The sequence below is a fragment of the Pleurodeles waltl genome, chromosome 1_2 (assembly GCF_031143425.1).
Source record: "Pleurodeles waltl isolate 20211129_DDA chromosome 1_2, aPleWal1.hap1.20221129, whole genome shotgun sequence".
Classification (NCBI taxonomy): domain Eukaryota; kingdom Metazoa; phylum Chordata; class Amphibia; order Caudata; family Salamandridae; genus Pleurodeles; species Pleurodeles waltl.
This window is the reverse complement of record NC_090437.1, coordinates 473,373,698-473,445,786: the sequence shown is the minus strand read 5'-3', so window position 1 is coordinate 473,445,786 and position 72,089 is coordinate 473,373,698. Positions and strand designations below refer to the sequence as shown.

General features: G+C 44.3%; 1 protein-coding gene across 1 annotated transcript; it reads right to left on the bottom strand.

The window, feature by feature from the left end:
• Positions 1-12,668: 12,668 nt before the first annotated feature.
• On the bottom strand, positions 12,669-50,663 carry MGST2 (microsomal glutathione S-transferase 2). The gene is made up of 5 exons (XM_069240984.1): positions 50,514-50,663; positions 26,677-26,776; positions 23,083-23,153; positions 17,663-17,744; positions 12,669-13,091 (listed from the first exon to the last, which is right to left on the bottom strand). The coding sequence occupies exons 1-5, from the start codon at positions 50,569-50,571 to the stop codon at positions 12,959-12,961; spliced, it is 444 nt and encodes a 147-aa protein (XP_069097085.1). The 5' UTR covers positions 50,572-50,663; the 3' UTR covers positions 12,669-12,958.
• Positions 50,664-72,089: the final 21,426 nt, after the last annotated feature.

The window sequence follows — 72,089 nt, the reverse complement described above, 5'->3', positions numbered from 1 at the left end:
CATTGTGGTTGAGGTTGTTTGGGGTCCATCTTGCTATGGCTCTGCAAACTGGGCCAAGTAACCCTTTCTGCACTTTTCTGTCAGAGTTGTGAGGGCAAGTAGTCAAAGACTCATCAGGGAGTCAGTGTAGTGGTGCCTCTTCATCTGCAGCAGTGGTCACACTTCTCACACTCACACCAGAACACTTCAGGCACCGCCTGGTGAAGTCGGACCTTTGAAAATGCAGCCTCCTGGCCAGGCGTCCTTGGCAGGTCTGTTGTCTGTGCTGGGGCAGACTTCCCTCTTCGCTGTGACTGGTACCTCTTGGGTGTGCCACATGCTGTCTGTGGAATCCCCAGTCCTCTCTGTAGAAGCGCCAGTTTGTAGGGGAGTTACATTTCTTCATGCAGTTTACCTCTAGAATTGCGTAGAATCTTTTGTTAACTGACATTTTACACAAGTACATATTGTCAGGTTTCTTTTGGCATTTACAGCTATTATTAATGTTCATATAATATGTAGAGTAGCAGAGATTCCAGCAAGAGCTCATCCTATAATCTTGTTGGCTACCTTTGCTATATCATGCTGGGTAGACTTGTTTGAAATGTCACAGCCTCTATTCATAGTATTAAGATATTAGGGAGCCCAGGAAAGGAAGCAGTTAGATGGGAAACCCTGAAGTAGCACTTTATCATCATGTGATGCCTGTATCACTGGAGGCAGTGCTTAATTTGAGACCATAGTTTAAGGTGCTTGTCACAGCACTTAATGGTCAGCACAGCACATATAACAGTCTGTCACTATCATCTGGAATATAGTTTATATGAATTAAAGGGTGCCTCAGCTAGGAAGAAAGGCTTCAAAATTTGGACACCTCTGGTCTCATGGCTCCAGGGCCCCGAGAGCGGACCGGTTAAAAAATGACTTTGCGTCTATCCTGTATATGACAGTGATGGTAATATCTGATTGTTGAGATTCTTGTATGAATTACGACGCCCTTTCTATGATGTAAAATATTTTTGTACTGCTGTGTGTCTGTAAAATAAAAAATGAATAAAAAAAAAAGTTTGTGGCCGAAATGCAGCACCAATGTCTCCAATAAGTTTTTAGATTTTTGAAAAAAGAAAAAAAAAAAAAAAAAAAAAAAAAAAATAACAGTCTGCCACATGGTGGTGCTATCTAATTTAGAATTGAGAACAACAATCGTCATTTATTAATTCATTATACATTACAAGGGACTAACACATGCTGCCCACACCATTCTTATAGTATCGGGCCCCTGTAATAGTCTGAATTGTTACTTTAGGAGTGTGATAGTTAGTGGTTGTGTTGGTGCTGTCATTGGCAGTGCTGAAAGGGGCAATGGGTGGTGCAAGCAGCAGTGGCCTCCCGATGAGGGCCCTGGCACTTTTCTTCTTCCACATCATGCACTGACTGGAGGTATTTCTGGTTTGAATTTGATCCGCAACTTAGTTGTGGCTACTACTTTGCATACCTGAACTGTTAGGTTTTGTTGGTTGGTCAGCAGCTGAATTACCTCACAAGTGGATTCCCTCATTGTAGTGTGTTAGCATGTGCTGGGCATCTAACAAAGGAAACTGATGTTTGAAGGTCCTCACTCAGAGCTGCTTGGCCTTTTTTGTTGTCTCTCAGAATGTGTAGTCATTGGACTCACAATGTTTTCATTCTATGTTGCAACGTTTAATGCACAATAATGAGTCAAAGACTTTCAGTGTGGGAACTGCAGGTCCTACTTTCTGTGAGGCAAGTCATAGTGCATTTATGTCTGCTATTAATGCAGTGGTATCACATTAAGGTTTCACACGTGCAGGAGCGCGCCTGGAAGTGGAAGGTTATCTTCATCCAGCGGACCCTGTAGCCTACTGGGAGGCAAGGGAGTTAACAACAGATCTACAATTTAAAAATTCATGAAGCCCATTTGGCCACTCGATGAGGACCAAGTATCACTATGGAAAGTTTAGTAGGTTTATTCCAAATTAGTAATCAATTCAATACAGGCATATAGCAGAATCAAATTAGAAAAGTACACAATCAGAACCGACAAGCTGAAATGCCAGAATAAATTCAGCCTCAACAGAATGAGGCATTCAAAGATCACATTCACAGCAATACAGAAACTAAGAAACAAGAATTGATGTTCCTTAAAAAAAACTCAGATTGCTCCTCCTAAACATGAACAAAGCTAGAGGCATCTAATTCCGGTTTCAAGCTAAATTGAGAAAGCACAGTATAAAGTCTCAAAGTGTTTTAGAATGAAGCAAGGAAGGTGTCAGCATCATAAAGACTCCAGTAGAAGTCTTCTAAAAAGAGAAACCACTGTCAGCATAAAGCTATGCACTTAAAGGGCAAGGGAAAGTGGAGAGGTCTGTGCATCTCAAAGTCTAAAAGAATCTGCTGTACTTCTAGCAGTGTGAATACTAACTTAAAGTGGCAACTTCCAGGAACATTCATATCTTTAAACATGTCATCCAACAACAACAATTATTTCTCCTTCTCACCAGGCGCATCTGTAAAATGTGTTGATTTTCCCCTCCCACAAAGCTTGAACGAACAACCTTGAGCACATTTGCACCAAATATGCGATGAATAGGAACCTTCTGCTCATTAAATTGTTCTGTTCTTGCCAAGACTTCTCTTCTCAGGACTCTCTATCTCTAATACATAGTACTCCTTTCTCTATCTAAGAAATCACAAATGCGCACCTGAAAAAGAAAAAACATGCAGAGCACTGAAAAATGCATTTCATGTTAAAACAAAGGTCTAGTTGAGCTAACTTTAATAAACCATTGCCACTGTGCACCCCAAATACACAATTATAGATGCACACATAATTTAAGAATAAATGCTAAAACGTGAATAAAATTCATGATTACATATGTAATGTGTTTCTCAATAAATTAAATATATCGGAATATAAGTGTAAATGTGACTAAAAACTACAAATCATGTTAAAGGTACATATTAGACTATACGCATATATGAAACTCTACAGTGAATACCCCTTCAGTAATACGTTCTGGTACTTCACCTTACATTAATAATGTTAAGGCAGACAGAGTATATGTCAGTTACACATTTATATTGTTTCTGTGATGTGCGGGGGTGAAGCCAGAATTATGCTTCTCCACATGAATGTTTTTAATGTTGAGCTCTTAATCCTCAAACGCTTCCTCAGTCACGGCACAAGCAGCTGCGTAGCACTGGTTTGCACCCACTGCTGGGTGTGAAGTGCTGTTCTTCCGGAATAATGAATGATATTCATGTGGAGGTTTGATATGCAGCACTTGTGGGGTTGTCTGTTGACACTGAACACATTCTGGAGTTCTCAGTGCTGGTTCATATATAATTTGAAGATCAGAGCTTCCCTGCTTCGTGTCCCATTGCACCCATAAAACGTCAGCGTTTCAGAATCTTATAACTGTATATGTTGGCTTTTGTGCCTGCTTCCGGTGTTTGTTTGGTGTACTCTGTAATGACCTTGGTAGTGGATCTCTCTTTGATTACAACCATTTGTACTGCTGTGAGAGTTTTGTCAGCCAGAGAAAATCGTTCTGCTGCTGTGTACCAGTGTGTTTTATGTACAATAGGGTGATTTGATATCCATTCTACGCTATGTATATGAAGCCTCATTCCTTTGGAACCACCCTCATCACTAATTTATATTTGTTGTCTCACGATTACAAGTAAATAGAGGCCAACATGCCCCTTTGCAGTTCTATTAGAGTACGAGTTTACAATCCTGTCCTGTTTTTCCTTGTAAATTGGGGAATGATCAATGAGTACAGAGGTTTAAGCATTTCAGCATATCGTTGATACATTATGTATGGTCTACATTCCTAAAAAAATACTGCTTGTAATTTTTTTTTAACTGTCAGGGGCCTTTAGTTTAGAATACTTTTCTAGTGACTCTGGAGGTACTCCTTTCCACTTACTAGACATCTGAAAAAACAATAGTGTATGTTAAAAAATACATAAGGTAGTGCGATTATACTGCCTACACGTTGTACATGCTTTTTATATGATAATCAGTGATGTATATGTCAGCCACATATGGCACTAGATGTCCTGCTGCAACTCAATCATGCTGAAGAGATCCCAGGACTATTCGTATACATCTATGCTAGGAATATGTGTATACATAGTGTCCCTCCAAATGTGAATACTGTCAAATATTGTGACTCAGTTGCTATGCGTTTTGTGAGATCTTTAGCCTCATTAATTGTTATTTTATATTTTTGCACATAAACTGTGAACTAAATCTGTACTATAAGTGTTTTCATCCAAATATATCGTACAGTGTTGGTTCAGACTATGATAGTTCAAGCTAATATCTAGGGTCTATTGAGTTATAAAACTGAAAAAACATGGATGGTTATGTGGATAGTCTCCTCGTTGGAACTAAATAGTGATTAAAAAAAAAAATCCTTAAGGTACTGTCATTGGATATATGGCTCATCCGTTAAAGAATGACACGTGAAACTGCCTCCCTATCCCATTTTTATAAATCTCAAGCACCAAATGTAATGCCCATTTCTATTATGTTTATGTGGCTGGGGCGCTGAAGAGCAGAAGGCTCCCATTGTAACCCATACCCCTCAAGCGTATCAGTTATAACCTATAGGAGGCAGTCTCTCTTTGCTAATATATGCAAACCATAGGTTAAATTAATGTAAAATATCACTGAGATTGCTCACCTGATATCCCCTTGAATCTAGGCTCGAGTTCGGTACATTAAAACCTGTTCACTTAAATGCCCATCTCGGGCTTCAAGTTGAATTTAGTTTTTAGACTACTCTGTTTTAAAGAGGGGCTTGAGATTCAAGTGGGCTATTTTGATTTCCACTACACTGTTTATGATAGACACTGTCTGCTATTAGGAGAAACCTCTTTTTATGAGCCATCCTGTCTCTTTGTAGGTGCCACTTTCTTCCTTTGAAAGTACTGTTTCTGTCCTAATCCTTTTCCACCCCCTTTCCCTTTCTTTTATACGTGTCTAATTTCAGGTTCATGGGATGATTGGGCACTATTGTGTGGATCAGTTCTCCTATCGCCACAATCCCGCAGAGAATGACAGAGAATTGGGTTTTTGTGGTTTTATTTCCAGAGATTTTCTATCCATTGAAACCTAAATCTGAGCCAAGAAATAATGTTTGGTAACTCCGCTATTTACTGATCCTGCTTATTAGTGTGATATCAATTGTGCATGGTCAAAGATGCCACGCCACTCTTAATAAATTACCAAGAATAGTACCAATAGTCAATAGTATCAATAGTACCAATCAGTTCCATTCTGCATGCAATACCAGTATTGAAGTGATACTATGAGTTGTATTTAGGGGTTGCAAATATACTACTCCAGTTGTCATTTTTGAGGATTCTGTACCGTCTCCCTTGGGAGACACATGATCATTATTCTGCGTTTCTCTGGAGGTTTATAATGAGAGTACACTGCCTTGAGTTGTCATGTCTTCCTAGTCTCATTCTACTTTTCTGGGCAACACTTCATTATCACATAATTACTAAGAGGATTAGTGGCTTGTACCTGAGCATGCGCAGATGCCTGAGCTGTGTCTTTCTCCTATGTATGCCACTGCTCTAGCACATTGTCTGAATTGCTGATAAATACCAATCACTTCCTTTAATATTTCTGTCACCACAAATGTTACCTCTGATGGTTCTCCTTGAACACCCTTGATCTTGCGATAAGAACCCTGTCATCCTCAACATCCGGCCAATATTAGTTTAGCAAAGTAATAAAATAAGTAACTGGGCCACCCAATCACTGAGTCATAGATAAGGGAATAGTTAAAAGGTTTTATTACAAAATCTCAATAATCAAGTGGTACACAGTAAAGGTTAAATGCCATTAAGACAACAATGCAGTGTACATAGTTAGAAATCAGAATTCAGAATTATTCTAAGCCTAAATAAAAACAGCAAAATCAATAGAGAAATGAACAAAGTCTCTAGATACAAGGCGCTGAGGAAAAAAACAACAAGGTTTTCTGGAAGAATAAAGAAAGTAATCTGCCTCATTCCCTCATTAGAAAAGACTACAAATTCACAGTGGCATGACTGGAGAACATATTTTCGGCAAGTCAAAATGTAAAGTGTCACAAATAAACATGCAGAACTAGCCCACTTTTAAGGAAAACTCCGGTAGCTTCTGCACTCTGGGTGTCTAGAGATGCACCACTCATTATGACACATTTAACACATTTGTTTAAACAATGACCCATACACCAACGTTTCTTGCCGGGGCACATCGGAATTACAGTGGAAAACAGATACAACTAGCACACAAAAAAACCCATTCACAATACATGCATTTTAAGTAAAATAACCAATATACCAGTGTTTCTTGCTCTGTGAAGACTGTGGGGAGAGAAAACACAGAGGGGGCGTTGATTGGGAAGGGGAGTGAACAGGAGTTAGTTAGACAGAACATCAGAACAGCTTCCATATTGACTAAAATGGGTCTTCAGTAAAATGTGGCACAACTAAATCACATTAATGACCACACTTCTAAATGTCAAATTAAAATTAAGTGCAATGTTTTTATTGCTGCATTTACGACTAGATTCTATCATAAAATCATTACTAACCAAAATAATCTGTCGCCCATAATTGTGCATTATAAAAACACTTCCACAGTATTAGCTTGAAAATATCTATTCTGCTTAAGTTAATCAACCAAATATGTGTTAAACTCAAATGAAGGCCATATACACTGCAAGGTTCCATGGAGGCAACTTCCTGCACAACCTCATGGACAAACTCCACATTGCACAGCAGAGCAGGATGTTCCACAGAAAGTCGCTACGCAATACAACACTTCAACTTTAAAGGAAATAAAATACGAGCACCACTTCACAAAATGCTATGCTGAAGATTCAAATATGCACGTACAATTGAAGGCCAGTGCTAAAGAAATAAGAACTGGGTAAATGACCAGAGAGGAGTTGCCATAAAAAGTTCTTCAGGACAATTATAAGCAAAGAGTAGTTTCAAAGCATCGCCAAAAATAATCATCCATAAATAAACGTGAACATTTTCACTGTTAGGGGTTTTCCCATTGGTGCAATGTAATGTTTTCATTTTCAGGACTGTTTACATTTTTATGGCAACATGCACTTTTTTGTATGCAATTTTGAGTATCCCACTCCAGTCCCCATAAAATGGTGACTGTAAAATAATTTATTCTCCCATGGTCTTGCACTTTTCTATTTGGTGATCAATATTTTCTTATTTTTCAGATTTCTACCTCTGTGCAGTTTTTGGGACATTTGCGGGCTTGCAAAACACCTACCTGGTTGAATCCAGAAGCTAAATATGAAGTTTTACATTTATGAAAAATAGTAAATGTAAATCGGAAATATTAAGACTTAGCAACTATGTTTTCATCTGTAACTTTTTGTCATCGAAGCCATTCTACTAATAAGCTGTACCTTTACATATTCAAGACTGTTCGAATGCAAAGGTATTTACTGTTTGTATTTTTTTCTCAAAACGTACAGTACTAAAAGTAATACACTGAACCACGACTTCCAATGATCTTTCTCTGTCTACCAAACATGTATGACATGATGAAGAAAAATCAAATGAAGAGAAATTGATTAGGGGGGACAGGTATGAATTCTGAGACCTAAGTCAGTCATCAGAAATGTCCTACCATCCTGTGCTCTTGATAAAAAGTCTAGCTTGCATGAGTAGGTAGGTATATCGCCTTCTAGGAATGCCACCAGGGCGTCAAGGTTGTATTGCAAAAAAAGTTCATTTTGGTGATGTGGATAGTGGCTGTGTTTGAGCCTGATGTTCGTCAGCTCACAGGGACACCTACCAACCCAATATATTTCCAAAAAGTAGAGACCAGGAGGAGTCCAGTACGGTGGGCTTGAAATATGCCAATGCCTTTTGTTAAACAGAGACTTTTCCAAATGTAACACTTGGGTTAAAAACTGAATGTCACATTTCAATCATGGACATTTCTAGAATGTGTGAATTAAGGAAAAAGTCTAGCAGCAGTGCTACGCTTCTCACTCTACAAATTGTACTCCAGCCTTGTGTGGTGTACTTATCTCTTAGGAAAGGAAAGGCCCAAAATGCTAATAGGTAAAAGGTGTCAAATTTGATTGAAAAGTGTTGGTTTTTGTGAAGTGGAAAGTTGTACGTAGACTTAGGGTCAGTCAGTACCCAGATATAGCTACCATTCTGCACTCAGGGAAACTTACCGAGCCCCAGACTAGACACCTGGGCCCAGATTTACCAGATTTTCACACCGTGCAGCAGCCAAAAATCTGAGCTGTGTGAAAACGAGGGAGCAGGAGGGCGTTATATTTAATTAAATATGGGTCTCTACTCCCCTCATCTTAGCTCCGGTGCTGATTTTAGTTGCTGAGTGCAACGCACACACTTTAGCATCATGCGTGAGTCTAGCATGGATTTTGTACTGGAAGGGCGTCCTTCCAGTACAAAAAACTACTGTGTGTAGACACACTTTACAACTTTCTTACGTTGTATGTGTGCTGCACAGTGCAGCACACATGCAAAGTCGGAAGGAAAGGAGAAATGAAAACATTTCTCCTTTTAATGCTGATTTTCAGTGGCGTTAATCTTTGGCACTAAACCTTGTCTACTGATCTTTTTAGATAGGGTTTATCACCAAAAAGCATGGGTGGATGCATGGGAACACCCGCGTAACACCCCCTTGGAGCTAAGCAACGCGAAGCAGTGCTTTGCGTGACTTTTAGGATACTTTCCAGCGCAAAACAAGTTTTGCAGTGGAAAGTAAATCGGTAAAAAAAGATTGCGTGCGATTTGTGTCACTTTTGTGACGCAAACACAACGTAAAATCTTAGTAAATATACCCCCCGGTGTCATGGTGGTGAGGTTTGCATGGGGTCCACCCCATTTTCCTACCCAGAGTACCCTGCACAATGTAAGATAAAGCAATAATTTACTGACATTTATGTGATAGAAAGCTCCATAAATTGAGGGATTGGTGAAAGTAATGCCACTCAGCATTACAATGCTTCTCTCAATAAAAACAGAACCCCATGTGTGTGGGTATATCGCCTTGGGAAGGTACGTGACGTGCATGAATCTCATCATGTTCTTACCAAAATGCATTATATATAGAGCGAGGAACGGCAAAAACTATTTTCTGTTATTTCTGTAGCAGAAAATTGCAAAACAGGTGGCCAAAAAATGTTGTTGGCTACCAGGCTATGTTTCGATACACCCTCCAATAAAAATCGTACCGGACGTGTGGGTGGGCTCACTGCATGGGATAGGAAAGGTAGTGTGACCATGTAAATGAAATGGTCATTATTCCTAGAAAAAGTATATATCCAGTTCGAGGGGTAGTGCAGGCGCAATTCCATTTCCTGATTGGATGTGGGCATAAGGGGGAATGCCGTCCAGTGCATGCACTCAGGGGTTTCCTGCATCAGTAGGTAGTTGCCACCTCATTTCCATAGCGCCCGATAAGTAGCATTATAGACGTGGAGGTCACATCCATAGCATTTGAGCAGTTAATTCAAACCATGCAGGCAAGATGTCTTGCTGCACTGCACTATGCCAATGTGAAAGGGCAGGAATGTACCATATATATGAAATACAGTGCATTCTTGTCCTTTCCCCCTGCACTGGCACACAATTTGCTGCCTAGCACCAATGCAGGCACCCTTGCGTCATGGTGCAAGGGTGTCTGTGTTGCATGCAGTATTGTTTTTATGCAGGAAGGGGCACTTTCAGGCACAAACCAATCCAGAGAGGCATCTTTCTCTTTCTGTGTGTGCTGCAAAGAAAAAAAGAAGGAGAAATGAAGATATTTCTCCTTGTTATGCCTGCTTTTGGGAGGCGTAAGGTTTTGGGACTGCCTCAGGTTTACGTGATTTAAGTAAATCTGGGGCAACGTCAAAATCCATGGGTGTTGTGTGGGAAAACCCAGTGCATTGCCTATGGCATGCTTCCTTGGAGAAGAGTAAGGCAACGCAGCGACTTGCACTGCTTTGTCTTACTCCATATCTACGAGGCCATTCAATGCCACACAAAATGGCTTTGAGTGGCCTCATAGGTAAGGCTGAGAGGCATGCGCCGCTGGAGCAACAAAAAAAGCAATGCTCTGTGGCGCAAGCTTCTCGTAGATATTCCCTGCAATGTTTGCCATGTTCATAGCACCAAAAGCCCATTCCAGGGTCTATTTCCAGTCAACACATAGGAAAGTAAAGTAAGCAAAGAGCAATACATAGGGAAGAGGCAGGGTCACATCAAACCTGCTATGAAATTGCTCCCCTGGCACCCAGTAGATGCCAGGATTAAAGTTAAGGTCTGGTGCTCCCTCTACAATGTGTAATAGGAGAAATGTCCTATTTACATGAAGAAGCAAAAACTTCACTACATCTCTGTCAACCTATTGGATCAAACTTCCATCCTTTATACGCGTGAAACACTGGGGCAGATCTGCACATGTACAAGGATTCTGGAATGACCTTGCCCCAAACCCATAATCAGAACCAAACCACATGAAGTTCAGCAATTTCCTGCAAATTGAGGGGCTTATTTACAGTATTTTGGTGCAGGGCAGTGCTGCAAGGCTCATTTCTGCGCCTCCCTGCATCAAAAGAAAAGGACAGGAATGTGCTGTATCTATGAGATATAACGCATTCCTGTCCTCTCCCAATGCGCTGGTGAACAATTGGCTGCCATTGCACTGTATGAGTTATTTTTTGTGCAGGAAGGGACACCTTCCTGCACAAAAACAATAGCAGTGTTTTCCTCCTTCTATGTGTGCTGCAGAATGCAGCACACAGAGAAAGAGGAAAAAACAAGGAAAAATAAAGTTATTTTTTACTCATTACGCCTCCCCTGGGAAAGTGTGGCTTTTGACACATTCCCAGGTTTAAAAATCCTTGTAAATCTGGGAATGCGTCAAAATCCATGGGTGTTGCATGAAAGAACCCACCGCAGCACCCATGGAATACCTCTTGGATACTGAGTAAGGCAATGCAGCGACTTACACTGCTTTGCCTTACTCCATATATACAAAGCCATGAAAAGCCACACAAAGTGGATTTGCGTGGCCTTGCAGATATGGGCCTGCAGCCTGTGCCGTTGGTGTGTCAAAAAAAGTGATGCACCGGCCGTGCAAGCCTCTTGTAAATATGCCCCTCAATTTTACAGGCTCATCTTCAACAGAGATTGACTAGGAAAAAGGGTCTTGCTGAAGGCTTGGTTACCGACACCACTTGATTAGATACTAAATTTCCCTTCCAATAATCAAGCTGGACCCAGTACCTGCAAGTGCTCAGAAGTTACCAAAAGGCGACAGAAAGTGCTATTTAAATTTTCACTGTTAATAAATAAATATATAAATGAAGCACCAGCAGCATGAAGAATCGAGAAGCAGAGTTGAATGGGGGCAGGTTTTATAATGAGCCGGACTGGCTTCTTGTCATACTCATCACTTGGTTTTGGGTGACTGGGAGTTGTGGTTCATTAAAGCTAGTGCAGGGGTGCTTATGAAGGAGAATGACTAGTGCGAATCTCTCCTGCTGCCAGATACCCCCACAATGAGCAAAATGTGACAGAGACTCATGGTAAAAGCAGTGCTTAATTTGTGTTCAACATCAGCACTTATTTCTAAACACTTGCACTTATTTATGACATTCTATCACACAGAGGTGCAGTCTGTATATTTTTGAGCAGAGACCATGAACAACTAATCCAATATACTTATAAAATGCAATGGGTCCAAATCATATTCACACTGTTAGGTGACCGGCAGTAGTCAAATTGTCACACTTGTACTGTGTATTGGTTAGTATTCGGGACAGTGGGTAGTGTCAATCCTGGAGGCCATCTGAGAAATACCCAGGGCAGCGACACATTTTTACAAATTAAGCACTAGTAACAGTTGTGTGAGACTCATGCCTGCAGGATCAGAGCCTCACCCTTGTTTGAGGGAACCTGAGCGTGTATATCAGATGGAATGGTTCTTGAAGTAACTGAATCCTGTTTGGAATCCTGTTTCCACATAGGCTCAGAACATTTGTACTGCCTTGCATCCATGATCGGAATATCTAAAATTTGACAAAGCTTTATAATGTGACCTGCTGCTGAGTCTTCTTTCATAACTAAACCGTGCGGTGTATGCTACACAGCCTGAAACACAAGCCAAGCCGGCTTATCCTGGTCCTCTGGTTAAAGTAAAACTGATGACCCCTCCTTTTAATTTCAGCCCAAAGATATGTAATGGAGTCTCCACTCCTACAAGTTGAATCTTCTACTCAGGAGGAGCTGACCGAAGACAAGAAACTGGACACAAGATGGAGCAACAACCCAACAAGAATAGATCTTACAACAATCTGACCATTGAGCACACCGGGGTCCTCAGCTTCTAAATAAATTCGGTAATGCAAGAGGTAGAGGCACACTCTTGCCAGTTGTCCCATTACCTCCCACCTATAAAGCAAGTTCTTAATCTTGTAATGATTTTTCTTCAGGCTACATTACAATTTAAGACTATAAGTTGTTTTCCCTCCAACTAGATCGTTTTCTGTTTCACGTGATTGAATTGGTACATTTTGTACCCGTTTTTTTAATGTGTGTGACATCTTTATTTTTCATATAATTAAATAAAAGACCAAAAGTAAAACACTGGCAGGTGTTGTAAAAACGTTTATTTATTTTTTCCCATGAGCTTTGCAGCAACGACGCTTGTAAAACAGTCAACAAAACAACACCTCAAATGTTGGGGAGGGGACCCATGGAAGTTCATTGAAGATTCTTATGAAATACTTTTTCTACCAAAATATGCATATTTCTTTAAAAAATATAATGTTACCTTTGCATAGCGATTGAAAAGTAAACAATATCATGTTATACAGTTTTCATTCTTGTGCGAGGTCCCTTTTTCCAGAACGTGTTCCGGTTTTTAAAATCTGCACAGCAGACTTTAAAACATCCGACGTATTTTCTTCAGCATGTTGATGTCAAGGTATTTGTCAAGAACGCCATTGGTAATCCCAGCTATGGCCATGACCAGCAGACAGAACAACGCTATCAAACTCATATAGAAGCCAGGAATCCTACAAAAGCAAACGAAAGAACTGTATCAGCGGCATCTGTAATAACACATACAACAGAAACTTCACAACAACTGGCCATTGTGGCATGCTCTCCTTCTGCATTGTTACCTCAGTATCCCTCTGTCAACCATAAATCACACCTCCACTTGCATCTTACATACTTAAATGCAAAATAATGTTGAAAATCTATGGACACGGGAGCTACTCACAGCTTCTCTTCACAGCATTAACTACGCTAGATCTAGGTGAATCCTAATTTTTTAGGATTCGATCCATCCTTGCCAGCTCTCAGGACTCAGCAATGAGTTGTCTTAAAATGTGGCCCTTTCCTGATTTTATTTGAAATAACCAAATTACGGATGTGCATGCCATATAGTCTGAAATGGCAAGCCTCTCCAAAATTGCTTCATCCCAGACAAGGGCTTATTTCCTTGTTATCTAATAAGATGGAAATCATACGCATATTCCTTGCATTCCACTTCATGGTTCCTCCTCCTAAAACTTGATCATCCCTCCCCTTCTATAACCCAGAATGAGTCTATCTGCCATACCATCAACATCCTCATACCATCAATGATTGGCAGGCAATAACAACAATCCAAGACATACAACCTTGGCTTAAAGGGAACTTTTTTTAACTTAAAAGACAAATAAGTTGATTCACAAATACTTGTACATCTACACCCACATACAAATGCTTATGCACTTGTAGTTTTACAATTTTGGGGACTTCACATAATTTCCCGCTAATATGCCTGCAAAACTGCGTCAGTCACAGGTTTTCAGGCCAACTACTGGTAATGCCATGGGAAACTTTCTTTAGATTTTATTTCCCCAATGCAGAGTGATATGCACAGTAGATACTCATTTTCGCAAAAAGTAGCCCGCTGTGCAAATGCACTTTTTTTTGCTGGACAATATACTTAAACTATCCTTGGGTGGTGGCTCTGTGTGTTTCTATCTAAACACTAAAATCGAATTATGTTGTATGCAGAATTTAAATACAGCTACATTCTCCCGAGCAGGCTGCAATGCACTCCGATTTGCATTCCCAATGTATCACAAAATTGATTGGTCGTAATAAGGGAATACAGTCGGCTTAAGAAGTGCATTTTTCATAAACAAATAATTTAAATGTTGTTTTGCAACCATTAAGTGTGGAAAAGTCTATGGCTCCAATTAAAAAAAATAATTATTATATATTGAAGTTAGTGTTGTTACTGTATAACTCTCGCCTTATATGTTGAACTCTGCCTGCTTTGGTGATGGCATCCACGCCCTTATAGATGTCCTCGGTACATATGATTTGTCTATTGCACTGTATTGCGACTATATACCATGGGCACGTGCCCAGGTATCAAACGTTATTACACCACTGTGAAATCTCAACCATCTTAACCATGTATATATCTCATGCTAATGGTATATTTTAAGTCAGACACAGCACACAACACTGCATCCGCCTTGACAATGGTTAACAACATAGCTCAAGTCTGCATGTTTCAACAAACTTACATTTGCATTCAGGCGGAGTAATTTTCTCTACTATGAACTACTTTTTGAAAAAAAAAACAGCGCTCCTAAAGTGTTATTAGTACCCAATAACCAGCTTCGGGTGCTGGAATTCTAACTTGGGACCGATGCACGTGTAATGGTTGTGAGTTGAACTCACTGAACTAGTCTGTCCCCTTTATCAACAGAGCTAGATTGCCATCAATCTCATGTCAACCCATAAACATTCTGAGCACTGATATTTTTTATTGTATTGGTTCCCAAAACACATAGTCGTCGTTTTCTCATCATACCAGGAATACATTTTTGCCTCTCAGGGGCTCGTGACAGCTTACAACACCCACCATTGGTGCTCTGGCGAGGAGTCTATTGCCAATTGGAAACACTATGGTATTTCATAGTTGATGTCTATATGTATTCTTGTTCTTTAAGCTAGGTTACTGACCAAAAACCTCAATCTTGAAAGATGGATGGAAGATTACACTCGTAGACCTGACACTCAAATGTATGTACATTTCCAAATATCACAGAATTCACAAAAGATTCCAGGACACATCCCAGGAGTTTGCCACGGTTTTAAATTATTCGCAGTAGTTATAGAATTCCTTTATAAATTCCTTCTTATGGACAGGCTATTATGTACTTATGTGACATTTACACAGTGTTCATTCATACAGGCAGAATGTAATGTCAAATGGCATCTGCAATTTTTTACTTATTTTTCGATTACGAAAATATTTTTTTCTGGGAACATCCCCTTCCTCTACTCCCCTCCCTTTCTCTTCTTTCTTCTCACATTTATGCATTTGCTCTTGTCTCTGACATGAATACATTTAAGAGCTTGTTTGTAGTATGGAATTGCTGTGTGTTGCATGCCAACACATTTGTGGGTGTCCAGCTACAGAACTTTGGAACATGTCATCAGAAACATCTAATACTTCGCTTTTGTCAAAAGATTTCCTCACGTCTACTATTAGACTATACGAGTTTAATATTACCTGTGGGTAAGTCCCTTTACAAGTTTAAATGGTATGTTGTGAATACCGGAACATGACTTACCCTCATAAATCAAGTCAATTAAGTGCCTACGCTGAACCTAGGTGCGTAAATGGCTTTGTAACTTGGGGTGCATACTGTAATTTACACTGATAAAATGTAAATAAAAATAATGCTGGAGTAGAGTGCGAACCAGTCACATTATGGTTGCTGTAACTTCTCTTAAGCTGGAGCAGGTACGGGGACAGGCCCATAGAATATGCGTCCAAGGACACATGCAGTCGTGCCTGAAAACACTGTGCCCAGATTTACTAAAGGTTTGCGATTGCAAGACACAAATCATCATCAAACGGCGCAAAAAGCAGAGATGGATCAATCTTTACATGCAAAAGCTATTTTGTACTGAAAGTTGACCCTAGTGCTGCACCTAAATCCCTTTGGGCCGTCTCCCTGTTAATGTATGCCGCAGAATGCATGTCTGGGGCAGACTTGTGCAAAAACATTGAAGCTTGTCACAGAGCCAAGTCTACAAAACTGGTGTGATCTGGCTTTGCCCAAAATCCTAACGCAGAGTAAAAATTGTCACAAGTAAGGAGTCAAGCAGCATAGCGCTTGGAATTTGTCCTGGAAGATATACCGACCAAAGAAATCCTAGTCAAGACACTGTTGTCCTTAGTGCATCTTGGCGCAACAGCGAGAGGCTTAGCGCCACGAGGAGCAGCTAGACTTAGCATTAACTGCTGCTAACAATGTCATTGGCAGGAAACTCTTACTAAATCTGGTAGTACACTCTTTCCTAACCTTAACATAGTTCAGTGCTGCAATTTTTCAAGCAGCTCTGCGTTGCGCCTTACGTGAAAGAAAGTAAATCTGTGCTTCAGAAAATGCAGACCGGTTCAAAACCTGCAATTGAGGGGAAGAAGGAAAGCTATTTTCCACTGACAGCACCTACCGCCTAATGGGTCACTTAACTGACAATCAGTATGCCTTCCTGTGAGAGTTGGGAACTCGTTGGGAGCTCAGCTGGACGGTGGACACTCAAACTGCCCACCTGGGAGCAAAATAGGATATAACTCAAAGTCAGAAACCTGGAGAGTGATTTACCTCCTCAAGCTCTGTCTGTGTGTAATGTGTGTACGTCTGTGCCTCATATTACACTAGCAATGACCACCTAAAAACACACAGCAGCATTATTTTGGGAATTCCATAAGTGTTTACTTCTTTCTAAATTAATTGTATTCGTATTACCAACATTATAAGAAGGAAACATTGAATTTATTATCCAGGAATTCGACTTTCTGTCTTGCATATGCAATGCAGATGTTTACTACAGTTGGAACTTGTGACCTGCATTGTACACAAGGATCTATGGAACACACTTTAATTGACTGAGCCATTCTTCACAGTGCAAACCTGTAATCTACCATACATTCCACAGCAGGAACATTCATCCTCTAAACTAGTCTGTAGTCATTCCCACCTGTGATCAGAAATTACACATCATTCCATGTACCAAAGGCCTCCACCACCTAAGCTATCTTAATAGTATTATACTCTGAGGCTTGCAGAATACAGACAGACGTCTACAGCAGGTGTCTTACCTCCCTTTGCTAGCCTAATGATTGTTTTTGATAGCAAAGCGAACCAGAGGAGCATAACTATCTCAGGGTGCCAAGCAATCTTTAGAAAAAATAATGCTTAGCTACTCGCAATGTGCTAGCGGATTATAGAATAAGTGTCATTGACTCTGCTGCTTTTGACTCCAACCTACATACCTCTGCCCTTTTTGGCCCCACCCACTCATCTGTGGGTTCCCAAAGTAACTATTTGCCATTTCTAACACTGAATAAAAATAAATTAAATCAATACCATATGTGCAGGTCTTAATGGCCAGTCAATGCTGGTAAAAAAAAAAAAATCACCTTTTTTTCGGATACTGAATGGCCTCCAGTGACGTTGCTTCCCCGATCATACAGCTCTTTTTCTGTTTGACATTATATGACATATTTCTGACACAAGCCAATGGATTTCATAATGAAGATTTTTTTGTAAACTGAGCTTACCTGCCCTTTGCAGACTCTGCATATCCAAAGAAGTATCTGTGACGGGCGAAGATGTAGAAGAAGCCAAGAAGAGAAGCCAGCTCTGAAACACACAAACAGTATTATCTAGGGTAAATGTGTCTATAATATGTGTGAGTGAGTGAGCACACTGCACTTAAAAGATCACGTACTGCAAACATTTGCCTGGCACAATTTCACATCTTTGGTGGCAAGTTAAGGCAGTGGTTGACAGGGACGGCTCCTCCGCAGTAGCCTCAGCGTGTACAGGGAGGGGGGGGGCTGGGCCATGGGAGGAGGGAAGAGTGCACTAAGTGTTCCTGTGTGTTTGGCCATCTGTCTGAGGCCGGCCAAACCCACATGCGCACTTGGGTTTCTCCAACCCAGACCCCAGGCTTGTGTCTGAGCGGCAGTCACTGCCGCTCAGACCAATCCTGATGCTGCTTTCATGTTATGTTTAGCATGAAAGCAGAGCCAGGATTGCTGGGGAGCCTGTGCTGGTGTCCCAGTGAATTCTGGGACACCAGACGAAGAGGAGATACGAGCGAGGCAGCATGATGCAGCGGGAGGCAGGAATGAAATTGAGAACCAGTGTTTTTTTCCTGTTTCCCCCATCCCCATCCTTGCCCCAGCTCCATCCCCTTGACATATGCGACGGCCGCCACTGGTGGTTGCTCCAAACACCGTTTACCACCATATTATATATGCAGGTTTGTGGACCTGATAATGTGCGACAAGAGTGGTAATGCACGTTTGCTGTGTGGCCTTTGTTATGGTGGTGATGGGTTGTGGGTTTCTTTTTTCTACTACTGCTTTTATGTGCTGCTTTATTGCATTGTGATGGTGTTGTGTTGTGCTGTGGTTGAATTGTGTCTTCAGTTTGACTTTTCTGTGTTGCATCCTAAAAGGTTTTGCGTTATGCTGCTTTGTGTGTGTATTTTTTTATGTTCTGTTGTTAACTTTAAATAGCTCAAAGAATGCTGCTACATTTCAAGCCAAGCACAATGCTTTCCTTTAAAGTTCCTGTGACAAGCAACCTTTCATCTCTAAGGTGGTAAAATAGTGCTTCCCCAGCAGTTCAACTAATAAAGACACCAGTCATCCCAAAACTGTAGAAGAGGCTATGGCTTTACTTGGCACTTGCAGTGCTAGCTTTATGTGATAAGGCCCCAGATCTTGGCATCGTTCATGAGCGTGTAGCAGATTCTAACAGCGTCTTAAGCCGTTTTCGAAACATACTGTTATGGATGGACTTTTTCTAAGGTAAGGAGGAAGCTAATGTGGGATTGGAGCAACCTAGTCTCGTGTCTTTTACCCATAAAGGACAGTCTAAAGAGCAAAATAACAAAATCCCATTGTTTTCCTCACCTCAGAAATCTGATATTTTGTCTTACAAGTGGGCATGCATGGACTGATAGCATTACTAATATCTGATCTACTCTAGGCTAAAACCTGTTCAGGTGTTCATGGGAAAGGCTCACAAGGCCCGTTTTGCCTCGGAAACAGCATCATCTGACGTTTGACCTGTCTGATGGGTGAATGCTAGGCCACATGAACAGTTGAGAGGGATATGGGAATTTCTCACATACATAGTAACACTAGAATTTTGGAGGTCAGTCACCACAGGCCACCATTTTCCTGCGATACGTGGTGGAATAAGTTCTCCTCTTCACACACAAAGGTCCATGAACATATCAGAGTCGGTTAGCACCCATAGGGTTTTTAACTTTATGAATGTGGCAGGAATAGTACGGTTTTCCGTGAAGAATGAGTGAAGTATGCAGAGTGTGCTAGCAGCATGAGCAATGGTTTTGCAGGTCTTGGGAAACGACTGTTCGTGAGCCCAGAAGAAAGCACAATGTATTTCCTGGGAATAAAGAAGAAAAAGTGAGGTAATAGGGTGTGCGTAGGCCTAGTCTGGAGTGAAAGGTTGTTCCTGCACCAGACTATCTGGTGTGCTCCTAGAGGGGGCGTTTTGCCACAGGAGGTCAGAATGTTTTGGAATGTTCTATAAGTTCATTGGGAGTTGACCCTCTATCTGAGGCAGACCTAGGGGCTTGCAGGTGAGCTTCCCAAATGGTGGTCCTGCGGCCCTCTGAGCTGCCTTCGTGGCTTGGGAAGTGGAGGAGAATGACGATTTCACTTTGGAATGACCCTGACAAACACGGTTACCTGCAATTCAAGCTTCGCTTGCACACAGATAAAGTACAGGTACTTACGTGGAAAGTAGCAATAGAATTCTCTCTCTTCTCTCACACACACTAGAGATATAACATTGAGAAGTACAATGCACGTTTTTCACACACGAAAAAATTACAGGGTAGGCAGCAAAAAGCGCAAGATGCATACACACCGAACGGGCAGAGCACTCCAAAGACCAATCAAAATTTTCTTTGGATAGAAAAGGCATCTTGTGAAGGCTGGAGCTGTAAAACTTCCCTCATTAGCACACATACGAGGCAGAGTACCTAGAGCATCAGTGCAGGCTTCCCTTACACATACTAGGATGCATCCCAGGCCGCAGCACTGCATGCTTCTTTCACAAACGCACATACAACAATGCAAGCTGTTTGCTGTTCTCACAGCTCCTTCCCATACTACGCTGGGACATCAGCAGCTTGTACCCAACTTTGCCATCTCTGTTGTTGCCTCAATCAGATTAATCCATACATTCACTTTCAGACTAAAACTGAACCTGTTAATTTAGGAAGTTTTCCCCATACCAATTGTTTTAGGAAAGAGGAACCCTCTGGAACATTAAAAAACAATGTACTTCCGACCTTCATTTTGAAGAAGCATGCAAGGTAGGCTGGCACACTGCTGATCTCGAAAGCTAGATTAAAAAGCTTAAAGATATGCCATGCAGCTGCTTATAAGATGCTAACATTCAGAATTCGAGTGTAATGCTCTCTTGGGCTTGACCAGGTTGATGCCAATCCTTAGACTAATATGTTTGACATAATTGCATCTATGTACATCCACAGGTGGTTACGACCAGCTCTTGATTGGGCATGCAGCTTGCATCACTGATTGATTTGTAAGAAAGAAGTATAATGCAAGGGCCCAATGTTTTCTTACTATCCCGCCAATAGTGCTGCTGAATGCCATGGTTGCAAAACACCAAGCCTGCCTAATATTGATTCCACCACACGCCTTTTTTTTCCACCTGTGCAACATGTCTAAAAATACATTGACAAAACCATTAGATTTATCGGAGGCTTGGTTTTGTCTGGTAGGCACGGGGACATTAAGTGATTTGCACAGAATCACAGAATGTTGAGCTGAAGCCAAGACTTAAATCTGGATCCTCAGTTCCAAAATCAGCAAGCTCTGGCCTTTACGCCACATTGTCTCCCCAATGTAATTCAATACTGCAGGAGTGCCATCTCCAATATAGATTATGTTTGGGTGATTTTTTTCCAATCATATTACGCCGTGTCTTGCAGGTTAAATGCTTTATTGCGAAGGGTAAACTAAACAAATGTATTTCCCATTTCCCCATATGAGATACTAGCCAATAGGTTTGCAGGCACAGAAAAGCAGCACCATGGACAGCGATGGGAGAAGTTGAGCATCAACTGGGGTGGGGTATGAGAGGGGCAGAACGAACCAAGCAAAATATATGGGGGACGAGGTTGGGCCAAGGGGAGGCACAAGCAAGGACTTGGAGCATGAGAGACATACTGTGAACAAATGCACTCTTATGGAGTGTGACAAATAAGATAAAAAAAAAAAAAAAAGTACCCCAGAAAGTGCTGCGCCCAGTGGAAGACAGGAGCGTAAGCAGTATTGCTCCATGCTCCATGGATCGGCCTAAAAACAAGAAGACAGTGGGAACCTGTGCCACTGCCCAATAGAAAGCAAGGCAATCAGAGTGAATCGGAAGCCAACCAATTGTAAGTGATGGGTGGGATCTAAGCCCTTTTTACGTTTTTTGTTTACAAGAGATTTCACATGCAGAGTGCAAGTGCTGTGCAGGCGAAACCTATATATTAGTTTGTGCGAAACCTTTCTCAGGCCAAGAGGTCAGCCAATTCCTCTCAACTTCCACCGATCCCTATCACTGTTCAAATATATATTGACATGATTGCACATTTTTATTTACATTTGATTGACTTGCAAAAAAATATTCTCTCACTAGCTGTGTCTTTCTGTAGAGTACTATCCGGGCATGCAGTCTTATTTATATAGAAAGAGCACCCTCTTCACGGTCACCCACATTTTCAGTGAACGTCTTGTTATTGATTTGAGTGTGTGAAAGGAAGCGTCACGAGCTTTGGACTGCCTAACCCAAAGATAAAGTTAAAGTGATGCTGCCATTTGCACTGTGTCACTAACATGATCGATGGTGTTTTTACGATCTGGCACTACTTTTATCAAAAGGAGTCCCCTTTGCTTCCTCACTGTAATAATAGCGTGCTCATATAGCTGCGTTCTCTTAAAGTTGACCTTAAAAAGAGCTGTAGGCAGAAGTCAAATTTGGCGGGGAATACCGAGGTCAGCGCTGCCATGCTTTTTTTCTTTAATGTGAATCTGTTCCTAAACTTTGCAAAAAAAGAAAGATGGTCCCAAAAGGCAGCAGAGTCCTGCATATGAAGCATGTGAGCTTGATGCAAAGCTAGTTCACAGCTGGGAAATGGGGCCCCAGCACAGTTCATAAAGCATTTTCAGAGACGTTTGGGCTTTCACTGTAGACATTGTTAAAGCAAGGATGGGGCGGGTGGGAGTTCTTCTCCTGGGGCCGAAGCCCAGGGGGGCTCTCATTGTGCTGAGCAATACTGCTTGTTTGCAAACCCCTTCGTTCCAGGTGATTGTAAAAGTTTGACTTTTAGTATTTCTTCAGTGCTTTCGATGGAAATATAGAAGTGCAGGTACTCACTCTTCCTTGTTCGCCCCTAAGAAATGTCAGCACTCTCCCATTAAATGTACGGGTGCGGTGTTGAGAAGTGCAGGCCCTCCCCCTTTCACATTAAAAGTGCAGGTAGGGGGAAATCGACAATACTTGGCCATTTAAAGCACTGGTAGCTTTTCATGTGTACAGATGCACTTCACACGCCATCTCCCCCACTGCTCTGAATCACCTCATATTCCTTCAAGAATGGGGTCTCACCTTTTTTAAAAATGTGCCTTCTTCACATGCAAAATTAACTTAAACTGCCAGGAGGACACATCTTTGGTGTGACTCTTCAACCCTGGTATGGTTTGGTATGGGTGTTTTGCTAGAAGCATTTTGCATTCTAGATATTATCGTTCTTGTTTCGTACATTATAACAATCTTTAGGCAAATACCTGTGCTCAAGGCTCACATTACCCGCCTTAACACTCCAAAGCTTTGCGTCAACATCAATATTCACATGTTGTTTGCACTCACACCACAGGTTTTAAGAACTTTTATTAGTTGTTCAGAATGAAACGTTCTTTACCTTGACTTAAGAACAATCCAGCAGTCCAAAGAGCAACAAGGAACACTGGGTAAAATTCAACACAGTTTTGTCTGTGGATAAGCACAGTTGGTAATTTAAAATTTAAAGCAGTTCACATATTATACAGATATCCATACAACAGGTCGAATATAATTAATTAAAATACAAAACCCATTTCCACCAATTCATTTTCAAACTTTAAAAGAGATTAAATAAAAAAGGGCAACTGTAATAATACTTTTTGCAGAAAGCAGCACAGATCTGATTGACTTGCATCACTGGAGTAGCAGGAGGTACATCATATGACCTTTGGCAAGGATGATATCATAGAAGTTGACATCTTATAATCGTTGATCACTACTACAATTTATGAAGGAAATACAACCCATGATCCCAACTTTATTCTGGACTGGAGTGCTGTTTTACTGTTCTGGCGGTAAAGTTGGACACTACGTGCAGCTCATGAGGCTGGAACAGGCATTGGTATTGATAGACAAGAAGACCATGCGGTCCCAATCTATCATTACTTTGCATCTAACAACATGTAACTACAGTAAATCATAATAATCTCCAAGCAAAGGCAGAACTGGAGAGAGTTTTGGAACATGGTGTTACAGCATGTAGGGTAAACTCAGGCGTGTTGACCTGGTGTCCCCTATCTGCTATTAGTATGTACTTAGATGTATATGGATATACTGAATCATAAATTAGAAGCCAACTCAAATCTGGAGGTTATATGAGCTCCAGCAAGCAGGGAAATGGGCTGACTCCATTGGCCTGTTGTGCTGGTATACAACTGTTGAGGTTGCAAATTTCACTCTACATACGGGGAATATTTTAGCACATTCCTTTAACACTCAGAAGCAAAATTATCCGCAAGTGTCCTGTAACAGAGGTGGCATAAAGTTCCTTAAAGGCAAACAGCAGATATGGGACACCGGTAAGATACTGGAGTTACTCTCAACGACATGAGGATTGGCAAAGGGCAGAGGGATGTCAAGAGTCCCCCAGCCAATATTCTAAACCAAGAGTCTCAAACCTTTCTTCTACTGAAATCTACTTGTGATCAATGTAAACCATCCTGAACTAATGCTGACGATGTACATACACTGCAAAGGGTATATTCAGGTCAAATAATGCACACACCACCCTAGAGTACCCTTGTACTGCTGAAATGAGCAAGCAGCATTATGGGCACCGGAGGTATGGCGGGAAGGTTTACCTGTGGGGTCCCAAAGGCCAGTTTTGTCCCTTTGTTCTTGTTTATGAACCACATTGAGAGGCGAGTGTTTCAGCGGGGCTTGCGTTCTCTATGTCATGCAATACAAGGGATGACTGCTTTCATTCTTAGAGCTAGAACCAGAAAGACTTCAACTATCTAGCTAATTGCCCTGGTTGATGTCCACAAAGAAGCTAACCATCAAGGTATTTATTTAACAAATGCAATGCCCTCTTGGCTGGGTCTATTAGCAGTAAAACATTTTGCAACATACAAGCAGGTGTCATAGGTCTCTGTTTATCTCAGCAGCCATCCCCATGTCCAAGGGTATACTGCTGGGCAATCATAAAACACAAATTAGTGCAATAAGAGATTGCTTTAGGAAGCTAGGCACTCATAAATGAAAAAAAAAAAGGAAAGAGAAAGAATGAAGCAAAAATATAATCGGAGGGGGGAGAAAAGGTAGAGAAAGAAAAGAGGCGATAAGAGTAAGAGAATGGGATGAATTGAGAAAAAGGGAGAATGAGAAGGAGTGAAAGAAAGGAGAGAATAGAGAAGGAATCAAAAAAGGCAGAAGGGAAAGGAGGCAAATGATGAAAAGGGAGAGGAGAAAAAGAGAAGGAAAGGAAAAAATGGTTGAAAGGAAAGAATTAAAGGTGACAAAGGAGAGGAGAGAATGAAAGAAGAAAAGGGACAGAAATAAATAGAGACAGAATTTAGAGGAACAGAAAAGAGGAAATGAGAAAAGGATGAAAGGGGAACAAGAAGGAGAGAAGAAAAATAGAGATGGAAAGGAGAAAGGGGATGGAGTAAAGGGAGACAAAACGTATAGCAGAGTAAGAGACTAAGAGGGAAAATACAAGAACATTTATTGAAGGAATGAGAAAAGAGAGACAAGTGGTGCCGTACAAGAAAAATGTGGGACGGAGAGAAGAGGAAACAAGGAAATTAGAGAAAGAAAAGATGAGAAGGAAATAAGGAAAGGAAAAAATAGAAAGAGAAAAAAGAAAAAGGGATAGGAGCAGAGAGAATAAAAATGGAGATAAGGGAAAGAGGACGAAAGGAGAAAATAAAATGTGAAAGAGTAGGAAAGGAGAAAATGTGAGAAGTAAAGTAAAAAGAAGGTAAAAAGGAAAGAAGGGTGAAAATAAGTTAAGAGAGGGAAATTAACATAAGGAGAGGCAAGGATAAAAGTAGAAACATGAACAGGAGAAAAGGAAAAGAAAAAAAGCAATGGAAAGGAGACAAATAAGAGGAGAAGAGAATGAAAAAAAAGAAAAACAAGAGAAGGGTAAGGAAAGAAGTAAAGGAAGAAAAGCGGAGAGGCCAAAAAAAGCAGAAAATGAGGAGAGATTTAAAAGAGAAAATGATGAAAAGGAAAGGAGAGAAGATGACAACAAAAGTACAAAAATGAGAAGCAACCGTTTGAAGGTATGAGAAAAAGGAGGGAATGAGAGAAAGAAATGAAAAGAAAGGAGAGAATGGCCAGAGCCAACGGAGAAGAAGAGCATGAGAGAAGTAAAGCAGAAAAAGACGCACACGTCCCCAAAGCTGCTATCAATGCTACTACGGGACCGCAGCAGCTTGGAGGGAGTGAAGAAGCTCATTTATATTTATCCAACAGACTTGTGCCTTGAAAGCCAGTAGGCACTTCCCTAGGTGTGCAGATGAAAAGGAATACACCTCCAAGTATAAATCATTACTGCAAGCAAGGGGCAATCTTCCCAAAGCCTGGTGAGGAGGCTGTATCCTTCTCACGTCTGGGTTATGATTACACAGCGTGGGTGAACCTTAACTAAAAGTCTCATAACCTGTTGAGAAGTAACATGCACAAAGATGGCTGGACAGTAGTCTCCAGAATATAAGAAAATTGTGAAACACCTCAGTTTGGCTCAGAAGCATTCAAAAGGAGGCAGGATGCCACTGTTGACTATATTGTGTGCACACACTCATCCTTACAGCAGACAAATGATGACCTCTCTGTGCCTAACCTCTGCCTTTTCTGCACATTTTTTTTTTATAATTTCACACCTCTTCTGATTCATGTACTTTATGAAGGAGATTAGAACCTTCCATCCATTGAGGGTAGAATGTTCTAAATTAAAAAGAAAGAGAAATACATAGATGGGAATGTTGAAGCACAAGGCTTGCACAAGTCATTACTGGACATGAGCCACTGCACTGTCTTCAAAAGAGCTCCCAACATTCCAATGTTCTAATGAAAAGAAATCTTTGGTGTGCTGCGGTATTGTTTTTGGCTTGTACCTGCTGATGCATTTTGAGCTATACCTTTCAGAGTACACAGAACAAATGCAACACTTCTTAAATAATTATGGAAATAGACAAAGGCTTCTCGTCCAACCATAAAAACTTACTGTGCGCGGAACGTTCGCTCAAATTCGGGTGGCCCATTGACTGCGGGTGGCATTATCTTATGCTTCATTCTGGAGCTACCCACCATCTTGGCAAAGAACCCTGCAATGTGAAGAAGATGCATGCACTCATTAAGTTAGCTTTCTCATCTTGATGCTTGTAATGTAGCATTAAAGCCCGAAGCTCGGTGTTATATCGGTTGTTAAAGGTCCTGAACCCGAGTTATAGGTCCTAGCGGCAGATGAGAGGAGTACCTCATACTAACTTTCTCGTGTATTATGCTCCAAAGACACTGACGTCAGCAGTTAGAGCTAGAGCCTGCAGTCTCACGCCAATGTAGAAGGAAAGTCATTGTGCATCGGTGTTGTCATGCAACCACTACAAAAAATTACTTTGATGACCCCCTGCTAGTGTTACTGCTACCAGTACTTATGGTACGTTTAGTATATTATTACTATACAGAAGCAGGAGTGGTAGAATGTTTGCTAAGTAGGGCATAGAAGCCCTACTAGTATTACTTGTAGCAGTACTTGTAGTAACAAGCAAATGTTAGAAGAATTACTAAGAATTGTCACACTGTCCTATTACCAGCCAATGTTATAGGAGTATCACCATTAACAGTTGGTGCCCTAACACCCGTGGGATTAACATCACCAGTACTAAAAAATAGCAGTTCTAGTATAGTAGTACAAATATTACTAGCAATAAAACAAGTACTGATAAAATTAGCATTAGTAGCGCTAGAGTGTTTTGTACCATTTTGTTTCTAGTAGTACTGTCAATGGTAGTAGTACTTGTGTGAGTATTTGGGAGAGTAGGCTTCAGTCACGCACTTAGCTGGGAGCGAGTGCCCCGCTCAGTCAGCACTGACTGACAGCCCTTACCTTCTTGTCAGCTTCCCTCACATCAGCGGGGGAAAGGCACGGGCAGACGGAAACCACACATCATAAAACTTGCACTGTGTTTGGCTTTCTGATACCAGAGTCGAAAGTTTAAGAATACGTCCCTGCTGATATTTATGAAAGGGAAACATCTATTGCAGTGTCAGAATAGAAGGGGCTCTTGGGTGAAAATGGTGCACTGGCTTATAGCATGCCGGGAGCCTGGCGAAAATTATAGGCAATTTCCATGTTTGCAGCAATACTCTGCCTAAGGTAGTCAAACATCCTTACTGTGTTTTCAGCGCATCTGCCTGATTTGCTGTAGACATCTTGGGGAGTTTCATAAAGTTGAGCTAGGAATGCATTTTGCTGGTTAATTACTATTGGCTTCGCGTTTTGTAACCCCCACTTTCTGGCTTTCCGCTTGCTGGCGTTATTTGCTTTATGCTTTTGCATAAAACGTGTTGTCTGTATCCTTCCACAACCTCACTTTCTGTTAGCAGGCCTGTAAATCTTGTTCTTATCTCATCACATTCGCTGTGGCCAATGCACTCTACATCAGTTGACTCTACTCTATGCCACTTCAGTGTATGATACTCTACACGACTCCACACTATGCCACTACCATACACAACAATCTGCCACTCCACTGTACAACATGCCACTCCACAACACTCCATTCCACTCTACAACACTCCATGCCACTCTCCTCTATGCCACTAACTTTTAGCCATGCGGAACAGCAATACCGCTGGTGAACAACATGGCTAAAACACAATGGCAAATCCAATAGCTCTTGCATAGGCAAGACCTACTGGCTTTGCCAATGCTTGTTTACTATGCATATAACACGTGCAACAAACTCAGTCGTCCAATAGCGCCAACCTTAGGAGCTTTAGTTCCAAAACTAATGCTACTCTTTATATTGTTCTTTGAAGAAGGCTGGGCTAAATTTGAGTCAAAACTCCCTGTATTGGACCTCCTGGTCACAAACAGTTAATGGAGACATGTTTCACAAAAGTGTTGGTGGGCCCCTAAATTTGAATGGAAATGTGAACGTTTCTGGTGGTACTGGACTACGAAGGGCATAGCTACTTGTGATGATATGCAATTGGATGCATTGTAAGATTGGGCAATGCGGTATATTTAACTCTAAAATGACGTTACATATTTCAATTAACGCTCACGCATGGCCCCATCTGCACATCCATAGCTTTGTGCTCCTGTCTCCTATGCCTGCACACTGCCTGGACTTCTACCTGACCCCTGTACTCACTCACTGCTCTCTCTGCTCCTGGCGCTTGTCCTAATACACGACTCCCTCTGCACCAAGCTGTCTCCCCTCAAACACTGCCTTCTTTGATCCCTGCTTCTGTCAGTACAATACTCTCTCTGCTCCCTGCCCCCTGCCCCTGTGCAGGGGTGCAACTAGACCATAACTTCAGAGGGACTAACACTTCCAGCAATGGGAAAGGATAAACATTTCCAGATGCGGGGTCGGAATACTCTGTATAGCCAATAAGAGAAATTGAAGCCACATACTGTGCAGTTTAAACTTATTGGACAAACTTGATGTTATAGCTAACATGTATTTGTAGATTTGACTGTTCACTGATTCCTTCTGTGGCAGGACAATTAGCTTGTGAAATATTTATCATTACAAGCTCAGAAAAAGCCTCCTGTCCCATTAATGACTGCAGGCACCATTTAGTTTACCCAGTTGGATGTTGCAAAATATTCAAGGACAGCATCGCCCATATGTACAGATCTAAAAATATTAGGCGTAGTGGCAGTGCCTATTTGAGCCAGTGGTTGCAGGTGGAGCCCACTTGTACTCCTTTTTGGGACTCCACACTTATTTTTCCTCATCAGACTTAGGGCCTGATTTTGATCTCTACAGAGGGTCACTATCGCAATGGTGACAGATATCCTGTCTGCTGAAACCTAAACACTATTCTTTTCTATGGTATTTAGATTTTGGAAAAGAGGATATCTGTCACCATTGTGACAAAGCAACCCCTCCATCTGGATCTAAATCAGGCCCTTTGTTCTACAAGAAGAGAGAGAATGACACAATAGGGGGGAAGGAGGAAGCAAAAGATGGAAATTTTATGACAAAGGAAGAAAGCAACAATGAAACAGAACCTGCAAGAGTGAGATGAACGGGCAGAGAGTGCCTGGTGGTGGATGAAAGTGGCACACAGTAGAATGATGTCTAGGCAGTCTTGGTATTTGGCACACCTGACACTTAAACAATGCTAGGTATAGGCTCCTGAGCAAAACCTGAGGACCCCAGCATTAGTTCTTTTACAAATTAAGGACTGCTTAGGGCAGCGGCTCCCAAACATTTTAGACCAGCGGCTACCTTGACCTATTGGCCATGGCTCCCCATTATGTTACCTCTTTTGGCAGGTGGGGAATGTAAACATGAGCCAGGCACACATCAAGGGCCTTTTAAGCCTTTAACTGTGCTGCCAAGGCATCTGGATTTCCTAAGTGTAAGACATGGCATCCTTGGCATGGTCTCCCCTAACTTTTTGCCTCTGCTTCCCAGGTTGTTGATGTGTGCTGGACTCAATTTGTGCTGTTTTTGATACTGTAGGCACTTTACCACTGCCTACCAGTGCTTAAGTGCAAGTGCTCCTATGTAAAATGTATGTGTAATTGGCTTATCCATGTGTGACCGTATGGTAGTGGATGAAACACTCTGACAGAGTTCTAGTTGTGACAACAAGGAAGTTTTATTTGGAGTAATTTATGTGGAAATGAGCAGGTACGTAAACATTAGTCTTCGGATGCTGGGTATAGGGTGGTGGGGTGTTCTTTGTGGTTTGTTCTTCACTCTTCTCTTCTGTTCCCTTCTTTCGTAGGGTGCTCCCTGGGAGGCACATGTGGAGAGAAGAGAAGAATATCGGTAAGTGGACCAGGAAATCGTAACTATTTGTTCATTACCTTAAGTCTTTCTTATGTTTCTTTCCTGTCTCACTGTTCTTCTCAGTACGGTTCTCAGTCTGGTTCTTGTCTTGATCTAATTTATGTGCTTTCTATCTTGTTATTCCTCTTCAGTGCTCATTATCCTGTGCGCAGTGCCTTAGGTGGTCTATTCTGGATATTGTGCTCTACAGTGGTCAGTGGTAAGTTCTATGTCTTTCCCGGTTCGTTTTCTCCCCCCCCCCCTTATTATGCACATGCCACTTTTAATTTGTCTTCCCTTTTTTTACCCTTTTCTGTCACTATCTCTCTCACCCCACCCCCACTCAATCTCTCACTCTGGTTCATGGACGTGGTCCCACGCACCTGAACTGCCATGCTTCTCCAGAAGCATGGCGGGATGCAGCGGCTCGTCCTCCCAGTTGCTGGGTATAGGGGCTTCCGTCAAGCGTCTCCACCCGTCTCCTCCAGTGTACGAATGTTCCCGCTGTCTCCGGCTCCTACTTGGGCTCCGCTCTCCGTTTTCGTCTTCCGCCTCTCGTCCTCCGGACTCCTCCTTCGAGGGATGGTTCACTGCTGCTCTCTCGCCTCCAACTCCTTCCTCACAACCTCCGAACACCGTATGTTCGGACAGCGGCGGTTTTGACCTCCTGACATCCCGCCACTCCCGATCTCCCAGCCAATCACAGGATGGGAAGCCAGGCTGCCTGTGGCCACCAGTGGCAGCGTCAGCTCAAGCGAGGTCCGGGTGCGGGCGAACTGGTTCCAGCCCGTCACACCATGATTGGCATATTTGATTAACTAGTAAGTCCCTAGTAAAGTGCACTAGAGGTGCCCAGGGCCTGTAATTCAAATGCTATTAGTGGCCCTGGAGCACTGGTTGTGCCACCCACATGAGTAGCCCTGTAAACATGGCTCAGACTTGCCACTGTAGTGTCTGTGTGTGCAGGCTTAAACTGCCAATTCGACTTGGTAAGTGTACCCACTTGCCAGGCCTAAACCTTCCCCCTTTTCATACATGTAAGGCATCCCTAAGGTAGGCTCTAGGTAGCCCCATGGGCAGAGTGCAGTGTATGTTAAAGGTGGGAAATGTACTGATGTGTGTTACATGTCCTAACAGTGAAAAACTGCTAAATTCAGTTTTTGCTGTTGCAAGGCCTATCTCTCTCATAGGTTAACATGGGGGCTGCCTTTAAATAACTTTAAAGTGCAGATTCCCTTTGAGAGCAGATAGAAATATGGAGTTTGGGGTCTCTGAACTCACAATTTAAAAATACATATTTTAGTGAAGCTGGTTTTTAGATTGTTAGTTTGAAAATCTCACTTTTAGAAAGTAGGCATTTTCTTGCTTAAACCATTCTGTGACTCTGCCTCTTTGTGCATTCCCTGTCTGGGTCAGTTTGACAGTTGGGGTGTTTGTGAATCCCCTCTAGGCAGTGAGACAAAGGGAGCTGGGGTGTAGCCTGCATAGCCTGATGAGCCATCTGTGCTAGAGTGGAAGGAGGAGTGGTCACTTACACCTGAATGGGCTGTGCCTGCCCTCTCACAATGCAGTCTCCAACCCCCTGTTGTGTGTCTGGGTCCTGGCCTGGGCAAGGCAGGATCTTGTGAACAACAGAGACTTTTCTTTGAAGTATGCCTACTTCAAAAGGCAGAAAGGGGTATAAGTATTGGACCCAAAACCCCTGAAAATTAGATCACTTCTGGAACCAAGAGGAACCTCTGCCAAGGAAGAGGAGTGCTGCCCCTGTCTGTGACTGTGCTTTGTTGGGCTATCCTGCAGTTGCTGCTTCTGCCTGTGAAAGGGGAAAAAGACTGGACTTTGTGGTATATTCTTGCTTGTGAAGAATCTCCAAGGGCTTGAACTGAGCTTGCCTCCTGTTTTGAAGTCTCAGGGCCATCAAAGACTTCCTCTGCTAACATCTGGACTCTCTGCTGAGACTCCTGCCCTGCTAAGTGGTGCCCTACCCAGTCCCTGGGACCTTGAAAGGTGAAGTTGGCAGACAAGAGCTGAAAATCCACACACAGAACGCAGTGAGGGGAAATTTTTGACATACCTCTACAATGCGGCTGATAAACGACGTGCAACACCCGCTTGCGGCTGCTGATAACTACGCAAACCACATGCAGCACGGTTTTCTAACACAGTGCGACCGGATTTTCCATGCATTGTCCCTGGACGTCAAAGTCAACCCGACTCTGCGCGGATCCAAGGTGCCCTGTCTGAAAATCGACACATCGCTTTCTTGCGAGGGAGAAAAACGACGCATCACCAACTGGAGAAGAAACGATGCACGGCCTCCCTTGTGAGGAAGGAATTAACGCATCGCTGCCTTTTCTGACGCCCGTGCAGCTTTATTTTGTTGACGCTAACCAGGTACTTTGTGCAAAATCAACTTTTCCATTGTTTTCTATGGAGTAAGACCCTTAGGCCCTCATTACAACCCTGGCGGTCGGTGATAAAGCTGCAGTAATACCGCTAACAGGCCGGCGGTAAAAAAGATGGGATTATGACCACTGCGGAAACTGCCAACACAGACAGCCACTTTAACACTCCGACCGCCACGGCGGTAGCAATAAACACTGCGGCAGTAACCGCCAACAGCCAGGTGAAAGACAATGTGCCGCCCACAACATTACAACAGGCCTATCCACCAGCTTTTCCGGGGCGGTACCAATGCCATCAAAAGCATGGCGGAAACAGTACTCTGAAGGGAAACAACTCATCTCTTGACACTCAAGGAAGAACCACAACGCCATGGAGCCCGAGCAGCACATTTTCCAATGCTGGTGTACCTCCTCATACACCAGGAACGCCAGCGAAGATGACCACAGTGAGTACTGCACCTAGCACACAAGGGAGGGGGGAGGAAAAAGAGAGTGACAAACACACGCAACACCCACACCCCCACCCCCACCCTCACCCCCAACACCATACACACAAACACATGCAACAACTTTACATATACACCCCGTAACCCTCAGGAATAACGCAGGGACAAAAGGAATTGATTGAAATGAGTGTAATAGTACAATTTTAGATAAATACATACTTAAATCAATAAACAGTATGTACAATATATACAAAAGGAGGGACAATGCCCACTCCAAAATGTCCGTGGCCCACGGGGCCACAACACATAGGCCAAGGCCACACTTGACTCCTGCCTCAATACGGAGAAAACACTGCAGGGGCATCAGGTCGAAAAAACACAGGCACCTCAGGGGGACAGGGAATGGGGGGTTACCTCAGCCGGAAGATGGTACAACGCCACTGGCCTGGAGGGGGCTCCATGCCAACTGCTTGGTCCTGGGGAGTGCAAGGCCACAGTCTCTCAAGTGGGTGGTTTGCACACTGCTTGGTCCTGGGGAGTGCAAAGCCACAGTCTCTCAAGTGGGTGGTTTTACCACTCCTTGGTCCTGGGGAGTGCAAAGCCATAGTCTCTCTAGTGGGTGGTTTGCCCACTGCTTGGTCCTGGGGAGTGCAAAGCCACAGTCTCTCTAGTGGATGGCTTCTCTACTAGCTCTGGAGGGGGCCTTGTGGCCAGTGTACTTCATCCTGCCAAGGAGGGGTTGAGTGGATGCCTTCTTCCACTGGTTCTGGAGGGGGCTTTGTGCCCAGTGTGCGTCATCCTGCCAAGGAGGGGGTGAGTGGATGCCTTCTTCCACTGGTTCTGGAGGGGGTTTTGTGCCCAGTGTGCTTCATCCTGAATGGTGCAAGGTCACGGTCTCTCACCTGGGTGTCACACCTACAGGTGTTGCAGGGACCAGGACGCACTGCAGCCCATGTAGTCACGACTACACACAGCAGCCTCGGACAGCTGCCCACTGGGGCTGCTGCTGCTGGCAGTGGTGCTGCTGGCGGCGGGGCAGATGGTGGTGCTAGCCACGGTGCCGGTGGCGGTGTTGGCAGTGGTGGGGGGATGCTCCAGCCCTTCCCCTGCAGCCTCAGACGGCTGCCCACTGGGGCTGCTGCTGCTGGCAGTGGTGCTGCTGGCGGCGGGGCAGGTGGCGGGGCAGGTGGTGGTGCTGGCAGTGGTCGGGGGAGGCTCCAGCCCTTCCCCTGCAGCCTCAGACAGCTGCCCACTGGGGCTGCTGGCAGTGGTACTGCTGGCTGTGGGGCAGGTGGCGGTGCTGGCGGCGGGGCAGGTAGCAGCACTGGCAGCGGGGCAGGTGGCGGTGCTGCCCGCGGTGCAGGTGGCGGTGCTGGCAGTGGTGGGGGGAGGCTCTAGCCCTTCCCATGCCACCTCTGACGGCTGCCCACTGGGGCTGCTGCTGCTGGCAGTTGTGCTGCTGGCGGCGGGGCAGGTGGCGGTGCTGGCTGCGGTGCAGATGTCAGTGCTGGCAGCGGTGGGGGGAGGCTCCAGCCCCTCCCATGCAGCCTTGGACGGCTGCCCACTGGGGCTGCTGCTGCTGGCAGTGGTGCTGCTGGCGGCGGGGCAGGTGGTGGTGCTGGCAGTGGTCGGGGGAGGCTCCAGCCCTTCCCCTGCAGCCTCGGACGGCTGCCCACTGGGGCTGCTGGCAGTGGTGCTGCTGGCTGCGGGGCAGGTGGCAGTGCTGGCGGCGGGGCAGGTAGCAGCACTGGCATCAGGGCAGGTGGCGGTGCAGGTGGCGGTGCTGGCAGTGGTGGGGGGAGGCTCCAGCCCTTCCCCTGCAGCCTTGGACGGCTGCCCACTGGGGCGGCTGCTGCTGCTGGCAGTGGTGCTGCTGGTGGCGGGGCAGGTGGCGGTGCTGGCCGTGGTGCAGATGGCGGTGCTGGCAGCGGTGTGGGGAGGCTCCAGCCCCTCCCATGCAGCCTTGGACGGCTGCTGTGCCATGGCTGGTGTTGTGTGCCCCTTCCTGCCCTTGGCAGATGGTGGTGCCTCCTTGCTTCTGCCAGCTGGTGTTCCTTTCCTGCCCTTGCTGGCTGGTGCTGCCTCCTTCCCCTTTGCTGGCTGGTGGTGCCTCCTTCCCCTTGCTGGCTGGTGTCCCCTTTTTGCCCTTGCTAGGTGGCGGCCCCTTCTTGACCTTGGCAGGTAGTGCTGGCACATTGGCTGTTCTGACGGGTGCCTCCTTGGAGCCTCTCACACCTGCAGTAGCTGCAGAAACCACAGTGGCCGTGGACTTGGTGGCTGAGGTGCTGGTCTGGGTTCTGGACACACTGGCCCAAAGTGAAGGATGGGGGGCAGGGGTAGGGATTAGGTCAATGGTGGTGAGGAAAAGCTTCTTAGGGACACTGGGGCGGGAAGAGGGTGAAGTTTTGGGAGTGGAGGAAGAGGGAGTAGTTGTAGGAGGTGTATGTCTGCTGTGTTTGGGTGCAGGTGCATGGGCTGGATGCTGTTGTGAGGTGGATGGCTGTTGGGTGTCTGAGTGCTTGCGTTTGTGTACTTTGGGAGGAGGGGGCACAGACACAGTGGGAGAGGACAATGGGGATGTGTGCATGGATGTGGGGTGGTGGCTGTCAGTGAAGGGTGTGTAGTGATAGGCGTGATGGTGATGGAGGTAGTGGATGAGGATGTAGTGCATGCAGGTGTGAGTGGGGACGCAGATGGAAGGGAAGTGAACGACGAGGTGGAGGGTGACACAGTGGAGGCAGTGGATGTTGATGTGACTGCATCTGGATGGTGCTTGTGTGAGTGCCTGTGGGATGAAGTGTGGTGCTTGTGTTTGCCTGAACCACTTCTGTGTGTTGATTTGGGTGCATGCAGGTCTGAAGGTGTGCTTGGGATAGGCTGGGGTTGAGGGGATTGGGAATGGGTAGAGGAAGTTGGAGGGGGGAGGCTGGAGACAGGGACAATGGCTGCCTTCAGTGAGTTGGCCAGAGCCTGGAATGCTCTCTGTTGGGCCGCCACGCCAGAGTGAATGCCCTCCAGGTATGCATTTGTTTGTTGCAAATGCCCTGCTAGACCCTGGATGGCATTCAGTATGGTTGACTGCCCAACAGAGATGGATCTCAGGAGGTCAATAGCCTCCTCACTGAGGGCAGCAGGGCTAACTGGGGCCGGGCCTGAGGTGCCTGGGGCGAAGGAGATGCCCACCCTCCTGGGTGAGCGGGCACGGGAAACACGCGAAGGGGCTGCTAGGAGGGCAGTGCTGGTTCGGGGGTGGCGGCTGTACCTGTAGTTGGGGTAGGCACAGAGGTGTCCACCACCGCCAGGGAGCTTCCATCGGAGGAGGATTTGCGGTATTGTCCCCTCCTGTTTCCATCATGGTGCTCCCCTCCGTCTCACTGGTGCCCTCACCGTCGGTGCATTCGGCCTCCAGGCCCATGTGGGATGCAGCTCCCTCCGTCGCAGGTGCCTCTGCTCCTCCGCCAGATGATGCTGATGCACACAAGGACAGGGTGACAAAACAAAAAGGGGGGGAGACAGAGGATACATTTGGTCAATGCCAGCCACAACACTACTGTTGGCGTACACAACTCACAGGAAACAGCCCTATGCACTAGGCCATGCACTACCAGTTACAATACTAGACACAGGGCCATGGGGTACAATGCCTAACGCCATTAGCTGCACACCATAAAACCCACAGGACCCTGTCCAGTAGTAGATGCCCACTAACATAATTGGGGTAGGAGTGCATCTAAGCTTGCCCATCATGGAACATACCCTGCCATGTTCGCCCTGGCCTAGGGGCACCCAGAGCCCACATCCCCCACCCAGGTAATACCTTAACACGTGCAAAGTCATGATTCTGAATCTGTACTCACCCCCTTGTGGCTGCTGAGATACCTTCAAGCGCCCATCCAACTCTGGATAGGCCACCGCCAGGATGCGGAACATCAGGGGGGTCAGGGTACGACAGACACCCCTTCCTCATTGGGAGGCCAGCCCCAGCTGAGCCTCCACCGTCTTCCATGCCCAGCGGCGCAGGTCCTCCCACAGTTTGCGGCAGTGGATGCTCCGCCTGTCAAAGACCCCCAGGGTCTGCACCTCCCTGGCGATGGCACGCCAAATACTCTTTTTCTGATGGGCGCTGACCTGCAGAAAAAGATACATAACAAAAGGTATTAGTTATACCATCCGAACTGTTACACTCATGGCCCACCATATCCCTCCCATCCCCTTACGCACATACATTGACCACCATACATGCAGCACTCTGCCCAGGACCCCTCAGACCCCCCCTACACGAGGCTTACACACACACACAGCACTCCATACATTCATGCCCCATGCTTCATGCTCACAGTGTACTCAGCTGTTGGTCTGGAGGACCATAAAGTAAAGGGTACTGGGGTAGGAACCCATCCACCAGTCTCTCCAACTCCTCCGAAGTGAAGGCAGTGGCCCTTTCCCCAGACACTTGAGCCTTGGTCGCTTCCAGACACAGGTCAGAGCACCACTTGTAGTGTAGGTCCTCTCCTGTTGACGGTCAGCAAGTGAGTGAACAGATAGAAAATGGCAGTCACGTCCGTGGCGGTGCGTACCGTCACCGCTGGCGTACATCGCAATTGGCTCCTGGAACCCATAGGCCCCAATGATAACCAATGCGGTGTTGCAAAGTGGTCATCGAGCACTGACCGCAACGGCGCACAGCACCAGCGGAATTACCTCATTTCCACTGGTCCCTCCTCACAGGTCAGGTAGCCGCCGTTTCAGGGGGCACAGGCCATGGCACCTAACTGCATCACAGCAGACACAGGCACATCAACTGACTTAAAAAGTTCACATACTGTTTCTGTAAAGCAAAAATTGCATATTAATCTGAGAATATGTTTGAATATGACGTTCTGCTCACCGTTTTTAACCCTAGAGTTCAACCACTGAGGATGAATAGGAGATGGAGACATCCCCCGTGTACAGACCCCTGGTGGACCTGGCGACAATGGAGGACAGGCACATTATCCTAACCTACATATTTGATAGGGCCACAATCCAAGAACTGTGTGCCCAATTTAGCCAGACCTGATTTCAGCTATCTGCCACCCCACAGGTATCCCCCCCTCTAGTGCAGGCCCTGTCAGTGCTCCATTTCCTGGCAAGTGGTTCCTTCCAAGCGACAGTGGGCATGGCATCAGGGGTGTCACAGCCTATGTTCTCAAATATCCTGACCAGAGTGTTGTCTGCCCTGATGAAACACATGCACAGCTACATCATTTTCTCCCAGGTGGTGGATTTGGCCACAGTGAAGGCTGACTTCTATGCACTGGGACATATCCCCAACATCATTGATGCCATTGATGGTAAACATATTGCCTTTGTTACCCCCCCCCCGGAGAAATGAACAGTTGTTCAGAAATTGAAAAAGCTTTCACTCTCTGAATGTGCAGATGGTGTGTTTGGCAGACCAGTACATCTCCCATGTCAATGCAAAGTATCCTAGCTCTGTGCATGATGCCTTTATCTTGAGGAATAGCAGCATCCCATATTTGATGTCTCAACTCCAGAGGCAACGGGTGTGGCTAATTGGTGAGCCCATGGTGCCCACCCAGTTGATGTAGGTATCTGGGTGTGGTGTTGGCCCTAAGGGAGAGTGTGTGGCTAACAGGTATCCCTCGATATTTACAGGTGACTGGTTACCCCAACCTCTCATGGCTACTGACCCCAGTGAGGAATGCCAGGACAAGGGCAGAGGAATGTTACAATGAGGCACATGGACGAACAAGGAGGATCATTGAGTGCACCTTTGGCCTTGTGAAGGGCAGATTCCAGTGCCTCCATCTGACAGGTGGATCCCTGTACTACTCACCCAAGAAGGTGTGTCAGATCATCGTTGCATGTTGCATGTTGAGACGCCAGGTGCCTTTTCTGCAGGAGGATGAGCCTGGGGATGGTTGTGTGGCAGCGGTGGAGCCTGTGGACAGTGACGAAGAGGAGGCAGAGGAAGAGGATGTGGACAACAGAACTACTATAATTTAACAGTACTGCCAGTGACACACAGGTAAGACACTGTAACTTCACCTTCCATTGCAGTTTTGTGTTGGACATTAACATGGCAGCCTGATGCCCCTATTTCTATGGCCACTTACTGTACCCTTTGTCATCTCTATTTTCAGATATCTGTGCCCCACTCTGGCTCCTGCTGCCCACTACAGGTCATACCTATGTAAATATTACAGTACATTTGAATTGCCGCCATGTTTACAGCTTGTTAACCTAATACATATTTCAATCAATTGACAGACTCCTTACTTGTATTAGTTCCAAGGGTGTTTATTTCAGTGCTGAGAAGTAAATGGGGATGTGCAGTGGGCTGGGTTCATGGTGGATAACTGTCCAGGATAGAGTCAAATCTATTGGTATCACAGATGCATTGTCCAAGGGGGCATAGGAAGTGAAGCAATGTCAGTTAAAGGTGGACAGGGTGGGACACAAGCGTGACAATCAGGGGAGTCCTATTTCCTGGCGGGGGTCTTGGCAATGTTCTCTGGCTTCTGCCTGGATCGCAGGGACCTTTTGCGTGGTCGTTCTTCTTCTGCAGGGGGTGGGGTGCTGGTGGGGTGTTGTTCCTGTGGTGGGGCCTCCTGTCCACTAGCGTCGGCGGAGGTGGAGGGCTGTTCTTCGGTGTGGCTAGTGTCAGGGGCCTGTTGGTGTGGCACTGCCTCCCTCATGGTGTTGGCCATGTCAGCCAACACCCCTGCAATGGTGACCACGGTGGTGTAGATGTCCCTCAGGTCCTCCCTGATCCCCAGGTACTGTCCCTCCTGCAGCCGCTGGGTCTCCTGCAGCTTGGCCAGTATCTGGCCTATGGTCTCCTGGGAATGGTGGTATGCTCCCAGGATGTTGGTGAGTGCCTCATGGAGACTCGGTTCCCTGGGCCTGTCCTCCCCCTGTTGTCCTCCCAGCTTCCCTGTTGTCCTGTGCCTCTGTCCCCTGAACCATGTGCCCACTGCCACTGACCCCAGGTCCCTGATCGTCCTGTGTTTGTGGGGTTGCCTGAGGTCCCTCTAGTGGTGGACACACTGCTGATTCACGCGTCCTGGGGACAGAGAGATGGGCCCGCTGGGTGGGTGCTGTGCTGGTGTTTGCGGAGGGGGAAGGCTCTGTGGTGGTTTGGGAATGTGGCTGGGTCATCGACTGTCCAGAGGTCCCCGATGGGCCAGGTTGGTCATCCTGATCCAGGCGTGCAGAGCTGCTGTCATCACTGTGGGCCTCTTCTGGGGGGGGGTTGGAACTGGATGTTGCTGGCACCTCCTCTACGGGGACGTTCTGTGGGGGTCCTGTGGGGATGTAAATGCAGTGTTATTGTTTCTGCGTGTGTCATCTTGTGCATGGGTATGCTTTCCTCTTTGTTTGTTATTGGCAAGGCAGCTTTGGCTTGTGTGATTTGTGATTTGGTTGGCTAAGTGATTGTCACTAGTGTGCATGCTGTGGTGATGGGTGTCCATGCAGGTCTGTGGTGGGTGTCCATGCATTGGTGTTGCATGCAGGGCTTGGTATTGGGATGGGTGGGTTGTGATGGTGGGGTATATTTGAGGTGGTCGAGTGATGGGGTGAGGGCAGGGGTGGGAGTATGTGATGGCATGTAGGTAGGGTGGTGATAGTAATAGAGATTTGACTTACCAGAGCCCGGTCCTCCTGCTACTCCTGCCATGCCCTCAGGAAGCATGATCGCCAAGACTAGCTCATCCCATGTTGTTAGTTATGGGGAGGAGGTAGGGGCCCACCACCAGTCCTCTATACAGCTATCTGGTGTCTTGCTACCACAGAACGCACCTTCCCCCGTTGGTCCTTCCACCTCTTCCTGATGTCATCCCTTGTTCTGGGATGCTGTCCCATGGCGTTGACCCTGTCCACGACTCTCAGCCATAGCTCCATCTTCCTTGCAATAGATGTCTGCTGCACCTGTGATCCGAATAGCTGTGGCTCTACCCGGATGACTTCCTCCACCATGACCCTTAGCTCCTCCTCAGAGAACCTGGGGTGTCTTTGTGGTGCCATGGGTGTAGTGTGAGTGGTGTGTGTGAGGGTGTGTGGATGTGTGTGCTGTGAGGTGCGTAGATGGTGTATGGGTGATGGTGTTCTGTGGCTCTGGTTCTGTGGGTGCTCTTGGTGTCTCTCTCTCTCTCTGTTGTAGATTTTTTTGGAGTCGTAAAGGGTTGTCGGTAGTGTGGGTGTGTGTTTTACAGTGGTGCGGGTGTGGTGTGTGTATGCGTGTCAGGTGTGTGTAGTTTGAATTGTCCAATGCGATGTTGTTTTGTTAGTGTGTGTGTGTATTTTGAGAGTGGCGGTGTGTACCGCCAATGGTTTACCGCAGTTGAATGTCTGCCGCGGTGACTCGTGGGTCATGATGCTGTGGGCGTATTTCTGTTGGCGTAACAGTGTGAGTTTTGGTGCCGCCATTTTATCACTGACCCTTGGTCTGGCAGACTTGTGTGTGTGTCTGTATGGTGGCGGATTTCTATGTGTGGGTCATAATACCCATAGCAGTATACCGCCGCGGTATGTTGGCGGCAGTCAGCATGGCGGTAAGCGGCACTTACCGCCAATGTCATAATGAGGGCCTTATTGTTTTGAAAATTCATATTTTAACTTGTGTATGTTGGTTTTTTGTCATTTTGGTCTGTTTGATTTAGATAAATATTGCCTATTTTTCCAAACTGGTGTGGTGTCCATTTTGTAGTGTTTCACTGTATTACTGTGTGTGTTGGTACAAATACTTTACATATTGCTTCTGAGTTAAGCCTGCCTGCTCAAGCCAAGCTACCGTGCGGGTGAGTGGGGGTTAACCACATGTGTTTCTCCTTTGCCCTGACTAGCGTGAGGGTCCTTGCTTGGACAGGGGGTAACCCTGATCCCATTTCTAACACTAAGGTACTGCCACTTCAGGTACTATGATTAGAGGGCCCCCTTTATGTGTGAACTCCTCTAGCAGGTCCGTTCTTGTGATCTTGAGTCACATCGTCAGCTCTCCCTGTTCATATCTCCTGTCTCATGTTTAGGTCTCTTGACTATGGTCTGCTATTCAGCCGTAGGGCTTCTCTCCAGGACACGCAGCAGGTTCCTCTAAAGCAAGGCAGGTATCAGGTATCTTGGCTGTAGTCAGCTTTCCCTTCTTCTTACTCTTGGGTTGTTCTTTGGAAAGAAAATGAAACATACATGCTGCTCAACATAAAAAGGTTGAGCAGTGGCTATTCCTGTAGGTGTGTGTTGTCTAGACACTGGCAATTACTGGAAAAATATATATATGGAGTTTAATGATTATACATTAATGATTAAATTGAGACACATAGTTTAGTATCCATGCAATGACACAAATTTAAAGGAGTCCGCTAAACATGTAAGTAGTAAACAAACCATAAGAGAGCCCATATTAGTTTAAGAAAAATAGAATGTTGTATGAATATAATAATAAAAGGATACATTTTCCAACAGGACAACTGTGCACTACCTAGCTCCATGTAGTCACGGTCATAATTGTATAGCGCTGTGAGGCACTTTATTTAAAGAACCATAGTTAATGGATATGATTTAGAACTTCTGAGATTCATAGAGTTACTGTTTGGGTCTGGCTTCACATGGCAGCTGTCACCTGGCCTTATGTGATCAAACGAAAAAGAGCTTTAGGAAGCACACTTGAGGGAAGGGCTTTGTCTCTGCCCACATATTGGTTACCTTGAGTTCAGTGTTTGATTGGACAAAAGCTGTGTGCTGCCATTGAGAAACAGTGCTTGTTGTATTCCTATTGGCGCCTGAGGGAAGTCGGTCACCTAAAAATATGTAATGACGTGGTAGTTTACAATGGGAAGACTCATCTACCATGCTGTGGTATTGGCTAATAATACTGCTTAAGTGTCATGACATGCTCACTGTGTACATTAACTATAGCATGGACCATGTTTTTATTGACAGCCTAATACTGTTGGCAAATCAAATTTCTTAATAAGGATGTTGCCTCTTTCAAAATGGCCAATGCAACTACTGTAATGCTGCAAAGGCATCTGCGCATGTTTTTTTATTTCTTCTATGATTAGAAAGAACGCTAGTGCTAATTCTCCCACCTACAATGCACCGTTGGCCTGAAATACCCAGTCTATTCCCTCACCAGCCCACAGCCTGTCGCATTGCTTCATCCTTAGCCTGTTGCACCTGCTTCCCCCTTCTGCAGCCTTTGCCTGCTTTCTCCTTCTGTACCACATAACCACTCGTTCCAAGCTCATCTCCATAGACTCAGGCTGATCCTCAATCCTGCACCATACCCCAAAGCCTCAGTCCTGTACTTCCCCCTAAGGCCACACCACACCCGCAGTCCACTCTCCCCTCTTGTACGGGCCACATAGTTGCAGATGAAACTGACTAGGTATCTAGTGCTATAGAAAGAGCAGGTATTATGTAGGTGCCTTTGTAGAAATGGGTATATTCACGAGAGCTGGGTAATTTTTAGATCTTGCCACAGCAGTGCATGCGCTGCTTGCTCATGCACTCTTGCTTGTGAGTCGTGTTGTTTACCAGTGCTTTTTATGTGTGCAGCATAAGAGGTGTGCTCATGTAAGTGCTGGGTAATAGTGAATACTATGAATGAACGCAGAGTGAGTGGTACGATAATAGGGTGAAATGTGTGCCGATATGAGTGCAATGAGTGCAGGGTCATCAAAGCGCTCACGTGAGTGAGGAGTAAGAGGAGTGCATACAGAGTGAAAGGAATTACTGCAGGGTGAGTGGCGCAAGCACTGTAAATGCAGGGTGAGAGGTGTGCCTGTTACGGTGACCACCTGGGATTGAGGCAAATTCTGGACAGGACTGTAAAAAATTCAGGACAAAGGGTCAAAATTCAGGACAAAAATTCAGGACAAAGGGTCAAAATTCAAGAACAAACTTCAGTTTTACAGACACAAGCAAGAGAGGCCATGCCTCACTATGTTGTCAGTGCATTTATTTACTCTTTTTTAACATAGCACTATTTATTCACTGTGGTCTTTTTGTGATTGCCTCCTGGTATGCTACATTCAGGTGTCACATTACGTCCTTGTTCAGTAGTAAATTAATGCCCTTCAGTACTGTGGAAAGCCCATCCCCCCTACCCAAATCTACCCGATCTTTCTTGAAGAGAAAGTAACAGCAACATTTTTATTATGTTTCTGAACATTTTAAAACCCCTGGCAAACAGTATTGGAAACATTAAGGTAATTAACCTTGTGCTAATTTAAACAAATTGAACAAAAACATCTGGCTTACCCCAACCACCCATGGACTTTCAACCTTTTTTTTTTTTTAAGAGGCTGGGTAGATTGTGTGGACGACAGTCTCACACCTAATGTCAGGATGTGAGGCACCCATAACTTGTCTGTAGTCTCACTGCACTAGAGTGTATGTCTGGGACTCTACATTTATCTCAGAAATGGGAGCCTGGACTACCAATCAAAGATAATAAAAGAGGAGGATGAAATTGAGATCAAATGGGAGATCCTCAGCAAGTAATTCAAAGCGTTGTTGCTAACAACTGGATAAATAAAGAAGAGAAGAACAAGGTGGGACAATTCCTAAAATCAGACAAGATGGGTCCACCAATACTATTCGAAGGTATTGGGTACCTGGGGAGTTGTCTCTGCACACAGGAGAGAAACAGAAGAGGCACTGTCAAGTGGTCGAACAAGCAACACCCATCCACTTTGGCAAACTCTTCTGGTGCAATGGTCCGCTATTAGTGCTTGTGAAGGGTGAGCAGGAGCCAGACCCCTTGCAAGGTTGTGCAAGGCAATTGCCTGCTTTGTCCATGTCTTTAAATGGTTTTGAAATTGAGCAAAAGCCAAACTAGAGATCTGGTTTATCCTTAAGTGTCAAGTACACATAGAATCTTCAAAATATTTGGGATGTAAATTTTACAAACACAACGTACAAATTTTAAAATGTAATTAGTGTTTCTTAAACATATGGCACTGTTTTCCCCTTTATATACAATTAGATCTCAGATTGAACTAGGAACCAGTTACCTTTTGATATCTAGTGATTAAGATCTACCATTCTTACAATGATTTCCAGGATGAAAATCTCGGCAGAGCGAATGGTCCCTCCAAGCCCAGTTTGCTTTTTGGTCTTCTCTTCTGCTTTCTTTAGTGGGCCAGGTGGCACTAGCGAAGATGGTGTGCTACCCCAAGGATAGTATTATTTTGCAAACCTTCCCCTGCTCGTCCTTCATTCCTTCTTCAGACAGGCCACACATCTAATTTGGTTGCTGCAGTGCCATCAGGTAGCTCTTTCCACTCTAAAGTTACCTGTGACTGTGGGTGGATTAGGTCTTCTGGACTTAGAATGCTATTATTCAGCTGCACAGGTCCAATGGGTGGCTCGCTGGCTTTCTGCCCACCTCCCTGCATTAGATGGGGTTTACCAGTAAATACTTTTAAGGAAGGCTTAATGCACTGCTCATTGTTTCCTACTGACCATTCCATGTATCACCATCTGGGGTTATCATGCACAGCTTTCTCTTGCCCTGCCAGAACCTGTAAACTCACTGACCCGAAGAAACCCTGTGCTCCTGCACTACCTTTGCTAAGCCTTCCCACCTGCACACTGCACTGGTCGCCACTATACTCTACACAACTCTGCTCTGTACTAGTGCATTCTGCACCAATACACTCTATTGTACTGCACTCTATGCCACTCTACCCTGCCCAATGCCACTCTATGCAACTGCACTCTACACCAGTGCACTCTAAACAACTGCACTGTGTGTCACTGCCCTTTACTCTGAACCACTGTACTCTATGCCACTGTTCTCTGTACCACTCTACACCACTGCACTGACACTCTACTCTGCAACTCTGCACTCTACACCACTCTACTCTATGCCACTGAACGCTAGGCACTATACTCTACAATACTCCTCTCTGCACCACTCTACACCACTGCACTCTATGCCACATGAGTCTACTCTGCACTCTGACACTGCAACACTCTGCATTACTGCAGTCTCTGCTACTCCACTGCACTCTATGTAACTCTACCCCATGCCACTCTATGCCACTGCACTCTGCGCCAATGCACTCTAAACAACTGCACTGTACTCCACTGCCCTCTACTCAGTACCACAGTACTCTACGCCACTCTACATCACTGCACTGACACTCTACTCTACAGCGTTGCACTCTCCACCACTGTACTATAGACCAATCTACTATGTACTACTGCATTCTATGCCACTGCACTCTATGCCACTGCACTCTACAGCACTAGACTCTACTTTGCACCACTCTACACTACGCCACTGCACTCCCTGCAATGCAAGTTTACTTTGCAATCTATGCCACTGTACCACTCTACACTATTGCTCTCTCTGCCACTCTATTGTATGCCACTCTACTCCACTGCACTATATTCCACTCTACTCTGTCCCACACCACTCCATGCCACTGCACTCTAAACCACTGCACTAACGCACTCTAAACAACTGCACTGTACCCCACTGCACTGTACTTTGCACCACTGGGCTCTACGCCACTGCTCCTATGCCACTCTACTCCACTCCACACAACTATGCCACTAACCTTAAGCCATGCTGAACAGCAGCTACTCTGGTGTATAACATGGCTAATGGCTAAAACATATTAGCAAAGACAATAACTCTTTCGTAGACGAGACCTGTTGGCTTTGCCAATGTTTGTTAGTACTATGAGGTACTGAGGTCGCTGAAAGAACTGTGAAAAATACAATTACATCATAATAAAAGCTGCTACAAAATGCGCAAATACATTTCAGTTAAATAAAAAAAAGCGCTTCTCAAATACAGATTTGAATAATATACAGTTTATACCTAGTACTAAAAAATGTTATAACACTCCATTAAAACCACACACTCCACAGCTCACCTTGGAACACCAACACAATAGCTCTCTGAAAGAAATATCTTTGCCACCAGAAAACTTCAAGTGACTCCTTTTAGCAAAGTCAATGCAGGTTTTCAAGGCCCTTTGCATTTGCAGATTTACCAGTTACGCACATTTGCATGTCTTTAGGTAAGGAGACCCCCTAGCAAGAGGGTCTGATTCTTATCTGTCTGCCCCTCCCTCCCTCAGAGCAAACGAGACTCCCTGCCTTTGAAACCTTAGCTTTTCATCACGGATAACGGACGGCAGGGCGAAATTACGGACAGTCCGTGAAATTTACGGTCGGGTGGTCACCATAGTGCCTGTGTGAGCGGCTCGAGTGAAGGGTGACCTGCGGGAGTGACTGGTGAGTGCATGGCGAGAGGAGCTAGTGCACTTTAACTGGTGTGTCGCAGTGAGTTCTGGTGAATGATTGTGCCCGTGTGCAAGCAGGGTCAGCTGCATGTCTGATGGACGAACGAAGTGCCTGCGCGAGTGCAGGCTGAGCAGTGTGCCTGCTTAAACAAAATTGTATGTATTCATTTCTAAGATTACTTTTCTGCCTTTGTTTAAATATTAGTCAGCAGCTCTAGAACACATTTAAAGGCGCTTTCTGTTTATATTTGCTGATTGAAGTATGTACAAATAAGAGCTAAAAATACCAGTCTTAGTGGATTTTGCTTATTTTAGTGCTGGCCAGACATCAAAATACCTGTGGTGGGGCTAAAGCCCTTTCAGCCCCATGGGTGTTGCACGCCTGCCTCTTTGCATACTCAGTGCCATCTCTGCTCCTTCAAAGTTCCAACAAACGACCACCTTCGCACCCTTCCTTCTCTGCTCGCTGCCCCTTTTCTTCAAACACTGCACTCTGCTACCTGCCTCGTCTGCTTACACGCTTCCCTCTCTGCCACCTGTGTGTGTGCACTGCCCGGTCTGCTTCCGGTCCCTTCAGCAGGCACACTGCGCTTTCCATGATCACTTTGCACAAGTGTAGACACGTTGATTTCGAGAAAAACTGCAAGCATGGAATCGGGGGAGGGCGGGATGGGGGTGGGAGGAGTTTGTGGGGGAGGAGCTATGAGTTGCGTAGCGCTTTTTGGAGGTTCATTCTAAATCCAGCTCCTCTTAATCAGGCCATCTTAAACGATTCAACTCTACTGGAGATTGAGCATATTGAGCTTGATTACAATTTATTGTCACAGGGCCCAGTCCAGAGGGTATGCTTTTGTCCTGGAGCTTGGACACCTGGCATCTAATGTCAGCTTTACCACTTCATCTAAGTATGCTGGAAATAAACACTATATTCTAAAGTGACATTTCTATGGGAAGGGCAGCCCCTTAACCTTGCCGTCGCAATCGCTGCCACCATAGCTGTGGTCTTGTTAGAAAGGTGAAACCAAAAGGTACTGTTTTCAATCCCAGCTTTCCATTTGGCCACATCATGTGCCTTTGGAAAATCACTTTTGAACTTATACTTCTGCTCCTTTTATGGGAAGAGTGGGCATGTGTAGAATCAGTCTAAAAGCTGCTTGTAAGCACGTAGTTAAAAACGGACTGGGTATTACCGGTGGGAGTGGAGAAGTGCCCAGTCTCATGGCACGTTCACCAAACAGCAATATGGTGGTGAATGTAAAGTGGCAATGAAGTGCCTTCGCGCGTCTAGTAATTTAACAAAATGTTTGACCCTGTGCAAATCATAGACCCTCCGCTCACTGTTCCGACAAAGGGTCAGCACTTTGAAACAGGCTTAATGGAAGAAAAAAACACCAAGACTAATGTGCCCAGAATGCTCAGGACAGGTCCCCACATGGTTTTCCATCACATTTCAGGGCTTTCTGTGAGTGTGGCTGGGTCTGCAACCCAATAGCTGAACCTGCTCCTGAAGCTGCATTGTGCAGGACTCGGCTATGCTGCCGCTCCTCTGTCACGTTGTTACCTCTTTTACAACTCAACAAAGCGTTGACAGTTGCTTGTTCTTTGAGAAGTTTACATTTGCCACAGAACCAAAATGCCGGGCAAAGTGCGCCTGCAGTGCTTCTATGCAGGCAGTGTGGCAGAAGTCACGATCGCTGAACAAACCTAACAAAAATATGGGGGGCGATCAGTGCTTGAAATGGAAAAATGAAAGTGCAGGTACTCTGTGCCAGAGTACCTGCTTGTTTCCGAGAAGTGCCGGTACTCTCCAATTAAAAGTATTGCGCTTTTCTTGAGCTGCGCCGGTACTCTCCCTCTCAAAATAAAAAAAGTGCCGGTACTCAGTACCGGACAGTACCGTCCCATTTAAAGCACTGGGCGGGCGATTGGCCACCGGACTACACACTGCACACTGTGCAACCTGCAGCCTTCACTCTCTGCCTTCTTTGCTCACAGACCACCCAGTCTGCTCCCTGTCGCTTGTGCTCACACACTGCCCTCTCAGTTCCAAGCCCATTCTGCTCTCCCACTGTCCACCGTGCACCCTTCCCTGGTGCATATACACTGTCCTCTTAGCTCTCCCTCTGCGGTCTGTGCTCCTTGTCCACTCTGCTCTAAAACTGCCCTCAAACTTTGCAGACTCACTGCCCTCTAATCTCTGATCCTCTGCTCCCTGTACACACTGCCCTCCACTTTTCAGCTCCTTGCCCCTTTAGGTCACACACTTTCCCTGCAAATGTAGGGCCCCTCCGCTGAAATACTGCTGGCGCCCAAGCCACATTGCCCCCCGGAAGTTGGCACCTATTCAAGCAGTTCTCAGCAGCAGAGGCGTTTACCTACTGGGTTGTCTCGCAGCGCAGTTTTGCAATATGACACCACGCTAGGCACAGAGGGTATAAAGGTGAATTCATATCGTGCGCTTTAAAGTTAGAACAATATTTTTTTTAACCGTCAGGTAAATCGTTTACATAATTTGTGAAAATATTTAAACCAGACCGATGAACAATGAAACCTGTAAAAGAACCTGGCCTATTTGAATTGCCTCCTTAACCTCAGAGTGAAGTAAAACGCTGTTCGATGTACAGAAAGGGATAAACATCGAAATATGTTGTCCGGAAGTAAATTGCCTACAGCCTACAATGGCTTTAGACAAAGCACCTTCAAAAAGGGGGTAGAGGGCTCCAGTCTCCAGCATTGTGCATTTCATAGCGCTGTGACGCGACAAGAAAACGCCATGTATCAAACCACGCAACGTTCATTATTATTACTACTGGACAATTCTGAGTCTCAAAGAAGGGGGTTTCTCCGCCTTACAGAGGAACAGTTGGTGAGCTGTGACAAGCGCATCTGGAAACGAACAAAGTCTAAAACAGCCCACAAAACCTACCTTGTTGGCAGGCTGAAAGAAGGGAGACAGCAGCGAGGAGAATGGAGTCGCCCGCCATGTTGGTGCTCTCTGCTGTGCACTTCTGTGTGTGAGAGTCGAGGAGTCCGAAGAGCGAGAGAGGAGGAGCGAGCTGAAGGGAGCTGAAACTTCAGCTGTTGTTCAGTCAGTGATGAGGGACACGCCTTCCTATGCTGCAAGCAACCAGCTCCCTTTTAGGATTGCCACCTGACCGGTTTTATTAGGCATGACCGGCATACTAATTTACCGCCAGCCCAAATATTAGGAAAGTCACCTAGAGGCTGCATTTTCCCCTCTTCAGTAAGTACTTTAAACCAGTGGTTCCAAACCTTTTTTACTTCTGGGGACCCCCACTTTTTCATTACTGGAACCCAGGGACCCCCACTGAAACATTGTTGGAATCCAGGGACCCCCTCCCCCCCCCGCTAAGTCATTACTGAAAGCTGGGGATCTAATCTATTAATAGTATTTAATTTTCTAAGCAGTCCGGACCCCCTAAAGAAGCTTTGCAGACTCCCAGGGGTCCCTGGACCCCAGGTTGGGAACCACTGCTTTAAACAGTAAAGGTAAGAAAAAATCACTTTAATGTGTTCTAGGGCTGCCTTAGTGAGCCCAGCCTGATAATTAAAGTAAACGACAACAGAAAGACCATGTTAAACAATCACTGGCAAAGCCAATAGGTTTTGCCTGTGAAAGAGCTATTGGCTTTGCCAATGTGTTTTAACCATGCTGTACACCAGTGTGACTGCTATTCAGCATGGCTAACAGTTAGTGGCATTGAGAAGAGTGTCGTGGAGTGTTGTAAAGTGGAATGTCGAAGAGTGGAGTAGAGTGTTGCACAGTTAGCAGACAGTGCTGTGTAGTGGAATGGCATAGAGTGGCATACACTAGAGTTGACTGGTGTAGAGTGCATTGGTGTAGAGGTTTGCAGAGTATAGTGGCGTAAAGTGCAGTGGAATTGAATTCAGTGGCATACAATGCAGCGTTGTGGAGTGGCATAGAGTGGAGTGGTGCAGATTAGAGTGGCAGAGAGTGCAGTGGCGTAGGAAGGTGCCAAGTGGAGTGGCATAGAGTTGAGTGATGCCTAGGGCAGTAGTGCAGAGTAGAGTCAAGAGGCACAGAGTGCAGTGGCGTAGAGTGGAGTAGCATAGAATGGTGTAGTGCAGAGTAGAGTGCTATAGAGTTCAGTTGTAGAAAGTGCAATGTTGCAGAGTAGGGTGTCAGAGTACAGTGGAGAAGAGTGGAATAGAGTGGCGCAGAGAGCAGTGGCGTAGACTACAGTGATGTGGAGTCGAGTGCATTGGCATAGAGTGCAGTGGTTAACAGAAGAGTGATGTAGGGTGCAGTGGCATAAAGTGGAGTAGAGTGACTTAGAGTGCAGTGTTGTAGAGTAGATTGTTTCAGAGTAGAGTGAAGTGGCATAGAGTAGTGTGCAGGGTTGAGTGCAGTTGCGTAGGGTGACATAGGGTGTAATGGTGTAAAGTAAAGTGGATTAGAGTGTAGTGGTGAAGAGTAGATTAGAGTGGCGTTCAGTGGATTGGCACAGAGTGCATGGGCATAGAGTTGAGTGTTACAGAGTAAAGTGTATTGATGTAGAGTGCAGTGGCATTCAGTATTGGAGAGTGTCGTAGAGTACAGCAGCGTGGTGCAGAGTTGTGCAGAGTAGATTGGTGTGGCCCAGACTGTTGTGCTGTAGAGTGTAGTGGTGAAAAGTGCAGTGGTGTAGAGTAGAGTGGCGAAGAGTGCATTGGCATAGAGTAGAGTGGAAAAGAGTGCATTGGCATAGAGTAGAATGGTACAGGGTAAAGTAGAGTAGAGAGGCGAAGCGTGAAGTGGTGTGCAGTGCAGTAGTGTGGAGTGGTGCAGAGTGCATTGGAGTGGTGGCAGAGTAGAGTACAATGGTTTGGAGTGGTGCATAGTAGAGTGGAGTGGCATAGAGTGGAGTATTCATGGTGTGGTAGTACACTGCCAATACAGACAACACTTTTTCAAATAAAATGAACATTACATTTGCACAGATATACAGTTTTACTAACAAAACTATACAGGTCTCAGACATAAATGTGTAGAAATTGCATCACCTAGTTTAATGATTTATTTTGTTCATATTAAAGTATTTGTTTCCAACACGCTTCAGAAATCTAAAAAAATTTGCTTCATTTGTGCGTTCATAATACTGATATATTCAGAAACACACAGTTCATTTAAATGTTGTCCTGTGCTAGGAAAAACTCTTTCATACCCCCACTATCCAGCAAGACTGCCACTTAAATCCTCTCACTTTGAAGTCAGAGAAAGAAAGTAAACAAGTGCCCTTGGAAGATAGCACCTAGAGTTTAACCCAGGTCTTTGAATGCACAGCAAATGTGACAAGAAAAGAACAAGATTTACAGCCCTGTTTACAGAAAGGGAGAACTTGGACCAAACATATCTGGCCAGTCTAAAACAAATAAAGTCAATTGATTGAAAGCAAGGAAATGTGAGTTATAAACCACAAAGTCAATGGCAAGCAACAGGTAGAATTAATTCCTAGGATAACTTTCTGAATGTCCCCAAGATGTCTTTAGCAAACCAGACAGCTCCGTTGTCTGGTAGACTGCGATCTAAAATGAATACATAAAATTTCATTTAAAGATCTATTTAATAATCATGTCTTGGCCTTTACAGAATCCTGCGATGGATCATGTAAGAGGTTGCCAAGAGTTGCAGTTGCGGCCCCTGGCTTGTGATAGAGCGTTCCGTACTAATAATTTACCTGTGATTGGACGCTCTTTAGGCCGATGAATCTTTTGGCTAAGTGGGACTCTCCGCACTCTTAATCAGTCAATTTAATCAAATCAATAATCAATAACGAACATAAGCAATACCCTGATCAACATAACACTTAACAATTAATCCGGAATACATTTCGGCGAACCCTGACCTTTCAGTCAGGAATAACCACACCAGTTTATTCAAAGTTAGTGAATTTATTTCCCTATATTAACAAAGCTAGCACGATATAGATGTGTCTCAACACCAAATGATAAACATAAATGAACATTAATAGCTGTCCATAACGGCGGAACAAGTGCAATCTATGCAGCATTTGAATAACAAGGCATTCGATAATAGCAATGCAAATCACTAATAGTATAATCTGTAATGAACTAATTGCATACATTTAGTCAGCATAACAAGGTCTCAAATTGCATCGTGCAACAAAAGAATCCTCATCTAACCTCAAATTAGCATCGGCATGTGGGACTTCATGCAAAAACAATTTAGCAACATTAATTTGGAAAACTCCTAACTAGGGATCTTATCAAAAATCAGCAGTTGGTTACCTAAAAGAAACACAATGCAATTGTACAATTTCCTTTCATATTTACCAATTACGATCAGCATTCAAGGAAGTCTTCGTCTCACAGGTACCGTTTCTCGATCCGCATGGAACGGGGCAAAGGGGCAGGGGTGGACGGGGCAATTGCCTCACGGCGGCAAAATAAAACTACTACTTCATGCAAAGGGATCAAAGTTAAAGTCTCTAGGGCAAGAATCATTAAAGTCTCTTTCTCTCGATTAGAGAAAGCATCAGAGTCTCTTTCAAAATGGCGTCGCAGCAAAGTGGGCCATAATAGCTGCAAAGTCTACAAAATGGCGGGATGTCCAATAATGGCTGCAAAAGCTACTTTCCTCTCGTGCACCTGGTTTAAATAGACAACAGTTCAAATCCAGTAGGGTCTTCCATTGGAGGGTTCATAGGTTAGCTTCAAATTGTCCAATCAAAAACGACAGTTCTCAAGCTTTTACTTAAGCATACATTATCCTTGGAGACGGGTACGCAAGTTGCAACATTTTATACCAATTAACTCACTTTCAGAGCTTCCATTGTCCGCACCTGCAGATCGACCTTGGAGCAAAGAGAAAAATGCCAAGCTGGCACGAAACTTTAAGATAAGCATGTGAACGATCTCAGTGGAAAAGTACAGCTTCAAGCAGAAATACACGTTTATTAGCACATTGGAAAAATACGAGCATCTAAATCGTGAGACCAGGCGACTAGGCCAAAGCCTGCACTAAAGTTATGCTAAGCTAAAGCATTTCAAACAAGCAAATCATAGCACACGTTTACAATTATGTCGGATTAGTGCAATTCTAATATATCACGTTATATAAAGCACGCTTATAAATGTTGGCAAACTACTCTGAGGGCACATTTTGTCCCCGTACAATCTTTATTAGTTCGGTTAAAGTCACACATGATTATTGCTATACTACGTTTAAGCGCTAATAAATGTAAAACCTTCATTTCAGCTTCATCAATCCCTCCTCTGATGACTACTTGTCATCACACCAAATCATGCCCACAAATTGTATTCCATTAAAATTCTGTCAATTCTCTTTTCCTTTTAATTCCCCTTGTTTTCGCCTTGTATTCTTCTGCCATTCTTTTCATTATTTTCTCTTCCTTCCTCCTCTTGATTCTTTCCATTATCATTATTATTCCCCTTTTTATTCCCCAAATTCCAAAAATGCAAATCAGTACAATTAATATTCCCTGTATTATTTTTAGTAATATTCCATTCCAAATTCCCCCAATCCAATGTCCCACTGAAGCAAGTCCTTTTCCAACCTTCTCCCACACTCCTGGTTCTTTCAATTCCTTCAAATCTGCACTCTCTTTTGTTAGATTAGCAAGCATAGTTTTAATTTTCACACTGTTATCGGGAATATACGTACAACAGTGGCGCGCACCAAGCATTTTGCAAACACCGCCATCCTTTGCTAAAAGAATGTCTAAAGCAAGCCTATTTTGAAGAGTCATAGCTCTTTCCGCTGCAAGCTCAGCATCTATCAGGATTATAGCACCTGAAAACTTTGTCAACATGTTATCCACTATAGTAGACAACTTTCTTATTTTGATGGAATTCAGCACAACTCCCAATGAAGGAATCATGGCTCCAAATATATCTCCTACCACAGCAGCTGCGGTCTCTCTTTTCTGGATACGATGGGATCCAGATGTCTTTTGAATCATCGATAGGTCATCCAGTTGATAAACCTTTGGGAACACTATACCCAAATAACATCTCCCCCACCATCCCTTTGGAAGACGATAATAGGCATTATACCCACAAATGTAATATACACCTGGAATGACAGGGTCAAGTCCGTTCATCATGAATGTCTATTTGGCCTTAAAGATAAACGTATGTTTACACTCACTCGCTCCTACGAAAATGTTATCATAATAAGATTCACCTCGGTATATACAAAATTTCCCTACATGCCAAGCATCTAAAGCTATTCTCCCTTGTGTTTTTATTGCGGCAAAATCATAATTATCTACTGTTTTGCGTCATGATCTGTATAGAATCAGAGAGCTAGAAGCACCTATAAAGAAACTATTTAGCAATTCAGTTACGAAGCTGAACGAGCGCAATGTTCACACCGTCTTTTTCTTCAAGAGGCCAAGTCACTTATCGGTTAGCAGCATTTGTCTCAATTCGGCAATAACTCAGTCTTTATCAGTTCAGCAAGTGTCTCATCCGGTTTAGCAATGTCTCAGCTGGTTGTTTCTATCACGTTAAATTGTAGCGAGCAATGACATTTATCACCCTTTCAATCAACACTGTCCATAAAACTTTTCTTTTCTATTGGTATCTCTTCTTCTTCGTTCTCGAGGCTTAGAGATACAAATTCGTCAGTCCAATCGTCATTGACTACATATGCCCATTCAGGACCGGAATATCTTCTGTTCGGTATCCTTTTCCTTTTCAATTTTGCTTCTCTTTTCGATTCTGCCTCACTGGTACTTTCCTCTTTGGCCGAGTCTTTTCCTTCACTTGAGGTTGGTACCACGACAGACACTTCTTTTCTTTTCTCTTTCACTTTTGGCCTTTCTCCGTCGTTCAAACTTTCTCTAGTTCTCTGTTTTACTGGTGATATACTTAGTCTTCTCTTTGCACCGTGTCCATTTGATGGACCTGCGACCTTTTCTGTGGAAGCTTGAACTTTTTTGTTCTGTTCTGCCTTGTCCCCTCCTTCTGGGGAACCAATCACGTTCTCTTTTTCTTTTTCTGTATCTTCTGCTTCTGGGAAAGCCCTCCTCTGATCAGGCTCTCCTGCTTTTTCACCTTTTTCGAGCCCTTCGTCACCGTTACTTTCGTCAGGCTCTTTATCACTTTCCGCTGCTTCAGGTTCTTTGTCACCTTCAGCTGCTTCAGGCTCTTTGCTACCCTCAGCTGCTTCAGGTTCTTTGTCACCTTCAGCTGCTTCGTCGCTGTCTGAGGTCTCTCCTTGGTCTTCCCCAAGTGAGTCTGTTGCTTCGTCCTCAGAGAATGTTTCTCTCTCTCCTGTTTCTGCCTGTTCGTATTCTGTTCGGTTTTGCTCTGTCTCGACACTCAGCACTGTTTTATCAGGCACTGGCAGTTTCAGCGCTTCAACTTCCTCATCTGTGGGACACAACACTTTCTTTGTGTGACTGGCGTGAATCCAGTTGGGAACTCCTGCACACTTCACAGCGGTAGTTGTCGTCAGGATCACTTGGAAAGGGCCTTTCCAACGGGGTTCCAGACACGACTTTCTCACGTGCTTCTTTACCACGACCCAGTCACCCGCTTTCAGTGCGTGTCCTGGACCTTGTATCGGTGGCAAGGTGGTTGCTTCCACCTGGTGAGAGAAAGAGCGAACCACGTCAGCCAGACCTTTGCAGTAGTCTAACACCATATCATCTGTAATATTCAAAAGCGCGTTTGCGGGAACTGCAGGAAGTCTCATAGCCCTGCCCATGAGAATTTCGTGCGGAGACAATCCAGTCTTTCTATCAGGGGTGTTTCTCATTGACATTAACACAAAAGGCAATGCGTCAGGCCATTTCAAATTTGTCGATGCACATATTTTCGCCATTCTTGATTTCAGTGTACCATTCATCTGCTCCACCAGTCCTGATGCTTCAGGGCGATAGCTACAATGCAGTTTTTGCTCAATGTTCAGCGCTTCGCAGAGTAACTTTATCACCTCGTTATTGAAGTGACTTCCCCTATCTGATTCTAAAGAGATCGGGAATCCGAAACGTGGTATTAACTCCCTCAACAATAGCTTTGCAACTGTAAGGCTATCATTTCTACGTGTGGGGTACGCCTCAATCCAGTGACTAAAAATGCACACAATCACCAACACATACTTCAAACCTCCATGCACAGGCATCTCAATGAAGTCTATCTGCATTCTACTAAACGGGCCACTGGCTCTGCCAATGTGGCTCGCGTTCACAACCGTTCCCTTCCCTGGGTTCATCTGCTGGCAAGTGACACATCGATGGCAAACTGCTTCTGCAGCTTGACGAAATCTGGGGTTAAACCAATCAGTTTTGAACAATCTTATCATGGCATCTCTCCCTAGGTGAGCCTGCCCATGATAGAACCGCGCAAGCTGTGACAAGAGACTATTTGGCAAAACAAATTTTCCCTCATTTGAAACCCATAACTCATCTGGTCTCTTCATACATTGTGATTTAATCCAGGAATCTCTTTCATCCTCCCTGACGTTATTCTGTAATGCTTTTAATTCATCTATTGTATCTACGACCTTCAAGGCAAATGCTTCAGCTGGTTCGAGTTCTGGTTCACTTATCGAATTCCATTCATCCTTGAGTAATATACAGTTCAAGGCACAAAATCTTGCGACTTGATCCGCATATGCATTTCCCAGAGAGACATAATCCTGTCCTTTTGTATGAGCGCTACACTTTACCACTGCAACTTCGGCTGGCATTTGAATGGCGTGTAACAATTCCCTTATTCTCTCCCCATTTTTCACTGGTGATCCTGAAGAGGTCAAGAAACCTCTTTGTGACCATAATTGGCCAAAGTCATGCACAATTCCAAACCCGTACTGACTATCAGTGTAAATGGTGACTTTCATCAATGCAGACAGTTGACATGCTCTTGTAAGGGCTACAAGTTCTGCTACTTGTGCAGAATAGACTCCTTGGAGCCAGGCCGCTTCCAAGACACCTGTTACAGTACATACAGCATATCCTGCTTTCAAAATTCCCATCCCATCTCTTAGACATGACCCATCAACGAAAACAATTTGGTCATTTTCATCAAGCTTAGTATCCTTAATGTCAGGTCGAGGTTTTGTGCAAAATTCAGTCACCTGAAGGCAGTCATGCTCGACGTCTTCAGCGTTCTCAATTTCAGCATTTTCACCAGGAAGCAAGGTTGCTGGATTCAACGTAGTGCACCTTTTCAGCTGCACATTCGGTGAGCCCAAAATTACCGTTTCATACCTTGTGAGTCTTGCTCCAGTCATGTGTTGCGTTCGGGAGCGGGTCAAAAGTATCTCAACTGAGTGAGGGACCATGACTGTTACTGGGTGTCCCATCACTATTCCTTCACTCTGAGTGAGGCTGATACCAACTGCTGCTACGGCGCGCAAACACCCTGGAAGTGCTGCTGCGACCGGATCCAAAGTAGCTGAAAAATACGCTACTGGTCTGTTTATGCCACCGTGGGCTTGAGTCAAGACAGACAGAGAACAGGCATCACGTTCATGACAACACAATGTGAAAGGCTTCGTGTAATCAGGCATACCTAAAGCTGGAGCCCTACACATGCATTCTTTTAATTCAATAAAAGCATCCATCTCATCTCCTTTCAGCTCAATTTGATCCAAAGCATCCTTCTGGGTCAGTTTCAGTAAAGGCTTTGCTAGAGTTGAGAAGTTGGGAATCCACTGACGACAGTAGCCCACCATTCCCAAAAACTTCCTCACCACCCTCCTTGTCTTGGGTGGACTCATTTGAAGTACACTTGTAATTCTTTCCTTCATTATTCTCCGTGACCCTTTCTCTATTTGGTGACCCAAGTATTTCACTTTCTTCTGACAGAACTGCAATTTGGAAGGAGACACCTTGTGTCCATTCCTTCCCAAATGGTTCAACAGAGCAATGGTATCGGCTGTGCAGCCACTTTCTGTCTTTGATGCAATCAGTAAGTCATCGATGTACTGTACTAGGGTTGACTCGAATGGCAATTCCAATGCTTCCAAATCTTTCTTTAGAACCTGATTGAATATTGACGGTGACTCAGAAAACCCTTGAGGAATTCGACACCAACTGTATACTCTGTCTAGGAATTTGAAACAAAAGAGAAATTGGCTATCCTCATGAAGAGGCACAGAAAAGAATGCTTGTGACAAGTCGATGACTGAGAACCACTCGGCATCGCAAGGGACTTGGAACATTATCACAGCTGGGTTTGGTACGACAGGGTAACACTTGACTATGATGTCATTTATTTTCCTCAAGTCCTGCACTAGTCGGACCTTTCCACTTGGCTTTATTAGTCCCATGATTGGTGAATTACATGGACTGCTTAACACTTCTTTCAGTACTCCCTGCTTTACAAATTCGTCAATGAGTTGGGCAACTTTCATGAGGGTGTCTTGTGCCATGTGGTATTGTGGGGTCTGGGGAAAGATTGCATTGGGTTTTACAGTCACTTTCACTGGTTCCACTCCTTTCATCAATCCCACCTCTTTCCCTGTCATATCCCACACTTCCTTTCCGACTGTTTCCCGTAATTCAGCTGGAATCAGTTATCATCGGGAAGAGACAAATCAGAGGATACTCTTCATCGACAGTTTCCATCTCGTCCCCTTCTACACTGTCCTCTTCTTCCCCATCACTGCTCGTCTGAATTTTTATTCCCTCGTTCGAACACATAATCGAACAACCCAATTTGCACAACAAGTCTCTCCCTAATAGTGCTATCGGGCTTGAGTCACATACCACAAACTGATGCACCCCTTGATAGTTACCGATGCTGACTGGTACCGGATCTGTTATTGGGTTCGTCAGGTGCCTGTTTGCTACTCCTACCACTTGAACTGTCCTTCCTGAGAGTGGCAAATTTGGTACTTCACTGCTCTTAACGGTTGAACGTGTGGCTCCTGTGTCAACCAGGAATGAAACACGATGACCCATTACTCTTCCCTCTACGTACGGACCCTTTTGATCAACTTCCAAGGATGCTGCAAGCACACAATCTCCTTCTTCTTCTGAACTTTCACTCTCCCATACATTGTTTATTCCACTCTCACTGTGTAGTGGGAACTGTTGTACGGTGCCATTTGTACTCATTACCTGACCCGAGACCTGTGGAGGAACCATCACTTGCTGCTGACTCATTGGTGCTAAAGGTATTTGCATTTGCTGATTAGGTACCATGGGTAACTGCTGTTGCATTGGCTGCATTTGCGTCACCTGCATACAAGGCATCTGCATCTGCTGCGGCTGCATACTGCATCCCTGCAACTGATTTACGGTCTGAAAATTTGGGTTTGGACCTCTCATTTTCGGTCCCCTCATTGTCTGAAATGCATTGACATCATTGTTTTGCTGACCAACACCTGTACCTGCACCTTCCTGCACCACCATCGGGCACTCGCGTTTCCAATGTCCGACAATTCCGCACACGTGACACGGCATCACCTTCTTCATTGCCTGCACACCATTCACAACAGTCTTCAAATCCGGACCATTATTCACAAAACCTCCTCTGCCTCTGCCTCTCGCCTGTGGCTGAAACATCATATTTCCCTGCAACTGCGGCTGCGGTTGCGGTACCTGCTGTTGGAACCCTTGCAACCCTTGCAAACCTTGCAGACCTGTCTGAGCTGCTTTAAGTTGCATCATCATCACCTTCTCTTTCAACTTTTTCTGTTTCACTTCAATTTCGTCGCTACAGTATTTAGCATAATTCAACACCTCATCAATCGGTTTCGACTGCCAACAAATCAAATGCGACTTTATCATCTGACTTATCTCTGGTCTCAGCCCTTCCACAAATCTAAACACAAAATGAAGCATGTCCTTCGCCTCTATTGTTTCCGTGCCACTGTAGTTCTTGAACGCCTTCAACAACCTCTCATAGTAACTATGAATCGACTCTTTAGCCTCTTGGGCAGTTCGATCGATCTTCTGCCAATCCACATTTTTCGCGGCAACCTTCGTCTTCAAATGCTCAATCACCTTATAGTACAAGCTCATCACCATAGGTGATGGTGCACCCGTATCCCTGTCTCTCTCTGGTTCACTTGTCGGCCAACCTACAGCTCTTTTGCAATCCTCCCACAAATCTGCTGGAACCACAATCTCAAAGAGGGTGTTCAGGTCTTCCCAGAGACATTTGGCAAGCTTCACAAACCTATCAGTCTGTTGATACCATTCAATCGGCTTCTCTCTCAGTTTAGGAAAGTCATCCGTGAAAGACTGAATGTCGCTTCTGTGCCATGGTACATGTATTAATTTTCCCCCTGCAGTCTCCCTCATTGGTAACAGTTACTGCCTCGCTACTCTGTGGTCTTTTCTCATTGTGTTCTGTAGCACTGTCCCTCCTCTTTTCCTTTCTCTTTACCCACCTGCTTTCCCACTTGTCTAAGCACCTCCACACTTGTGCACTCTGCAGCAGTTCTCTAAGGTGTGCCTTCATGCCTGCTGACCTCATATGTTCAAAGTCTGTGGTCCCAAAATCCAATCTGTAGCTCCTGCTCAAGTGTTTCATCTTGTCTATCTCCACCCCGTTCTTGTCTGCTATTTCTTGCAACCTTCTATGTACCTTGTCCACTTCCCTCGTAATCCTGGGACATAGATACCTCAGCTCTTCTTCCGAATAGGACTCTAACCTATTCACACCCATAGTCCCTTCCACCAATTCTTGTGCTTCCATGCTTAACCTGACCCTATTCAGATAATCTTCTCCCTTCCCACTGTCTGAGCTTTGTGTGGAATTCAGACTGTTAAACCACTGTGTCAGCTGTTGCGCATTCAACCCCATCAGTGTAGCATTCACATCGACTGCCATTGATGGTTGCGGCAACTTTTCAGTGTTCGATGACAGCGGTATCACCAGTGGGGGACTCGACCTCACCAGGGTTGACTGAGCACATATGGGACTAAACTCCATCAAGGACCCAGATCCAGTTGGCTGAGCCGCTATCGGAGTTATCCCTGGAGTGTTTTCTATGCACCTCCTTTCTGTTCCATTCTGCAGCATTGATCCTTGACTGCTCATACCTAAGTTAGGCTGACTGTACAAAGGTACCGGTGGACCTACAGTAATGGGTAGTGATATCGCATCTGGGTTCTGTCCATTTCCCATGTTCTGAGACATGTTCATTCCCAAATTATGGGTCATCATTGCCGGCATGCCCATCTGACTCCCCGTCATCTGAGCATGTGCATTTCCCCCTTGCATCTGCTTTTGAGGTATCAAAAACTGAGTTGATTCAGCTTGTGCCAATGTTGGGTTGTGACCATTTTGTCCTCCCATTGCGGTTGGATCTAGAATCATTCCTGTACTGTTGTCACTGCTGTAGTACCTTGGGACCTGCGGCTGATAATTTTCTGCTGGTTTCAACATGGGCACATCTGGATATATTCTCCTAACCTGCGGTATCTGCGGGGTGAACAGTAAACTCGGGTCCTTAGATCCCGATGATGCTCCTGAACTCTGAGTTTCACCGTTCTGTACCGATGCCGGAGGGGCAGAACTGGTACTTGGACCTTGTCCACTCTCTGCATAAGGTGGTGGACGGTCGTTCAGCAATTGCATAATTAACTCCTCATCCTCTAACTCCTCTTCTCTTTTCAACTTTTCCTCGTCCTCTCTATCCTTGGAACACCTCCTGTTTGTCTTACAGGTAGCTTTCTTACCTGTCTCCTCTTCTTCCTTAGTAATTGCGGGAAACAATTTTATCCCCTGCAATACATCTGACCTCCACACCTTCTGTGCATTATCCCACCTAGCGTCCGCTAGTGTCTTTTCTACCTTCCTTATCCTTGTCTCGAACTTATTTTGCTGTTGCTGTCTAGCCATCAGTTCCCAAATCGCTAGAGCCTCAAACTGTGCTGACCTTGGAGGTACCTTCATGTCGTACATCGCGAATCTCAAATTCTCTAGTATCCTTATATTGAATGTCCCATGGATCGGGAACGCTACGCTCCCATGTTTCTCTGTCAGCTTGTGCCATTGCTTTAGCCAAAGGCACGGAGCTACCCCTTTTTCATCCATTACAATGTAAGCTGGTGTGCCTTCGGGTGGCGTTTCCTCTCCTACGCTCGCTTTAATGTAAGACTCCCCTTTCATCGCACTCCTTAATGCTTTAAAAAATTTCATTTTCTCGTCTTTTATTTCACAAAGTTTGTAATCAATAAGTGACTTTAATTCCCGGAATACTCTTCGCTTGCCTTTCCCCTTCCAATCGAGCCCCACGGACTGCGTCCAATCCGTGCGCGACCCTTCTCTGCAACCAACCTATCCCAGCGCGGCTCCTAGTGACGTCACATTCACACACACTGCGGCTGACAAAGCCTTGCGGCTAATCCTCCTTCACTCAGCTCCTCTCGTAACAATTTCTTGCATGTATCGCGAGCTACCAAAAATATAAAACAGATCTGTCGGTTTACTACAGGAGGGGTAACACAATCGCTTCAGGACCTTAGGGATTTTTCACTAGCCTCGGCAGTTATTCCATCTTTCTCGGTCCCCACGTTCGCAAGCAAATCTGACCCGCAGACTGCTCTCAACTTGACAATGATCTATTCTAGTGCACTTAGAATTTTGTCAAAGCCCGAAGTCGAAGTTCCTTTCATTCCCTTAACACACGTACCGACTCGTTGACCACGCCCTATCAACCTACTAAACCGCCCAGACCACAACATAAAACAACATACTCCGGAGTCTCTTGACCTCGCAGGGCCCGTCTCAACAACAACAACCACGTGGACCTTTTTATGCACAAAGCGCCACACGCACATGAAGTTCGACGACTTCCCTACTCTCACACTCGGAGTCGCACCTCTGCTATTTCTATGAAGTTCGACGACTTCCCTACTTCTACACTCGGAGTCGCACCTCCGCTATCCTCTAAAAAGAAAAAATTCCTCGCAACCTTTTCACACAATCTGCGGCAATAAGCTATGCAAGCGCAAAACCCTAACTTCACTCATACCATCACCAGTACCGCCAACGCTGATCTCACACCTCCGTTCTCTCCATTCGCAAGCTCCGAGATCCCGGGAAAGTCGCGGTGGACCTAGCCCATCATCATTTTCTCAACCAGTTTTATCCAAGAAAAATCTAATTTAACTTTTCGAGTGGGGTCTCAAAAGGCGTAAATGTTAATTCAACACCATGTACTTTAAGAGTACAGGGTCCCAAAAGACGAAATCGTCCTCTGCTACCATCTACTGATAGAGCGTTCCGTACTAATAATTTACCTGTGATTGGACGCTCTTTAGGCCGATGAATCTTTTGGCTAAGTGGGACTCTCCGCACTCTTAATCAGTCAATTTAATCAAATCAATAATCAATAACGAACATAAGCAATACCCTGATCAACATAACACTTAACAATTAATCCGGAATACATTTCGGCGAACCCTGACCTTTCAGTCAGGAATAACCACACCAGTTTATTCAAAGTTAGTGAATTTATTTCCCTATATTAACAAAGCTAGCACGATATAGATGTGTCTCAACACCAAATGATAAACATAAATGAACATTAATAGCTGTCCATAACGGCGGAACAAGTGCAATTTATGCAGCATTTGAATAACAAGGCATTCGATAATAGCAATGCAAATCACTAATAGTATAATCTGTAATGAACTAATTGCATACATTTAGTCAGCATAACAAGGTCTCAAATTGCATCGTGCAACAAAAGAATCCTCATCTAACCTCAAATTAGCATCGGCATGTGGGACTTCATGCAAAAACAATTTAGCAACATTAATTTGGAAAACTCCTAACTAGGGATCTTATCAAAAATCAGCAGTTGGTTACCTAAAAGAAACACAATGCAATTGTACAATTTCCTTTCATATTTACCAATTACGATCAGCATTCAAGGAAGTCTTCGTCTCACAGGTACCGTTTCTCGATCCGCATGGAACGGGGCAAAGGGGCAGGGGTGGACGGGGCAATTGCCTCACGGCGGCAAAATAAAACTACTACTTCATGCAAAGGGATCAAAGTTAAAGTCTCTAGGGCAAGAATCATTAAAGTCTCTTTCTCTCGATTAGAGAAAGCATCAGAGTCTCTTTCAAAATGGCGTCGCAGCAAAGTGGGCCATAATAGCTGCAAAGTCTACAAAATGGCGGGATGTCCAATAATGGCTGCAAAAGCTACTTTCCTCTCGTGCACCTGGTTTAAATAGACAACAGTTGAATTCCAGTAGGGTCTTCCATTGGAGGGTTCATAGGTTAGCTTCAAATTGTCCAATCAAAAACGACAGTTCTCAAGCTTTTACTTAAGCATACATTATCCTTGGAGACGGGTACGCAAGTTGCAACATTTTATACCAATTAACTCACTTTCAGAGCTTCCATTGTCCGCACCTGCAGATCGACCTTGGAGCAAAGAGAAAAATGCCAAGCTGGCACGAAACTTTAAGATAAGCATGTGAACGATCTCAGTGGAAAAGTACAGCTTCAAGCAGAAATACACGTTTATTAGCACATTGGAAAAATACGAGCATCTAAATCGTGAGACCAGGCGACTAGGCCAAAGCCTGCACTAAAGTTATGCTAAGCTAAAGCATTTCAAACAAGCAAATCATAGCACACGTTTACAATTATGTCGGATTAGTGCAATTCTAATACATCACGTTATATAAAGCACGCTTATAAATGTTGGCAAACTACTCTGAGGGCACATTTTGTCCCCGTACAATCTTTATTAGTTCGGTTAAAGTCACACATGATTATTGCTATACTACGTTTAAGCGCTAATAAATGTAAAACCTTCATTTCAGCTTCATCACTTGCCACTTGTGACCATTGACACTGCCCTGCCACCCCTGGCTTCAGAATTGGCAAAATCAGTGCCAGTAACAGAGCAGCTTTTTCTCTTTATGGGCTCGACTTGTGCTCCGCTGTTCTTTTTTCCAATTGTTTTATTACACTAATAGTGAATAATAATACTTATTTACTATTAGTGTAATAAAAATGGAGTACAATTAGCTGGAACTTGACCTTCCCTGGCTGCTGTGGTAAGTAACAACTTAAAAAAAAATATATGTTGTTTGTGTACTTGTGGGTTTGTTTATGTGAAAGAGAATGTGTGTATGTGTGAATATGTGTATATATGCAAGCATGAGTGTGTTAGTGAAAGTGAAGGTCGAAGAGTGTGCAATGTCACTTCCGCTACCCCTGGCATTTTTGTGAATTGACGTCAATGAACTCTTGCTTTGTATTTGTCTATGGGAAAGGTAGCAACTCTAATACCTATTCAACAAATATCTTGTACCAAAGGCTGAGATTAATGTAACATGCATTGCAAATGCAACAGGTCAGGTCATTGTTTTGGGAAAATGTTTTAAGTGTTGAGCAGGAAGATATGTTGTTTGCAAGCAATTAAAAAAGGGGAAATGTAGGGCCACATTTACACATTTTTCATACAAAGCACAGCAGCAACCAAATTTGCTGCACTGATTTGTACAAGGGGCAAAACACAGTGTAGAGCCATGTCTACTAAGACTGGCCTGCCCACGTTCAGCACAGCCTCACACTATAGTGCAGAAGTGAATGTTGGCTGTCTAGCATAGGATCTGTACCAGAAGCATCCCCTTCCAGTGGAAATTTCTACGCCTATGCAAACTCAAAATGGTTGCATGCTTTGGAATGTATGATTTCTTTTGAGACATAAGTACAATTACTCTTGGTAACGCTTGCTTCAAAGAAGCAAGAGTTTTGGATGCAAAGCCTAATCTGGCTATGTTAGTACATTGGACTTTGCATCAAAACCTATTAGTATTTGCACTGATCTTCCCCAGTCTTTCCCCCTTTGACATAAAGCGACGCAAGCCAGCATGAAGGGGATTCTGTGCCTGAGAAAAGGGCACCTTTTGCAATTCTTAGTAAATAGCCATTTGAGACTTCGCATCATTTTGCGTCACTTTTTGTTGCTTTGAGCCACTGAAGTCTTCGTAAATTTGGGCTCTAATGGTATATGTGAAAAGAAAAGGTGGGAGGACTATTATGAGGCCCACCCACCAAGACTGTAAAATGCTGTGGCTTGCTGTGCTACTTTAACAGCGTTAGCTTGCCAATGTTTCACTCATGAAATAAGTGGAAGATCGGCACCTATAATTGTTGTGAGAAGTTGCTGGAAATGGCCTGTCTAATACAACACTGGTTTCCAATGTAGATTGCCCATAGTTGACACAAGAAGCATTGGAGATAGGCAGCCTAAGATTGGCATATGAAACAGTGTGGAAAAGAGTCTGTAGACAACTGACACAAAAAGCAAATAAATATAGGTTGTCTGCGATTGTTTACAGGCTGCTTAAAGATACGCAAGAAGCAAATAACGTTTCATTTTGAGGTTACCCAAAACCATGTTATAATGTCCAAGATGGTCAAAGCTTCTAAGATACAATTGCCACCATAAAATATTCTAAAAGTGTAATACAATTTAGGACCATTAAAATAAGTTTCACGTGCAATTGCACAAAGGCTTCCTCTGATGCATCCACTGATGGATGTGGATAGGTGTGCAGGGAGGGTAACCACCTCACCACTCCAATAACACATGTTGGGGGACAAAGGAAAAGAAAGGGCTGCTGCTTGCTGTCAGTCCTGGGATCGGCTCCCACCTCACTGCTAGGATGGCTGTCCCACTCTCCACAGGTCTGTCTTGCATTTATGGGGTTTGTTTGTTACATTGCCTGCACTGAGCTCATTTTGACACTTCCAGGACAACCAAGAAAACAAGCTCATCCGGAGGTTTCGAACTACCAGGCTAGAGGCCACACGCTTCCTGGCAAGTTGTCTTTTTCTCTTCTTTCAGCCTTGTATGAGCTGTTAAGAGATGTTTGTCTGCAGCAAGCATATGTTTACTTGGTGACTGGGAGGAAGAAGCAGCACAGGAGTGGTCCCGCACAACCCAGCTTTAGGCGCACTTTCACCTTCAGAGAGTTTGATTGGGAAACTGGGCGACTGCAATTAAACAGCTATGAATGTATGAATGAAAACAATGCTGTGAACTTGTCTGTAAATATGACCTTGGTATTTCTTTCTTTCACTAAGTCATTTAAAGTCCTAATTTTGGTAAATAGACATGTAAAACATCAGATTATTATTTAGGGTGGATGACTATTCATTTCAAGGAATAAGCACAGTCTTTTCCAACACACTAAATTAACCTGATCTCGACTCTCCTGGTAGCTATAGCACAGACCACATAGGCTTAACTTAGGGCAATGTGTAAAGTATACATACAGTACTAAAACAATGTAGTAAAGTCAAAACACAAAACAATAATCCCAAACCAAATTAGAAACCTTGAGTAATTTTTATTAAACAAAATGACATAAATGTTAGAAAAATCCAAAAAGGGAAACGGAGATATCAGTTTTCAAGGTTTTGAGGTTTTTAGTGCTAACGCGTCCCTCTATGATAATTTATTACACATCAGGACTCGTTTTAGGCCAATGAATCTTCTGACCCATTTGAGAGACACCTTAGGACGAGATAGCTAATCAACATGTCAATCAATACGTCAATAATGTCATCAATATTTATCACAACAATGCATTTCACTTTAGTCAATGACATTTAATTAAATCAAGACAACACCATGACCTTTCAGTCATGAATAACCACAACAGTTTAGTATGAATTTAGTGATATTTATTCCCTATCGGGTACAATACTACTAGTAAATTTATTAATCTCAAAACATCAGAACATAGCAGAGTGTGAACATAGGCTATCGTTAGCAGAGTATCGTCAATAAAGCATTGATTCAGTCGTTTGTCTATTTGCATCAGTTTTAGTGAACCCCTCTGAACTAACCTCTAATTAGCATGTTGGGCTTCATGCAAAACAATTTAGTAACACCAATTTGGAAAACATCTAGCTATGGTCTCTGTCAAAAGTAAGCAGTTGGTACCTCGAAAGGAAAAGCAAACAGACAAATCACAATTTCATTGTCATAGTTACCCTCCAAGTTTGGGTCAGTACTCAGGTTCGGTCTTCGTCTTCAGGACATCAGTTGATTCGCCATCAGTCAGGAACTCAGCTCTCAAGTAAGCTAGGGGCACTTCCCTCATAAGGAGGTAAAGTGTAAATGGGAAATCTAAGAGCAAGGATGGTTCTAGATAAATCAGCCAGTCACTAATAAAAGTGACAAAGTTTCTGGATCATAAAATATAGCATCAGCATCTCCCCCTCTCCTAGTCTCCTACTCCCTAATTCTAATTCACTTCCTGGTGACAGGGTTTTTTATCCCCTTTTCGTTGTACATTCCCCTAAAATTTGGTTGGACAAAAGTTGTACCCCACTATCTTTAGCCAATTAGAACACACATTATGTCATTAAATCTTTCAGCCCGCATTAGTTCTCAAGCAGTTTATTGGTCCATATGATTGACGTCTTCAGAGGTAGAATGTCCGGTATGATTTCATCCTTCTGTAATTCTTTGCACATCTTCGGTCAGTAGCTCCATTGTCTGTACCGGTTTGGGCGACCTTGTACATTATACTAATCTACACTGTTGCATTTAGCTAGTACATTTCTACAAGCAAATATTAATTTCATGAGAACGGATCTACTATAGTTACATTCAGCTTCTAATTTGAAGAAAAAAACAAGAGTTCATGTCCTTTAACGAGTCATCACTCTGCACGTTAGAAAAACACATTTAATATGAGAGTCAGACAGCTAGGCCTCGACTCATGCTAACTAAGGCCTACGAGATTTATTAGCAAAACTTTAATAACATAATCATTAATAATTAGTATAAAACCATTCTTTACTATAACATTCGTTATTTTCATTAGCCCCCGTATATATTAGCGGTCACTCCCCGTGGTCACATTTCAAGTGCATGTTTTAGCAAATCATGTTAATACAGTTTCTATGCGGTATTATTATACATTAGTTCATAAACATTTCATGTTAATATAGATTATATAAGCTACGCTCTCTCAGTCCCTCCTCTGATGACCCTAGTCATCACACAAACCTTTCCCTTTTCAACCTTTCACTTTCAATTTTTCACTTTGCGCATAATGTGCATTTCAACATCTTGCCTCTTGTGTGAACTTTCCCAAATTTCATTAAACATTTTCTCCCTTTCATTTTCTTCATTTCTTTTGCTTCGTTTTGTCCAATTTCTTCTAACTCTTTCATTAATTTTGCATGCTCCCTATAAACCCAATAAACAAATCAAGACAATAATAGACCCCCTAATATTTTTGCAAGAACCCCGTTCCAAATATTACTAAACCAGCTCCCTACTCTGGCAATTCCCTTTCCAACTTTCTGCCAAACTCCAGGTTCCTTCAAATCTTTCAAATCTGCACTATCTCTTGTTAGGTTTGTAAGCATACCTCTAATCTTTCTACTATTATCAGGAATGAACGAGCAACAATAACGCTCGTTAAGCATCTTAAAGACTCCGCCGATCTTTGCTAAAAGAATGTATCAAGCAAGCCGATTTTGAAGAGTCATAGCTCTTTCCGCAGCAAGTTCAGTATCCATCAGGAGTATAGCCCCTGTGAAGTTTGTCAGCATGTTATCCACAATAGTAGACAAGTTTCGAATCTTTATGGAGTTTAAGATAACCCCCACTGAAGGAATTATGGCTCCAAATATGTCACCAACAACAGCAGCCGCTGTCTCTTGTTTTTGTCTAGCATGTTGTAATTCAGACATTTTAGGTATTTGCTTTAAGTCATCAATCTGGTAAATCTTTGGGAAAACTATCCCCAAATAACATGTCCCATACCATCCCTTAGGGAGACGGTAATAAGCATTAAGTCCACAAATATAATAGATCCCAGGGATCGCTGGATCCTGTCCATTTAACATGAATGTCCACTTACTCTGAAACAGAAACACATTCCTGCATTCACTTGTTCCCACAAATAAAGTGTCATGCACAGATTTCGGCCTATATATACAAAGCCTACCTACATGTAATGCATCTATAGCTAATTTGCCTTGCGTCTTTATTGCGGTGTAAGCATAATCATTTGCATATGTGCGTTTCTCTAATCCTTTTTCTAGCCTTTCTTTCAGTGCTTTGCGTCTATCATCAGTGTGATCTAAAAAGCTTTTCTCTACAGGCATTAATAAGCAGGTCAGATTGTTGCAGTGCGCATAAGCTGTCCCAAAAGTTAGTGTTGGCTCAAAGAAACCTCTAACTAATTTTATACTATGCTCTTTAGCTAACTTGTTCAGAAACTCAATCACAGGCACAAAGGAAAACACTACATCTAAATTAGAGTAAAAATATTGCACATGTTCCTGGTCATAAAATCTTGTTAGTAGCAAACTACAGCTTATCCCATATGTTAAAGGCAGGCTATGGTAGGTGACCCCTTCTTGTACTGATGAAGGAATCTTTGTACACACATAACAGTTCCTCGCATCCATAGTATCAACATACTCATTCAGTAAGCGATAGAAGACATTAGTAGAAAGTTCCCAATTTGAATTAGTTCCCTCATGCAAATATTTTGTATCCTGCTCAAACTTTTCCCATGGTGTTA

Excerpts from the sequence above, each read along its gene's own strand:
- MGST2 (XM_069240984.1), bottom strand. The coding sequence starts at position 50,571 with ATGGCGGGCGACTCCATTCTCCTCGCTGCTGTCTCCCTTCTTTCAGCC. Across the intron at positions 26,777-50,513 it reads TCTTTCAGCCTGCCAACAAG|GGTTCTTTGCCAAGATGGTG; the intron begins GTAGGTTTTGTG and ends TTCACATTGCAG. Across the intron at positions 23,154-26,676 it reads GAGCGAACGTTCCGCGCACA|ACAAAACTGTGTTGAATTTT; the intron begins GTAAGTTTTTAT and ends GCTTATCCACAG.